Genomic DNA, 72089 nt, shown 5'->3' on the forward strand with positions numbered 1-72089 from the left:
TAATGGGCATACAACCACCAAGCACTATTATATACTAGATCAATGACAGAATGAAAAGATGACAATCTAAGCAGGGGCAAAACAAGAGTTCTAAGTTACATATTCGACAGAATTAAGTAGTTCTGGTCTAAATTTGGCATGTGTATTAAGAAATTCACTTAATATAAACCAAAATAAATTATTACTTTTTTAGAATTCAGAACTCATAAACTCAAAATTCTGGATTCAGTCTGAATTCTAGGGACATTTAAAATCTTGATATAAAACATGATCATTTATAAGCTTATTGATATGTATAAATATTTTTATTCAGAACGAATGAGCTATCTTTTCTAGAATTCAAAATTTGTAAACTGTGGATTCTGAATCTGCCTCTGAATTTTAAGGACATTTAAAAATCTTTGATACTCATAAAATATGATCATTTCTAATTTAGGAGAATTAGGAACTAATTAAACAATAACAAGAACAAATTAATTACCCAGTCTACTAGGCTGTCCTCCATGATTTTATTGGTAGTATCCAAAGGTTTTCTTCCAGTTATAAGTTCCAATAACATAACTCCAAATGAAAACACATCTGATTTCTCTGTTAATTTGCCACTTGATGCATATTCTGGAGCTAAGTACCTGTTGCATAACAAATTAACTTTTAAAGACAAATCTTTTAATTTTTTTATGAAGGATTATGCAATAGATGAAATAACTTCTACTGCTCCCTCTATCTCATATTAGTTGTCATTTACTCCGAAAAATAGTTTGTAAAACTTCAAAATTTTAGTGAGTAAAAACTATACTTATTTCATTTCAAATGCACAAGCATTCAAACCAGTAATTCAATATTTTACTCAATGATTAAATACTGAAGTTCAATATTTACAAATACTCTAGGTCAAACAAGTATTTACAACTTTGGTATTGAAAAATTCTTGTAACTATTGAAGTTCAATATTTGTAAGGCGGTTCGAATATTAGAAAAAAAATATTTTTGACTTACCCAAAAGTTCCCATAACACGAGTTGAGACGTGAGTATTATTATCTTCTGTAAGTTTAGCCAATCCAAAATCAGCCACCTGATAAACCATAAACATTCTTGTAAATCGAAATTTTTTCTTTTTTATTGGTATAACCAAAGAAAAGTTGGATGGATATAAATGACAGTTATGAAACGTCTCATTTTACCATAGCTTCATAATTGTTATCAAGTAAAATGTTTGCACCCTTGATGTCTCGATGGATAATGCGAGGATGACCTGCATATAAATAGTTCTGTTAATTCTATTGTTATGATGAATAAAAGTTCAACTAGTTAAACCTAGTAAAAGATAATTTTGTGATCTTGTTGTCATAGTGGGTAAAATTCAGTTATTTAGGGTAAAATTAACTCGAAACGAGAGGGTAGAAAGGAAATTTCCATACAATCTTCATGGAGGTAAGCCAGTCCCTTGGCTGATCCCAAAGCAATCTTAACCCTAAGTGTCCAGTCCATGACAGGTCGACCTTTACCTGCAACCACACCACAAAATTTCAATTTAAACCGTTTTCAAATATAGAAAAATGTTATGTTTTTCATATATATTACACATATATAGCTACGTATATTCAGTTACGAATATTAAAATTTGGGTCGTACCTAGAAATAGCCACAACAATTAAAATGTCATGTATATTTCTACAAAATTATAGCTCCAAAAATCATATTGGCAAATATAATTCGTCATATGTGCTATATTGCTTATTGTTGCAGAAATAATTTCGTAATTATCTATAGATTCATCGGTACGACAAAAATTTACATATATAATGATGAGTTTTTGTCACACATTTAAAGTTACTATAACAATTGTAACCCTTTGATTGGTCCTAAGAAATTATTCAACGCAAAATGTTGTAGCTAAATAAGCCTAGGAAAAGAACGTACCATGAAGGTGGTATTCCAAAGTTCCGTTGGGAACAAATTCATAGACCAACATACGTTGTCCATCAGCAATGCAATATCCAACAAGGGAAACAAGATGCCTATGATGAACTCGACTAATAATTTCAACTTCAGCTTGAAATTCTCGTTCGCCTTGTCCACTCCCAGATTTCAAACTCTTCACAGCGACAACACTCCCATCGGTCAAAACACCTTTGTGCACGAACCCAAACCCTCCTTGGCCTAACAAATTAGCTTGCGAAAATCCACCTGTGGCCGTTGCTAAGTCAGCATAACTGAACTGAATTTTTGAGAGTCCACCATAATTAGGGGATATTGCTGCCCCTGCCCCTGCCCCTCCTCCAGGGACATGACTTGAATAACCTGAGCTGAATTCACTACTCGTATTCGCAGCCAGAGGTGGGGGCGGCGGGCCCCACCCATGAGCTTCTTGAGGAGTTCCCATTACACCTGGTGGTGGAGCTAACGTAACAATGTGATCGGTATTGGGATTAGGGCTTGAATAAGTGGCGGTATTGTAGTAAGGATCACCACCTACACTAGTGCCAACAATATCTAGTAGTTATTCACGATGAATACAATGTATTTTACTTATATATATTGACAGTATAAGCAAATTACATTATTTAATATAATTCAATATGTTATAGTAGATGATCTGCCTTATTTTCTAGGCGTTACATACAACAAGACAACATCAATAAATTAACCCTAATTTATAACTAATAATCTAAAGCAAATACAGTCGAACTTCTTGATAACGGTGTTTTTTTTCTGGATATAATTTTTGTTATTATAGGAAAATGCTAGTACAAACAACATATAATATATTATGACATGAAAAGTCGGTTTAAAGAAAAACATGTCTGGTATAATAAAATATTGTTATAGAGGATGAATGTTATAAAAAGATTTGATTGCATAGTTGAAACATTTAATTTCAGAGACGAATCCAAAATTCAATCTTCAAGAATATGTGTATCTATGTCAAAATGAAAGGTTGTGCGTTCAGTTAAACCAGTGCCTAGCTAGAAATATACTTGCGATGCAAATACCTAATTAATATATGAAAATGGGAGATTGAGCTAATAATTAACATACCTTTTGGTGGTGGCATATGTGCGGGATCTACATAGTATGGTTGTTTCTTCTTCCTTCTATTACATAATAGGCAGACAATGACAACGGCTAGAATCAATATGCCTGCCACAGCTATTGCAGCTACTATTGTCACATTTGCGGTGGATGATGAATGATCAGGTGGTGACGAGAGATTGCTTCCCGAGGAGCCAGATGATTTATTCAGTGGTGAATCTTGTGAAGGTGGAGGTAATGCCTTTCCAGGAGGAGATAGAGATGAATCCGGAGAATTAGGAACTGGTGGAGAGAATGCAGGTGATGGAGGAGAATTTGGTATGTTAGGGGAGGCGATTTTGGGAGGAGGAGTTTTTGTGTTTGTGGTTGGTGGTGGGGGTGATGAGGGGGAGGGTGGTGGTGATTGTGTATTAGGTGTATCGGAAGGAGGAGAAGAATTTGATGATTTGGGCGACGGAGGAGAAGAATCAGAGGGTGATGGCGGAGGAGGAGCTGAATTTGTCGGAGGTGGTGATGCAGGAGGAGGAGAGTCGGATTTTGGAGGTGCTGATTTATCAGGGGATGGAGGAGGAGATGAATTGGATTTCGGTGGTGGTGATGATTCAGGAGATGGTGGTGGAGGAGAGTCAGATTTCGATGGTGAAGGTGAAGATGGTGGGGGAGAAGAAGAAGAAGGCGGAGGTGGAGAAGGAGGAGGAGAAGAGTCAGGAGGCGAAGACGGAGAAGGAGGAGGAGGAGAAGATGAAGAAGAAGAATTTGGAGAAGGAGGAGAAGAAGAAGGAGAATTTTCCATGTTTACGACGCTGAACTTCCTGCCAAGATTGAGCGTGAAATCTACACGCAGCGTCGGAAAAACAATCTTTACCGTTAATTTTTTGTCTCAACAATTCCTCAATGCCCCTCATAGATTGCCATGCAAAGAAGATAAAAGATTACCTTGCCGGCATTATTGTAAAAGGAAAATGAGACAACTTTTAGTGGAATGCACATGTAAAAATAACGAATTGAATTAAGTCAAGATCCTTCAACATAACAATGCACATATATAATATGCATTAGGATTCATTGAAGGTTTGCCATATTCATTCGTTGAATTATATTAAAGGTTATTGAGTTTTGTAGTAAAGAAATTAAAAGGGTAAATTGAATACAAAAATAGAAAACATGTACCTGAATGATGACCGAAAATGAAGGGTTCTCAAAGGGAAAAAGAGAGAGAAATCTTATTGGGGCAACAATGTTATTTTCCCTTCCTAGGGAGAAAGTCCCCTTCTCTCTTTCTTTCTCACTCAAAATTTTGGCTTTTAAACACCTCTAATTTGAGAGAATGTGAGGAGACTTGGTTCTCTATTGACCTTACAATTGTCAATAATTTTCTAGTTGGACTGAGGTTGTTTACTTATAAATCTAGTTTATCGTAACTCCTTGGTGAAATCGGCGCGTAATTGAATCGAAAAACAAACATAAATAAGAATCAGTAGTTCTCAAACAAATAAAAATGACAAAATGTGTATTACCAGTGCGACATGATTAATATAATCTTTGAATAATTTAATATAATGTTTGATTTTTATTATATCTTCCCATAAGTTATGTAGATTTTAATATTGGATTCTGATATGTTGTATTACTAATTGTGGTATAACTTGTACGAGAATTGATACATTGTTTTATACGAGATAACTGTGAGTCACAAGAAGTATTATCAATAATAGATAAATAAAATGACCTTAATTAAATAAGAGAATTCGTGTATAACAATCTATACATTACAATGTATAACAATCCAAGTGTTACTAATCTGGTTCATGCAACAATTCCTGCAGTAGTATTACCATTAAGATCATGAACAATTCGTGTATTGTAATCCTGCATTAACTAAATCGTAAATTAAATGACCCCTTGGAGGTTGGAAAGAAATGAGCACTCATCACTTTCTTATCCTACCAAGAGAGTGATGTTAATCCTTTTTGTTCCTTTTATATTTTAAGTTGTTTCAAGCACGCTTGCGAGTACATATATATCCCATCCAGTATACATAGACAGGGTAAACCTATCAAGCGCCAGAATTTTCGAGTTAGATAAAATTTGTATTTAAATATGAACTTCAGTAAGTTGAAAATAATCTTTCTTCTCCAGTTGATGTAAATTGAACTTCAATTAATCTCACTTGCTCAACAAATGTCTTCTGATAGACTAGCTTCACCTCACCTAGTTAGTAGTTTCAGTTCCGTATCAAGGTCACTATCATCAATATCGATCGCAATAGTCTTATAAAGTACTTGATCACATAAGAACTATCAAATTCAAATCAATAATTTTTCTGCACAAAATGGAAAAGAGAATGAACTAGAATAAAGCGAATTTTATTCATTCCAGCACTGGAAGCATTTTCTTATATGGGAAGCATTTTCTTATAGTAAACTCAAACAAGAAAGAGATGAAGATAGAATTAAGAATCAAATCCACTGAATTTACAGTGTGTCCTTAAGGAATATATCCTCCAAAGATAAAATGATTCACTTCAGCCGAATAGTGGTAACTCAAATTAGTTGAATCATAGAACGCACTCAATGGTACCAAATCAAACTAGGAGTTTTTGCAAGAAAGAAGAGTTTTTTACTTGAAAATTTAGTGTCAATTGTTGGACAATAAAATTTCGAGTCGAGAAAATAATAATTGGAACAAGAAAAATATTGCAACAATCGTTTTATTGATTTCAATATGTGAGTGTTATAATATCTATGAATCCTCTGATTCGCCTTTTCAAATATAAAGTCAAAGGTTTTGAGCTTGATCCTGAATTTGAACTTGATTTGTGAATTTGATGGATTTGATCTTGACTTATACTTGAATTCGAGGGCTTTTGGGCTTGTTCTTGAATCTTGTGGTCTTGATCATGAACCTTGATGAACTTGAATGCTTGATTTGTAGCTTGTAGAGAGATCGGGTGTGTTTGATCCACCAACTTTTTGATCCACCAACTTTCTCTTGCTTCTTGTTAGAGTTGTTGGTTTTTCTGAATTATGAGACTCATATTTATAGTTATGTCACACTCATTTTTTACCAAAAAGAATTGATTTTAAGTTTGAAAAGGTTTTATTATTAAGTGACAAAAGAAAATAATTTGTTCCGAAAAGGACCTTTAACAATCAAAATTCAGAGTTGCCACTTGGCATAATCTAGTATGCCAAGTAACCTTTGGAAAATCCTTTTCAAAATAATTTTTTGACTCTTTCAAAACTGGTCCACGAATATAGATTTCGATTAAGGAATTCTGTTGACCGAGGGGAAGGTGTTAGGCATCCCTTGATCCCGTGGTTCAACCACAACCACATTATTAAATGCATAAACCAAACAAAACACAAAATGAGAAGAATAAACAATCAAATAGTCCAGAGTCCAAAAAATAATGTCCAGTCCAATTTATTACAAACCAAAATTAAAATACTGAAATGAAACCTAAACTATCCTAACTATGCTTCACCCGACGCCTCGGGCCTTCGTCACTAACATCTTCTGCCTACATAATACGTCGGGGCATACCCCGGTGAATAAGTACATATGGCCTCAGGGTATTCCCTGGCTAAATGAATACATTTTTTAATATCAAACGACAAAATAAAATAATCTCAAACACATAAAATTCAATCATTTCATAATCATCAATTTCTATGATTTGCCTACCCAACTTGTATTTGCCTACCCATGTGACGGACTAATTATGATACTATCGTGTTCAACAATATCTATGTTCAAACCGAATTAAACCAACATCAAAGAATCTAAATTAATTCATGTTCACTTTTATCAAGATCAATCCCTTCCTAAATGACTGGTTTTAATTCTTAATGAGATATCATTTCATCACACAACCCATAATCAAGAGAATCAAACAACGAATCAAAACTAATAGGTATTAATCATCAACAAGGATCAACCAACACACAATATTCAGATCAATGCACCGGATATCAACAATAATAAAATAAAAAAGAGGGAAAGAGTAGAATTGGACCTCAATTTGATGCTTTTCAAGTGTAATTACTCCTTCCGACTAGAACCACGATCGGAATCTTGTATCGAACCTCAATCAATAAACAAACTCCACATCGATTGAATTCAATCACGAACCAACATAGAATTCCCGAGTAGAAAAAAAAACACAGTCCCAACTCCCAAAAAAAAACTAATTGGTGATATTGACCAAATTCAAACCCAACGAATCGACTTTTGAGATTCTTAGCTCACTGTGTTATCAGATTCAATGTAGTTATGGGTTTCGATGGAAAATTAAGATGATGGATTTTTCGATTGAACCCATGGAGGCTCTGCCAGATCTCTGACAGTAACAGAATAAGGACGGGATTGTCGGGTTGGGTTGTCTGTTTCGATGTTTGTGGCTGGAAATTATGGTTTATCGGTTTAAGGAGTTGATACGGTGGGTATAATTCCATTTTGGAGTCACAGTAGGCGGTGGGTTTGCCGCCGAAACAGTGAAAGACGGTGGTGCTTCTCCTCTATTTTTTACTCGATGTCCCTTTACCTTTTTTCAATGTTTTCTCTCTCTCCCTCACTGATTTTTATCTTATTTTGTTGTGTGAGAGTGTATATTGATGTGTTGTGTGTGTGTTCTTCGGTCTTTGGGTGTAATAGTGATTGTGAGTGTGTATTTTTCGGTGGTTGTGTGTGCGTCGATGACTGTATATATATATGTATTGTAGTATATGTGTGATGTGTATTGCTTTGCTGTGTGGGGTATGAATCAACCTGTGTGAATCTGTTAAGGAAAAATAATAATGGGAAAAACGTAAGTGGAGTGGGGGGTGGATAGGGTGTGAGGGGTAGGAGTAAGGAGTGGGGTAGGAAGTTGTTATTTTTGTTACAATGAAGTGGTTAAATTTTATTGGTAGGGTGTTAATTTGTTAAGAATTTTATTATTTTTATCTTTTTGTTGAAGAATAATCACATGGGGGTAAGGTGCATGGTAAGGCGGGGTAAATGAGTAAATTCGACTTTCGGGAGGGACAAAATTACGTGTCAACATCATACCCTTCTTTGGATGTAAACACAGTGTTTTCAAACAAAGAAGTACATAAAGATACAGAATTTTGACCCGACCTTTATTCAAAGAAAGAAAAAGAAGGGCAGACGCAACCGAGTCTTTATTTTGAAAATCCTACGTACCCAAGTTATGGGGGAATCAAGTCACAGGTATCTCAAAGGGTTGGAAGGAGAAGGATTATACCAAGTTGAAGAGTCGAGTGAGGTCCTGTTGAGATTCCGATCCGCAGCTCTGTCATTACATCAAAAATAAAAATTACAAGTTAAAAACATAAATAAAATTATAAAAATCCTATCTATGCAGCTTTCTGTGGCTCTTGACTTGCTATTTCATCACTCTATTCTCCAGGCGGGTTCCTGACTTGTAATTTACTTACTCTATTCTCTGGGCGAGCTCCCGACTTGTAATTTTATCACCTTATTGCTTGTCTTACAATTTCTTCACCCTGTTCCCCAGGCGGGCTCCTGGCTTGCTATTTCTTCAATCTGTTGACTTTCAATTTCTTCACTTTGTGGCTTGACTTTCAACTTTTTTACCTTGTTGCTTGACTTTCCATTTATTCGTCTTGTTCTTCAGGTGGGCTCCTGAAATCACATCAAAACTAGAAAGAAAATTATCCCAAATAAATATTATTATAAAGAAAGATTCATTTGCCAAAAAATTAAAGTCATATTTTCTAGGAGGGTCTAAAAGTGAAGTTCCAAATAACAGAAATTAAATTTTGCCCTAGTTTATCATCAAGACTTGTGTGGGTGTCAAACCCAATCACGGCTACTTGCAAAATGCGTAATGCAAAGGTGAATCAAGATCTGGTCAATAAATGCATTTCTTGAGGATAAAATTAAATAAACAAGACTAGGAAGTGTGTCTCCTAAAAATTAGAGTGAGGAATTCCGACTAAAAAGTTCATCTTCTAGAGATAAAGGTTTAAGTTAGAAAGTGTGCCACCTGACAAATGAAAACTAATAAAGAAGTGTGTCTTCTAAGGATTAAGTGCAATGACTCGACTAGAAAATGTGGCTTCCAGGAGTGACGGTTTAATTTAAGAAGTGCACCACCTAATTAATGAAACCTGAATTAGTCAGATAAGGAGATGCATCTCCTAGGGGCTACATAGAAGGATTCGGCCAGAAAATGCATATCTAGGGGTTATTTGGAATGATTCGACTAGAAAGGGCATTTTCTGGGAGTCAAAGGGAATGACTTGAGTAGAAAGTACATCTTCTAGGAGTCAAGGGGAATGACTTGTAAGACCCCATAAAGTCATAGCCCATTTCATCCCCATATAGCATGCCAAAAGAGGTCTCAAACTTAGAAAATTTCAGCTAAGTATTGATACTTAGTCTTATTTTTTACCTCGATATTTCAATGGTTTTATTTTTGATCTTTCCGGCCTTAGATTGTCAATTTTTAAATTGATTCATGATCAAGGTTATCTATAGGTCATCTCGGGTAAGATTTGGAATTTTCGAACATCGTTTAAGTCATGTTTGGATGACCAACACAACAAGCCAACGCGATCAGCACGCGTCACATTGGCTATCGCATCGTCACCATCGACGTGATACATCGGTAATCGCATCGATATCATCGACGCGATGTGATGCATCACTATCGCATCACTGACACAATTTATGTATTAATTTAAGGGTTTGTAGGGGTAATTAAGTCATTTTTCCCTTATATTATTCAGCCATAACACGAAATTAAGCCGCCTAAAGGGCAAAATTCACTCATTATTTCACAAATTCTCTCAAGAGAAAAACCCTAGTTCAACAAGAGTAAGATCAAATCCCAAGAATTCACCAATAATTCTCATGAATTCAACAATCAAGGTATGTTTAGGTGTTCATCCTTGGGTTCTTTCCACCCTTGGAGTTCAAGAATCCTCTTTCAAGAACTTGGATTATGATTTACATTCTTGAATGGAACTATGTTCATGTATGTGATCTTGTGTGGATTTCAAGTCATGAATAATTTGAGTTTCATGTGAATTAACTAGAATATATGTTGATTTATGTAACCCTCATGTTAAATCCTTGAATTGTGGTGTTGAATGTGGTAGTTATGATAATCATATATTTCTCATTCTCATGTACAAGAATTATGTATCCTAAGTGTTTGACAAAATGTCTATGTGAAGGAATTGTGCATGATAACTTATGTGTGATGCTTTTAAGGTTGAGATATGGTTCCATTATCTATGTAATCGAGTCCTGGGAGTATCGAATACCCAAAATTTAGCTGTTGCCTAGTTTTCCAGAGTATACAAAACGAAGTTATACCATGAGCGAGATCACTCAGTCAGTTAATGTAGTCAAGTGTCAGTTCAGTCAAGCCTAGTATAGCCTAGTGATCAGTTCAGTGTCAATTCAGTTGATAGTATAATTCAGCACCGAGCGAACCCAGGGATGGGGGCATTCCTGTCAATAGAGGGTTTGACCCTTAGTAGTGTAGACAACTAATTTTGTCCCTCCCAAAGTTGAATTTTGTTCATTTTTAGCTAATCTTACCATGTACCCTCACCCATTCTATATTTTCCCCACAAGAAAACAATTACAACAAATCCTAACAAATTACATCACCAATCCCAAAATATTCCCTTATCCTAACTAATTTTTACACTTAATCCACACCCTACCCCTACCCTACCTACCTCACTCACCCCCACCCTCATAATTTTTATTCCTTTTAACCAAAACACATAAAAAAAATATAGAAAAGGAAGGGGCACTAAATTTTTCTTTAACAAAAACACATCACACTCACAGCAAAGGTACAAAGAATGGACCTTCTTCTCCACAATATACACACATTGACTTAATTCCCTACTAAGACCCACAGAGATCACGCCATAAAGAGGGAGAGAGCATTCCATTTTAAGGCAGACAGAAAAATAATACCCAATTATACACACCACAGATCCACACACACATGCACTCCTTACTGATTTTGGGAAATTTACACACACACCAGATCAAAAATGAGGAAAGAAAGTGATGAAAGAGAGAAGCGAGAGAGGGAGAGGGATGTGAGCGAGATAAGAAGAGAAAAGGATGAAGGCTCATAATTTTGGCTAACCATCATCATCCAAATTTGGTCCATCCTCTATTTTCCCGACCTGTTGGAGATCGTAGGAGCTCTAACGGGATGAAAATCGGATCCCCTCTACCCAAAATTCCAAATCCGCCTAATATCATCATTATGGGTATTATTCAAGCGGAAAAATCCAATTGAAAAACAACCATCACTCCCGTTCCCATCGACTCCACCAAAAGTGTCAACTGAACCCATCCAAACTTCTAAAATGACCAAAATCCAAGTCAACCCAAAGTATTCAGGGTTTTATTTTGGAGTCATGATTTGAATTCGGGTTACACGGAGGTTAGAGTTTCTTTGATGAGGTTCTATTCGTGGCTCCGATTGGTTGTTCAGTTCAAAATTCCGATCAAATAATATCTCAACTTAAAACCTGAGGTCCATCTCTCATCTTATTCTTAGTCAATTCTTTGTTTGGTACGTGATTTGTTTTGAATGTGATTAATGGTTATCTTCTTGGTTTTTCTTGTTTTAGCTTGTGTGTGATATGAATGATAAATATTGAATTTATAGTAGTTGTGGATTTTTGGAAATAGTAGTATGAATTTATCCGTTTGAATCTTGATTTAAAATTAGATTAGGGTGGAAATGAGAACTTAATAAAAAGGGTTGAATTAGATTAACTTGGGTTTATTATTGTTTTGTTTAATCTGGAATAAGCATGAATATTGTACGAATGTGAAAGAATTATGACATGTGGAAATGGATAGGCAAACATAGGTTTGGGTAGACATCAATTTAGAAATAAGTATTTTTCGTTGTTTGATTGAATGTGTGGAATGTTGAATGGGTTGAATGCTTTTCTAGTTTATCTCATGAAATTAAAATTGTAGTCATTTGCCGGGGAATGCCCCGAAGGAATTGTATTTATTCATCGGGGAATGCCCCATAGTATCATGTACTTGAAGATGGCGAACGGTCAAGGCCCGGAACGTCGGGCGGAGTTTTAGTTCAGGAGTAGTTTAGGATTAGTTTAAAATAGAGTAGGTTTACATTTTTGCATTTTTCATTTTTTTGGGGCTGTATAAGTGGACTGGACACTAAATTTTGAATTATTTTGGTTTATGTTCGTTTGTTTAATTGTCTGTGTGTTTTCTATGGTTTGTACATCTATAGTGTCAAATTAGCTGATACGCTCCACCAAGCGACCGTGGTTGAACCACGGGATCGGGGGGTGCCTAACACCTTCTCCTCGGTCAACAAAATTTCTTAGCTGGAATCTCTGTTCGTAAACCAATTTAAAGAGTCAAATCGTTTTGAAAAGGATCTTTCAAAGGTGACTTGGCACACCGAATTATGTCAAGTGGTGACTCTGAATAAAAAATGTAAATAATCCTTTTTCGAAACAAATTTTTACCTTTTGTCACTTTGATAATAAAAACTCTTTCGAACCTAAAACGAATCTTTTTGGAGTTAAAAAAAAGGTATGACAAGTAGCAGTCCCTGCGTTACAGAACTACGTAGCCAGCGTAAGGTAAATCATCATTCTGCCAGACTAAGGTTGACGTAACCATATACATCTCATAAGTCTTCTTACCAGATTAAGGTTTACCCAAATACAGTTAGTAACTCATGGCACGGTGCTAACACCCTTCCAACTGGTGTTACAGGTTAGACCCCAAATCAGTCCATAATTGGGTTATGTCGGTTAGATGATAACTCCCATAATTTCAGTATTCAGTATTTAGTAATCAGTATCCATTATTCAGTATTTAGTACAGAACTCAGTTCAGTTCTACACGATCATGACTTACAGTTATCAATTATTCAGTTATCAAAAACTCACTACTTCAGCTTCAGACTAATTCAGACAGACGATATATACTTGGTATTGCATGTTCAGTACTTACAGTATTCTCAGTCTTGAATATACTCTCATCCAGTTATTTCATGACATTGAGTTATTATTCTCATGTACGTAAACCCGTGCATATCATCCTAACATCACCTAGCATACCAGTACATTCAAAGTACTAACGTATATTCTTTTCTTGCCTATGATGTCTCATATCATAGGTCGGATGCTCGGGTTCCTGACCGTACCTATCCAGATCAGTCTATAAGTTGCAGCTACAGTAGTGAGTTCTCATCCATCGAGGACGTGACACTTATTTAGTTATTTTATTATTTACTGTATTTCAGTTTTTCAGTTACGTCCAGACAGTATTTATGAGTTAGTTGGGTCCTGTCCCATCAACTCTTTTATTTCAGATGTTTAGAGGATTTCAGACACTTTAAGTTAGTAGTTATTCTATAGATGTAATCAGTATTGATTCAGTTTTATGAATGGCATTTTCAGTGTTATTTCCACATATGGTTTCTTGATTATTATTCAGTGCTCACAGCAGGTACCAGTTATGGGTTAGCTTATAGTCCTTCGAGATTATAAGCACCGTGTGACACCCAGGGTGTAGTCTCAGGGTGTTATATAACTCGACTAGAAGGTACATCTTTTGGGAGTCAAGAGAAATGAACATCTTCTAGGAGTCAAGGGGAATTACTCAACTAGAAGGTACATCTTCTAGAAGTCAAGGGGAATGACTCGACTAAAAAGTACATCTTCTAGGAGTCAAGGAGAATGAATCGACTAGAAAGTACATCTTTTAGGAGTCAAGGGGAATGACTTAACTAAAAATTACATCTTTTAGGAGTCAAGGAAAATGACTCGACTAGAAGGTACATCTACTAGGAGTCGAGGGGAATGACTCGACTAGAAGGTACATCTTCTAGGATCATGGGGAATGACTCGACTAGAAAGTACATCTTCTAGGAGTCAAGAAGAATGACTCGACTAGAAAGTACATCTTCTAGGAGTCAAGAAGAATGACTCAACTAGAAAGTACATCTTCTAGGAGTCAAGAGGAATGAATCGACTATAAAGTATATCTTCTAGAAATTAAAGGAAATGACTTGACTAGAAAGTACATCTCCTAGGAGTCAAGGAGAATGACTCGACTACAAGGTACATCTTCTAGGAGTCAAGGGGAATGACTCAACTATAAAGAACATCTTCTAAAAGTCAATGAGAATGACTCGACTAGAAGGTACATCTTCTAGGAGTCAAGTGAAAAAAAATTTTGGGGCTGTATAAGTGGGCTGGACACTAAATTTTGGATTATTTTGGTTTGTGTTCGTTTGTTTAATTTTCTGGGCATTTTATGTGGTTTGTACATCTATAGTGTCAAATTAGCTGATACGCTCCACCAAGCGACCGTGGTTGAACCACGGGATCGAGAGGTGCCTAACACCTTCCCCTCGGTCAACAAAATTTCTTAGCTGGAATCTCTATTTGCAAATCAGTTTAAAGAGTCAAATCGTTTTGAAAAGGATCTTTCAAAGGTGACTTGGCACACCAAATTATGTCAAGTGGTGACTCTAAATAAAAAATGTAAATAATCCTTTTTCAAAACAAATTTTTACCTTTTGTCACTTTGATAATAAAAACCCTTTCGAACCTAAAACGAATCTTTTTGGAGTTAAAAAAAAGTATGACAAGTAGCAGTCCCTACGTTATAGAACTACGTAGCCAGCGTAAGGTAAATCATCTTTCTACCAGACTAAGGTTGACGTAACCATGTACATCTCATAAGTTTTCTTACCATATTAAGGCTTACCCAGCTACAGTTAGTAACTCATGGCACGGTGCTAACACCCTTCAAACTGGGGTTACAGGTTGGACCCCAAATCAGTCCATAATTGGGATTTCAGTATTCAGTATTTAGTAATCAGTATCCAGTATTCAGTATTCAGTACAGAACTCAGTTCAGTTCTACACGATCACGACTTACAGTTACCAGTTATTCAGTTATCAAAAACTCACTACTTCAGCTTCAGACTAATTCAGACAGACGATATATACTTGGTATTGCATGTTCAGTACTTACAGTATTCTCAGTCTTGAATATACTCTCATCCAGTTATTTCATGATATTTAGTTATTATTCTCATGTATGTGAACCTGTGCATATCATCCTAACCTCACCCAGCATACCAGTACATTCAAAGTACTAACGCATACTCTTTTCTTACCTATGATGTCTCATATCATAGGTTGGATGCTCGGGTTCCTGACCGTACCTAGCTAGATCAGTCTATCAGTCGCAAATACAGTAGTGAGTTCTCATCCATCGAGGAAGTGACACTCATTTAGTTATTTTATTATTTACTGTATTTCATTTTTTCAGTTACGTCCAGACAGTAGTTGTGAGTTAGTTGGGGCCTGTCCCATCAACTCTTTTATTTCAAATGTTTAGAGGATTTCAGACACTTTAAGTTAGCAGTTATTCTATAGATGTAATCAGTATTGATTCAGTTTTATGAATGGCATTTTCAGTGTTATTTCCACATATGTTTTCTTGATTATTATTCAGTGCTCACAGTAGGTACCATTCATGGGTTAGCTTATGGTCCTTCGAGATTATAAGCACCATGTGACACCCAGGGTGTAGTATCAGAGTGTTATATAACTCGACTAGAAGGTAAATCTTTTGGGATTCAAGAGGAATGACTCGACTAAAAAGTACATCTTCTAGGAGTCAAGGAGAATGACTCGACTAAAAAGTACATCTTCTAGAAGTCAAGGAGAATGACTCGACTAGAAGGTACAACTTTTAGGAGTCAAGGGGAATGACTCGACTAGAAAGTACATCTTTTAGGAGTCAAGGAAAATGACTCGACTAGAAGGTACATCTACTAGGAGTCGAGGGGAATGACTCGACTAGAAGGTACATCTTCTAGGATCAAGGGGAATGACTCGACTAGAAAGTACATCTTCTAGGAGGCAAGGAGAATGACTCGACTAGAAAGTACATCTTCAAGGGGAATGACTCGAGTAGAAAGTATATCTTCTAGAAATTAAAAGAAATGACTCGACTAGAAAGTACATCTTCTAGGAGTCAAGGAGAATGACTCGATTAGAAGGTACATCTTCTAGGAGTCAAGGGAATGACTCAACTAGAAACCACATCTTCTAGAAGTCAATGGGAATGACACGACTAGAAGGTACATCTTCTAAGAGTCAAGTGGAATGACTCGAATAGAAAGTACATCTTCTAGGAGTTAAGGGAAAAAACTCGACTAGATAGTACATCTTCAAGGGGAATGACTCGAGTAGAAAGTATATCTTCTAGGAGTCAGAGGGGATGATTTGACTAGAAAGTACACCTTCTAAGAGTCAAGGTTCAATTTAAGAAGTGTATCACCTAGCAATTGAAAACGAAAATACCTGGACAACTAAGTGTGTCTTTGAGGGATATAGGATGATGAATTTTTACCATAATTTGATTATCAAACTTGTGCAGCAAAATTGTTTCTTGCATTTGTAGAAGTGAGGCATTGTAGTCCTTGATATTTATGCTTTGAATTCCTTGATTTGAAGGTAACATGTTTCCTGTTTCATCAAAGAAAACTTTTGAGTTTAAAACGTGGTGGCTGGTTTATGGCTTTGGATTTCGAGACAATTAGTCTTGCATTGGTCACATTTAATCTTGCTTTCAACCATTGACATTGTCATTGACTTGCTGTAACATTGATTTAAACTCAGATCATTAAAAATAACTCTGACACAAACACAATATATCTTTTGTTGCTATGTTCCTTGGACACATCCTTTGAACCTTGGTATTTCCATGAATCCCTCCAAACTTTCCTATTGACAAAAATTTCTGCATGCTTTATTTCAGCTCACAATTATGTCTCTTTCATGTGCTGGCGTTTTTGTCTTGCTTTGTGCAATTGAAAAGTTGGTTGCCAGTTTTAAAATATTTTCTCACTTATGGACTTGACTCAAAGACACGAGAAAAATAACAATGATTTTTTTAATTTGGAAACTGACAAAAATAAAATTATAAAGAAGAAAAAAAGACAATGAATGTCCCCATTGAAAAAGAGAAAAAAAGAATTTATCTGAAAGTGACAGTCAACTCTAATGATTATGACATACATTTTGGATTAAGAAGTCTGATCTTTCCATCCAAACTTTCACAAATTGTTGTTGAGTTAATGGCCCCGAAATTGGGTTGTTTCCATAGGCCAATTGCACTTACAGACCTCATTCGGCTAGTGACACTTTGAAGGGTTTTTTTCAACAATTCTCTCTCATTTTCTTTCTCTTAACTCACCATTGCTCTAAGGTAATGAGACTCTATTATTCTTATTTCTCTCAACTTACCATCGGCTTACGATGCCCGTAAGGGTTTTCACCAATAAGACTCTCATTTTTATTTCTCTCTACTTACCATCGTCTTATGGTGTTCTTAAGGATTTTCACCAATAAGACTCTCTCATGATTCTTTATGCTAAGGAAGACAAGTATTTCCCAAAATACATCATCATATCCATTGCATGCTTAGCCTTTAACATTCTCAAAGATTGATCAGAAGATCTTTCTTTAGTTGTAACTTAGATTTTGGATTGATCTGAAGGTCTTTCTTTGGTTGTAACTTGGCTTTTGGATAAGGTTGGAAAGAAAGGATGACATGAGGCCCAAATGACACTTAAAGTGGAGTGGAACTTACAACTTTTGGAATCAACTCTAACAATGAAGATTAACTCATGCCTCGGTTTCTTTTGATGGGGTAATTCTCAATTATTTATTTGGTTGGACCAAACTCAGAGTAGGGTTGCCTACGTATCTCACACGTTCCGACAACTTGTTCTTTTTCTTAATTCTAATTTCTTCTCTCTTTTTTTATTGACTCTTTTTCTCTTTGGGAACATTTCTGACTCTATTTTTCTTGACACTTTTCTCTTTTATTTCTTTTCGACATATTTTTTTCTCTCTTTTTATTTTGAAATTTTTCTGAATCTATTTTTTACTCGATACTTTTTTTTGAACTTTACTAACTCTATCTTAATTCCAAAAGAGAGGTATGAAAGAAAATAGAACTAAGACTCCAATGGGGTAAACAAAGGATGGCAGAATGTTTGGGTAGCAGAATAAAATGTCTTTGTCATATCAATCCTTGACAATGCAAGTACACATCATGCAATATGAAGTGAAAGATGAAGCTCATCTGTGAAACTTTAACAACACTAACGTTAACTGAGCATGTGTGCCACTTCTTCTTCTACACTTGTCAAACATACAACTCCACATTTGTTGTACATCCCTCACATAGAATGACTCATGTTTTTGTGGAGATGATTGTCTTCCTATTTCTCTTGATATAGGATCGTGCGTTCACTGCTTGACCTAATTGAGATATGTCTTTCAATTGATGATCAAGTTATTCTTGTGATTCTCAAAATAATTATCTTAATTTTTAAAGAAGGGTTCAACTTGATCACCAAATGTCTCACACTCTACCTATTTTATCTAATGCTCTTTTTCTCCATGAAATATTCTGATTCAAAGTTCTTTCTTAAACTGGATTTTAAGATCTGGCTGAATATTCCGCCAGCATGTCATATCACTAGAATCACCATAAAATGTACTATGTAAAAGAAACAACTAACACATATTTAAAATACAAAGGTTAAAAGGACAATCCATTTAGTTAAAATAAAATATACAAGGGTTTAAAAATAAATAACAAAGAGACAAAACAAGATAGATCCCGAACTACAACCCTGAAATAATTCGAATAACAGAAAAGAAAGCAAAATAAGCAACTAAAATCTTTCCTAGTGAGGAGAGGAGTGACTTCTCATTTGCTGAGCCTAACATCTTAGCCACTAGTTTTCATATCTGCATGACTAGAGCTTTTACCACTGTCAATGTTCTGCACCATAATTGTTTTATCTTGAATTATATTTTCTATTTCTCTTTTTAAAACACAACAATCTGCAATACTGTGACCCTGAACACCATAATGATATGTACATCATACATTTGGATTAAAATTTCTTGAATGTGGGTCAAGAGTATACCCAAGGAGAAGAGTAATTATGCCCCACTGTACCAATCTCTGAAATAAATTGGCATATGACTCTCCAATTGGTATGAAGTTATCCCTTGACTTCTGCTTCATTCATTGTTTAGCTTGGACCAAAAATTAGGCCTAGAAGGGTTTTGGTATGTTTGAGGAGTTGGGGATGACTCTGAAGAGTTGGTATGCACCATTGTGGGTAAGAAGGAGGTTGAACATATGATTGTGCTCTTTATACTGGATATGGTGGTGGGGAAATGGAGTATAATGGATTTTGGGAGTGATTATGTGGATCTTAGGTATGAAATTGGGTTTGAGACTGAGGGTAACGATGGTGTGATCTTCTTGGACGTGCTTGTTTTCCAGCCACAATAGCAGCTACATCTTTCTTATTCTTCTTCCCTCCAATATTTCCTGAACCCTTTTGAATTCCTTGAGTAGTTGCTTTCAATGTTGCAAAACTCACAATGCGACCAGTCTTAATTCCATCCTCTATCATCTTCCCTATTTTGAGGACCTCAATAAATGACTTGCCTAATGCAGGTAACAAGTGTTGATAATATGTTTCATCCTGTGCTTGAATAAACACCTTCACTATCTTACTTTCTTTCATTGGCGGTTTCACCCTAGCAGCTTGTTCATGCCATCTAATTCCATATTTCCTAAAAATTTTAGTACTCTTCTTCTTCATGTTAGTTCGGGATTTCTCATCAGGAAACAACTCCACATTGTATTGGAATTGTTTCACGAATTCATTAGCTAGGTCATCCCAACTATTTTATTTGTCGATGTCTTGGTCAACAAACCATTCTTAAGCTAAACCTGAAAGACTCATTGAAATAAGCCATGATTAATTCTTCCTTGCCTCCAGCGCCCCTTAGTTGGTTACAATAACGTCTCAAATATGCTACAGGATCGTCGTGCCCGTCATATTTCTCAAACTTCGACATTTTAAAACCAAGAGGGAGATTAATACCTAGAAACATGCACAAATCCTTATATGAGACACTTTTGTACCTCCCAAGTCCTTAAAAGTTCTTCATCGCCAATTCCAAACTTCTCAATTTTCTGGTCATTTTCTCTTGTTCTTCTGTCATAACAGGTTTTTTAGCATTAAGAGAAAATTCAGGCGAGCGAGTGTAGCCATAAGGACCAGTCAACTTAAATGTGGGATCAAGAGCATAATGCTAATCACCAGAAATATTCAATACAGTATCGCTTGCAGGATCGCCCTCAGAAGTAAGAGTTTCGTGTGGAGGTGGAGCTGCAATAACGGGAATTACAGGTGGAGTCGATCATGTGGTATTGATGAGCTAGGAGAGAAATATTATAAGTGTTAGGATAGTGTTGCCCCGAAGTAAATTCTGATGCATGTTGTGGTATGTCAATAAAAATAGGGCATTGTGCACGCGATACTGGAGGCAAGCAAGAAAGATATTCCAAATTATCAATGGAAAATAGAGGAGGCGGAAACCCATTAGCCCAAGCTCAATGCATTTCAATCATTTGTTTCCTTAATTTCTGAATCTCTTCATTAGCTCCTAAATTCTCATTCTTCGAACTCCCTATCTGATTAGTGACAACAACCTCGGTATCCTTGTTGGCCATAATTTTTTCTTCGACTTGGTGCAATATAAAGGACCAACCAAAATGCCACAAACCAACCACCTAAAACTAACTGAACAAGAGATAACAAATGCATTAGAGTTCAACATTTCCTCAAAAACTTTTCCTCTTTTTTTGTTTTTTGAAAAGTTCACCAAACCCAAGAAGGGCGCCTACGTATCTCACTCCTAAAAGAGGAGAATCAGGTGCACGTAGTTCGTGAAGTTTTGACTCAACATGACAAATCAAACTCTCTTTCTTTTTCTTTCTTTTTCTTTTTCTTGAAACTTTAAGAAGAAAAGAAAATAAAAAATTGTCAAAATAATTGATGAAAATCTTTTTGAAATTTTCAGCTTCCTATACAAAATGAAACTTATGATGACCAAAGAAAAATCTTTTTGAATTTTCAATTTTGAATTTCATACTAAAATGAAACTTGAAACTATTAAAGAAAAATCTTTTTTGTAGTTTTCTTTTGAAGATATATATGAAACACCTACTATAAATGGAGAGTGAAAAAAAAATTTGAATTTTTCAGATTCCTATACAAAATGAAACCTATGATTACCAAAGAAAATCTTTTTGGATTTCAATTTTGAATTTCATACAAAAATAAAACTTGAAACTATTAAAGGAAAATCTTTTTATAGTTTTCTTTTAAAGATGTATATGAAACACATACTCTAAATGAAGAGTGAAGAAAATCTTTTTTGAATTTTTCAGGTTCCTATACAAAATGAAACCTATGATTACCAAAGAAAAATCTTTTTGGGTTTTCAATTTTGAATTTCATATGAAAATAAAACTTGAAACTATTAAAGGAAAATCTTTTTGTAGTTTTCTTTTAAAGTTGTATATGAAACACCTACTCTAAATGAAGAGTGAAGAAAATATTTTTAAATTTTTTAAATAAGATCACCGAACCCACGAAGGGTTGCCTACGTATCTCACTTTCAAAAGAGGAGAATCAGGTGTGCGTAGTTCGTCCAGATTGGACAATTAAAGATTAAACAACCGACTGAACCTTGACTTGAGAGACATGACCACAAACAAAAGATAAAAAAAGTCAATAAATCTTTTTTTGAGTTTTCAATTTAACATGAAAAATGACACCAACAAGTATGAATGGAAAATCTTTTTGGTTTTTTTCATTTTATGAAATGTACAAAACTTCTACCATCCTTTTTTTGAATTTTCCTTTTATAAAAGCTCATATTGAAGAAAAAATCTTTTTGAAATTTCAAATTATGAATGCTTACTAAAGGAAACAAAAGAAAAATCTTTTTAATTTTTTTGTTTTTAAAAAAAATGAATGCAAAAGGTAAAAAAGTCTTTTCAAATTTTTGGATTGTGAAAAACAAAAGTCATAAAGAACTCGAATAACTACAAAACTTTCTTTATTTTTTTTCAAACTTTCCTTACCTACACTTTTTTTTTAATTCTAGCACATGTTTTTCCCAAATCAGACCGTCAAATAATCCTATTATCCTCAAAGACGAAAAAATTAGCACATAAGGATGCTTTAGGGGTGAGTCTCCTACAAAGGACCAAGTGAGTCCCGCTAGGTCTCAATATGATGCATGGCCTAAAGGCTGACCTAGGTTGAGGTCCACTAACAAGGCTTTTCAGGGGAGCGTATGGTCGATAGTGGCTGCGATAACTTTCCACCTACTCCATACACCCAATGGCTCCCCCTCCTAAAATAAGGGTGACTCAACTATAGGTCGTGTACACATGTGTACTATGGGTCTTGTTACAAAAGAATGACTCTGGGTAATGCACATGATGTCAGGTATAAAGTGGTAAAACATAAGAGAAAAAACTGTAAACAAAAAACACGTAAGCATTTAACAATGATAAGATAATAGCACAAATGATAACACAAACAAAATGTCTATACACTTATAGTGTCAATTTAAGATGATACAACTCAAAAAATAAGCTCGAGTTCTGAAAATTCCCCAGTGGAGTCGCCAGAGCTGTCATACCCCTTTTTTAATCAAAATGAATTGATTTTAAGTTTGAAAGGGATTTGTTATTAAGTGACAAAATAAAATAATTTGTTCCGCAAAGGACCTTTAATAATCAAAATTCAGAATTGCCACTTGGCATAATCTGGTGTGCCAAGTCACCTTTAGAAAATTCTTTTCAAAGTAATTTTTTTACTCTTTCAAAACTACTCCACGATAGAGATTCTGATTAAGGAATTATGTTGACCGAGGGGAAGATGTTAGACATCCCTCGATCTCGTGGTTCAACCACGGTCGCTCCGTAGAGTATATCGGCTAATATGACACTATTAAATGCATAAACCAAACAAAACACACAATAAGAAGAACAAACAACCAAACAGTCCAAAGTCCAAAAAATAATGTCTAGTCTAATTTATTACAAACCAAAATTAAAATACTGAAATGAAACCTAAACTATCCTAACTATGCTTCGCCTGATGCCTCGGGCCTTAGTCACGAACATCTTCCGCCTACATAATACGTCAGGGCATTTTTTGGCTAAATGAATGCATTTTCCAATTTCAAATGACAAAATGAAACAATCTCAAGCACACAAAATTCAATCATTTCATAATCATCAATTTCTACTATTTGCCTACCCAACTTAGTATTTGCCTACCCATTTGACGGTCTAATCATGATACTATCATGTTCAACAACATCCATGTTCAAACCGAATTAAACCAACATCAAAGAATCTAAATTAATTCATGTTCACTTTTATCAAGATCAATCCCTGCCCAAATGACTGATTTTAATTCTTAATGAGAAATCATTTCATCACACAACCCATAATCAAGGGTATCAAATAACGAATCAAAACTAATAGGTATTAACCACCAACAAGGATCAACCAACACATAATATTCAAATCAATGCACCAGATATCAATAATAATGAAATAAAAAAAAGGGAAAGAGTAGAATTGGACCTCAATTTGATGTTTTTCAAGTGTAATTACTCCTTCCGACTAGAACCGCGATGGAAATCTCGTACTGAACCTCAATGAACGAACAAAATCCATATCGATTGAATTCAATCTCGAACCAACACAGAATTTCCAAATAGAAAAAAACGGCAGTTTCAACTCATAAAGAACCATAACTAATCGTGATATTGACCAAATTCAAACCCAACAAATCGACTCTTGAGATTCTTAGATCATTGTGTTGTCGAATTCAACACAGTTATGGATTTTAATGAAAAATTAAGACAATGAATTTTTTTATTGAACCTGTGGAGGCTCTGCCAGATCTTCAATAGTAACAGAATAAGGCTAGTATTGCCGGGTCGGGTTGCCAGCTTCGATGTTTGTGGATTAGAATGATGGTTTATCAGTTTAAGAGGTTTAGACGGTAGGGATGATGCTATTTTGGAGTCACAGCTGGCGGTGGGTTGGCCGCCAGAACAGTGAAAGACGGCGGTGCTTCTCCTCTATTTTTTTCTCGATCTCTCTTTGCCTTTTTTTCAATGTTTTCTCTCTCACCCTCACTTATTTCTATCTCATTTTTCTTTGTGAGTGTGTATATCGATGTGTTGTATGTATGTTCTTCGATTTGTGGGTGTAACAGTGATTTTTTGTGTGTGTGCATTTTTTGGTGACTGTGTGTGCGCTGGTGACTGTGTATGTATATGTATTGTAGTATATGTGTGAGGTGTATTGCTTTGTTGTGTGGTGTATGAATTATCCTACGTGAATCTATTAAGGGAAAATAATAATGGGAAAAATGTGAGTGAGGTGGGGGTTGGATAGGGTGTGAGGGGTAGGAGTAGGGGGTGGGGCCGTGGGGTAGGAAGTTGTTATTTCTATTAGGGTGAGGTGGTTAAATTTGATTAGTGGGGTGTTAATTTGTTAAGAATTTTATTATTTTTGTCTTTTTGTGGAAGAATAATCACAAGGGCGTAAGGTGCATGGTAAGGCGGGGTAAATGGGTAAATTCGACTTTCGGGAGGGACAAAATTACGCGTTTACAAGGTGTAGGAATGAAAGAGTCATGGTGAAGGTGGATTTCTTTTGACCAATCAAATTTAAGTGACGTGACACCTTTTATGGTCTTTTGATTTCACTAAGTCTGATGCATCATTTTGATAAATGGCATTATCCCATTGGCTCCTCCATTTGACTTGGCATGTCACACCATTTGACACATGGCGTTCAATTGGGCCTCAAGAATAAAATAACATCTTGAGCTTAGCAAAATGGGCTCGTCATTTGTGGACCAAATTAATGGACTAGCCCAATAGAAATTAGATTTCAATCAAATCCATATTTATTTGAATTTAAATAATTAGTTCAATCATATTAATCCACAATATTTATTTGAACTAATATATTTAAAATTTAAGTGACCACATCAATATTTGAAGAAAAATCAGATATTTATAGCCAAAAGGTGTTGCTTCAAAAAGAAAGCAACGGTTCGTAAAGAGTTGGATTGTTTCAGACTGATGGCCCATATGCGAACCCATGTACGGGAGCAGATGCCCATATGCTCCGACACTTCAGTCCTCAAACCAAAAGAAAAAGCTTCCATGTAACTTTTAGTTGCTTTTATTTGTCAAGTGATCAGTCTAATAAATAATTTTTAATAAAATAAAATAAAGAAGGGGTTTACGGGTATAAGTGAGCCAAAAGGTGGACGAAAGAATATTTTAGTCAATTAAATGGAGGTTGGAGAATATTTTTAGAACTTTTCCTATAGTTCAAAATATTTTTGACCTTTTTGGTTTTACTTTATGTTATTCTGTTAAATTATAAATGAACTTCTTAAGTGGACACAAGTTTGAAACGAAATTGCATAATGAGCCTTTTTTTTTTAATTTTCTTAATATATGATTTTGCAAAGTCAAATTCAAAGCTTACAAATTAAAACAAGATTTTTTTAGTTTCATAAACTTAAATTTGAAAGAACAATTTCAACTTCTCAAGTCTTCAAAGGGCGTCAATCATTTTCGCCAGTTCATTCCTATTGTATTTAGCTAGGAGGAATTGGCTCAGAATTAATATCATAACCTACAATGTCAAAGTTTCGAGTGGATTGTCCTTATGCAACTATAGGTGACATTATCTCATTAAGATGTTGGTCTTCCGGATTATCTTCTAGTGTTCCTTTATTTCTTCATTGTGATATAATCCGATACTTTCACAAATTAGAACATTCATAGTGTTTCTACCCAATAAATGTAGGTTGTCTTCAAGTTGTTGAGTTTCTTGATTTAATGCATTTTCTGACACAGATTGAAATCGAAATATTTAGCACATCTCTAACCATTGTGGAAAGAACATGATAATGCCATATTTTTCCTTTACCTTTCCAATGTGGTTATTGCATTTTTGCGGGGCTCCACCATTTTTGGGGGGTACTAAGGACGCTAAGATTATATTAGCATCATAACAAAACTACTGAGAGTTGTTTGGTAGCATAGCCATCATAGTATCTGCACATTGTGCATTATTTACAAACCATCGAGTACTGGATAAAGCAGAAGCAGTAGGTATATTTACAAAAGTACTATGCGGCAGATTTCCTAGAGACCTAACTCGCCTAGTAACTATGTCATCTCCTTTGTCAACATGCGAAATGTTGAGACGTCTTGAGGAGGCAACCATACAGTACTAGCAGTGCTGGCTGAGGCAACAGACAAAAAAGATGGTTGTGCAGTCGAGATGGCATTTCTTGCTAGACTATCCACTAATCTATTCTGTTTTCTGTAGATATGGATAAGTGGTGGATCACCCAATTGTCGGAGAAGGAACCTGCAATTGAACAATAGTGTAGAGTTGTTAGTATTATTGTCTGCATCATTGATCATAGTACTCAGCTGTTTTTGCATCCACATTTATCTCTAATGGCTTAAAATCACACTTAAGTCCAAGCTGCAAACCAATAAATAGAGCTAGAAGTTCAAGATAAGATATATATTGTGCAATTGTGGGTGTAGTGTAAACCATTACCCATTCCACCTTGCAATTACGAAAATCCCTGCTAAACCTGCAATGTTATTGTCCAAACCTAAAGTTGCATCTGTATTCAATATTAAGCAACCATCTTTAGGTGGTTTCCATTTAATGTATAGGGTAAAGAAGTTTTGTTTTTTCCTTAAATCACCTGCAAGATACCAATATTGTGTTGCTAAGTTTGTAGCAAGAAGAGCGGATGGGGCGCTGTGTTGACCTTCGAAGAGATTTTTGTTACGATTGGTCCATATGATCCAAAGATAGTTGGGTATGAGGATCTCAAGCAGTATTAGGAAGGATTGCATACTATGATGTTGTAAGATATTTTTTAGCCAAGTAGTAAAAGGCGCAACGGAGTCTGGCAATGGTAGTTGCATCGAGTAACCCATAAGAGGGATTAATTTTTCCCAAAACTGTGCAAGGGTGGGCATGAAACAAACAGATGCAGTAATGTTTCAGGGACATGTTGGTCACATAACTTACAATCAGGAGATTGTAGATACGATATATGATGTAAACATGATGCTGAGGGAAGTCGATTAAGCGTTAGTAGCCACAAGAATTGTTTAAGTTTTGGGCGGATGTTCAGTTTCCAAATACATGAAAAGTAACCCAATTGATGTGTGGTATCCATGTTCTCCATGGCCATGTTATTATAGGACTGAACTGTAAACCTACCCGTGTTAGCAAGGCCCCATTTAATACGATCATAAGTATTAGTATAAATAGGGAAATGTGTAGCCATTATTTGCTTAGTAATTTGATCGGGGAGGTTAAAGGGGAGTCTAGATAGGTTCCATGAGTTGTTGGATCGGTAGTCAGAGATGTATTTTGAATCCTCATGTTCTAAAAATGGTCCTTGAATGAGAAAGTGCATAGGGGTTCCTGGTTTTAACCAAGGTTGGTTCTAGAAACTGATGTGTTTCCCATTTGCTCGTTGCCATACAAGACCTCTTTGACAGTGCTTCCATCCAATTTGAAGGGTTTTCCAAGTTGGAGATGTAGAAGTAGAAGTTGGCGATAAATGCAAGTATTTACTTCTTAATAGGGATGCCCATATAGAATTCTGGGAATGAAACAGTCTTCATGCAGAAGAGGCTAATAAAGCATGATTTTTTTCTCAAGGTTTTGAATTTCCAGGCCCCCATATATTTTAGGAGTAGTAATAGAGGTCCAATTAACGAGATGAATCTTCCTTCGAGACTCCGTAGTGTTCCAAAGAAAATCTCGTTCATATTTTTTCAACGTTCTTATAACTTGTGCGGGTATTTTATTAATTTGCATTACATGATTCGGGAGGCTATTTAGTACAGACTTTATAAGAGTTATTCGACCCGCAGTGGTGAGGAATTTGCTTTTCCATCCTGTCAACCGTCATTTAAAATTATATATCAAGAATTGCTAGTCCGCTATGACAGGCTATGAAGTGGTTATAGGGAAGCCTAAGTATTTCCCAAAACTATTTCCTTCAGAGATTCCCAAAGTAGAACAAACATAGTGTTTATTTTGTTGGGTACTACAAGAAAAATAGTTTATAAGGAAAGGAAATCTGGTCCCAAAAAGTCCAAATCTCGTTCCAATTGATCTTTTGGGACGTAAAAAAATTGGTCGCGTTCCGTCCTAACAGGCTTCGCCGCTAATGCTCAATAGCGACGAAGCAACAAAGCCGGTCCCTAAAAACCTTTCGCGACGGCCATAAATCCGGTCCTAGTTATCCTTTAGCGACGATATATCTCATCCCAAATAGACTAACTACCTGGTCCTAATTATCTTTTAGGGACGGTATATCTCGTCCCAAATAGACTAACTACTTGGTCATAATTATTTTTTAGTGACGATATATCTCGTCTCAAATAGACTAACTACCTAGTCCTAATTTATATTTTAGGGACGAGAAATGATCTGCTACCTGTAAAAGGAAATTATTTGAAGCCTCCCATGTAGAAGAGATAATATGGGGGAATCTCGGGTGAGAGGCCTAAATTTTTTCCAGCCGAAAAGGTTTATTGGTTATATGATGCGACTTCGTAAGTTTAAATAAGAGGGGTGTGTGGTCTGATTGAATTCTAGGAAGATGTAGTACTAAAGATTCGGGAAATACGTTTAACCACTCATAATTGCACATTATTATTGTTAGGGTTTTTGCCCTGATTTTCTTACTATATTTAAGTTTTACTTTTTCTTAGAAGGAAAATGAAAGTTACCATAATTACTTTTACTTTTTCTGAAAGAAAAAATATAATTCTTTTCCATATTTGGCTAACTCTTTCTTGGAGGAAAGGTTTTGGACATCTATAAATAGAAGACTTCTCTTCTCATACCATAACATAATAGCATCCACAATGTAGTCTTTAAAGTGTCTTTGTTTAGGGAGAGATTTTCTCTCTAATAGTTTTATGTTTTCTTTTATATTAGGGTTTTATATGTAGGCCAATTGGCCAAACTATATAATAATTATGTTTTTAGTATGTTTTTTCTTTTCGTCTGATTTATCGTCTCAATAGTTGCAAGTAATAGCTTCCGCATGACGCCCTCTAGATTTCGAACCCAACAATTGGTATCAAAGCTTACGGTTCAATGGTCCAATGATATGGTGAGACGAGATTAAACAGCTTCAAAGCGGTTTCAAAATCAAGCTGCAACAATTTGGATGATAATGAAGATTTTTGTCGAACTACATGTGGAGAATAAGTTTCAACCATATTTTTAACACTCCTGCTACTGCATTTTTAAAAATAAAAATATAATATGACTTTTAAATCAATTTTTAACCATGATATTTTAAATCTTATTTTTAACCATGGAAAACAGCCGTTATGAAGATTATATCAAGAACGAAGTTCATGCGCGCGATATGAAGAGAAGACGGATCAAGTGAAGAAAATCAAGCAAAAAAGGGGAGATTTGTTAGGGTTTTTGCCCTGATTTTCTTACTATATTTAAATTTTACTTTTTCTTAGAAGGAAAATAAAAGTTACTATAATTACTTTTACTTTTCCTGAAAGAAAAAATATAATTTTTTTCCATATTTGGCTAATCTCTTTCTTGGAGGAAAGGTTTTGGACATCTATAAATAGAAGACTCCCCTTCTCATACCATAACATAATAACATCCACAATGTAGTCTTTAAAATGTCTTTTTTTAGGGGGGAATTTTCTCTCTAATAGTTTTATGTTTTCTTTTATATTAGGTTTTTATATGTAGGCCAATTGGCCAAACTATATAATAATCATGTTTTTAGTATGTTTTTTCTTTTAGTCTGATTTATCGTCTCAATAGTTTGCAACTAATAGCTTCCGCATAACGCCCTCTCATTTTCGAACCCAACAATTCTATCTAACCTTTCCAAAATAGTATGTCCCCCTTACGTTTATTAGACCAAGTGTACTTGCTTCCATTATAGCCAAGTCTACCATTTTGCAGTAATTTAGACATTCTAGGAATCTATTGACCCTCTTATTACTAGGGTTGTTTCCACCAAATTTCTCAAAGTTGAACAAAACCTCATTAAAATCTCCTCCTAAGACCCAAGGGCCTTTGTATGAGTCTGCCACTCATTCAAGGTTACTCCATAAAGTTTGACGATCATTGTAGTTATTATTAGCGTAGAGAATAACTACTCAACAAAAGAGGGAATTACCTGGATTTTGTAGTAAATTTCTTAGGGAGTGAGCCCCATAGCAGAGACATTTAGCATATCATCATGCCAAAGTATGGCAATTCCACCTACATAAATTATTTCAGGAACCGCTATGACGTTTGAAAAGTGAAACTCCTGAGGAATAAATTGATGATTTTCCCGATGAGTTTCAAGGAGGACTACTAAAGTTGGCCTGTGGTAGTCTAGTAACTCTCTAAAGTTTCTTCTAAAATTAGTTCTTTTGGATCCACGACAACTCTATATTATAAAGTTCATTGAAATTGGAAAGGTTGTTGTGTCTTTTTCAGTCATCTCCCTTAATGAGGGGCTCCGGACTAGAGCATACCTCCTCACAGCCGGGTTGAGTGTTGGGTGTATGTGAAGAGAGCATTTATGCATACTTAGGGGACAGTTTATGTGAATCTTTTTTTTGAACCGTTCTTTTAGGAGAAAGACTCGTACCTGTCCCAGATTGACCGACTCTATTGCAGTGGCATACACCTCTTCCACCATGGTTCCCGTTTCTCCTAGGTTGTCCTGGGTCGGAGGAGTTTGAGTTGGAACAACTTGAAGTGAGGAAACTGCATGTGGAGATACATGAGTGGGGCTTTCCACTGTTGATAGCATGGTTGTGTGCTGTTAAATCCAAGGTACTCCTAGCTGCAGCTGTGGATAAAATGGGAACTCTACCTGAGCATTCAAGGGAGGTGGAATTTATGGTTCGATGACCGACCAGTATGTTATGATCTCGACTGAAATCTCGAATTAGATTACAAAAATTATATCAACTCAACAATACTTTGGGAATATTCGATTTTTCTCATTAATCGAAAAATAGATAAAATGGATCTCAAATACAATGAAAGTGTAAACTATAACTAAAAATGGATAGAAAAAAGTGTCATTGAATCCATGAGAACCTACAGATTAAATGAGAGAAGAATTAGAAAGAGATTTTGGGAGAGAAGAGAATGGAGAGAGAACCATAAAAAGAGATGAGAAGAATGAGTACCAATTTTCTGTTCGCCCTTTCTCTCTCCTTTGATGGGTATTTGTAACTACCCTACCACGTGGCTCCATCACGATTGTCGCTCCCTTTTAATTATTTCTAATCCTAGCCCTCCATTTGTATTTTGCCAAATTCAAATAAAAACTCTTGCCACATTTCGAACCCCGCTAACTACACTTAATTATTCCATAATCTTAGGGTCATCACATACCCTTCCCCTTCAAAAAAAATCCTTGTCCTCAAGGATTAAGGATCGAAATTAGGGAACTTAGCACGCAGAAACTGATAGTCCTCCCAAGTTGTATCTTCAGATGGAAGGTTAAACCATTGCACCAACACTCGAACAGCAGTTGTATTATTTCTCTTCACCATTTGCCTTTGTAGAATAGCCACTGGCTGGACCCAGAACTGACCATCTGAACCAGTAGAAAGCAATGTGGACTGAACCATCAGACGATCATCCTTTTTCTTCTTTAGGAGGGACACATGAAATACTGGATGCACCTTGGATTCAGGTGGTAGTGCTAACCTGTAGGCAACAACATCAATTCTAGCAGTGATTGCATAGGGTCCATAGTACTTGGAACTAAGTTTGAGATTTTTTCTCAAAGCTAAAAAAGTCTGTCTATATGGTTGGAGCTTCAAGTATACCATGTCACCAACTGCAAATTCTCTATTTGTCCTCTTGTTATCAACATAATACTTCATTCTTGCTTGTGCCTTGGTCAAGTTGTCCTTAAGCAATTGTAAAAATTGTTGTCTCTACATTACTACATCTTCAGCAGCTTGAACTATGTTCTCTAAGAGTGGACCAAGAAATAGTTGTTGAGGAGTGTAATCATACAAAGCCTCAAATAGTGTACATTGCAAACTAGTCTGGAAATTAGTATTATACCACCACTCTGCAACTGGTAACCATTGCTTCCACTGGTGAGGTCTATTAGCCATCATACACCTTAAGTAATTCTCTAAACATATATTCACTATTTCAGTTTGTCCATCACTCTATGGATGGTAAGCAGAACTAAAATGCAGCTGTGTGCCCAATAACTTAAACAATGCCTGCCAAAATTTGCTCACAAACACCTTGTCCCTATCAGTAACAATAGACTCAAGATTTCCATGCAAGCTATGGATTTTCTTTCAAAAAGGATTAGCAACTGTAGCTGCAGTAAAAGGATGTGACAAGGTGAGGAAATGGGCATACTTAGTAAAACTGTCAACCATTACTAAAATGACATCTTTAGACTTAGATTTTGGTAATCCTTCAATAAAGTCCATAGTGATATGGCTCCAAGCTTGATTAGGGATGGACAAAGGCTGTAGGAGTCCAGGGTAAGCTGAGTTATCATCTTTGTTTCTGTGACAAATGTCACAACTAGAAACACAATCATTCACCATCATTTTCATTTTTAGCCAGTAAAAGCACTGAGCTAACCTCTTTAATATTCCCAACTGTCCAAAATGACCCCCAAGTGGTGTGTCATGAAAGGAAGAAATCAGTTTTTACCTCAGGTTTCCATTTGATCCAATATATACCTTACCCTTTTTTTTAGAATTTCAGCTGCGTAATGCCACAAGCTAGGTACATTAGAGTCTACAACCATTAGTGTCACAATGTTCTGCACTTGAGCATTATCTCTATAACTGTCTGTAACCTCTTGCATCCATGCAGAAGTACAAGTGTTGATAGCGAATAACTGACCTTGTACTTGAGCTTCCATGTCTCCTACCCCTTCCTGTTGCCTAGACAGTGCATCATGCACCCTATTCTCGACTTCTTTTTTATATTGGACTTCATAATAAAATTCCAAGAGCTTGGTTAACCCCTTCTGTTGAATAACTGAAGTTACCTTTTGTTCTAGTAAATATTTTAAGTTGTGATGGTCATTTCTCACAATGAAGTTCTTGACTGAAGATAGTGTATCCATCTATCAATAGCACTCAGAAGTGCCATGTATTCCTTTTCATATATTGATCTCCCCTTACGCTTCAATGCCAACACCTTATAAAATAAGCTATTGGTTTACCTTTCTGCAATAACACTGCAACAATGCCTCCATAACTAGTATTTTTCTCCACCACAAACTCTTATGTATAGTCAGGAAGAGCTAGTACTGGAGTGGTGGTCATGGCTTCCTTGAGTTCCTCAAATGTTATCTCTGTTTTTGGTTTCCACTTAAAGGAATCCTTCTTCAATAGGTCAGCGAGAGGCCTGCAGATGGAACCATAATCCTTGACATACCTCCTATAGTAACTAGTGAGACTAAGGACCCCCCTGAGAGCCTTGAGTATTGTAGGTCTAGGCCAATCCAGCATGGCTTGAATTTTTTAAGGATCAGTAGCTACTCCATCCTTATTAATGATGTGCCCCAAATAGTCCACCTGTGGTTGACCAAAAAAACATTTAGACTTATTTGCAAACAATGAATGAGTTTTTAGGGTAGCAAACACCACTCTTAAGTGCTGAATATGATCAGCTGTAGTACGGTTGTAGATTAGGATGTCATCGAAAAACACTAGCACAAATTTCCTCAAGAAAGGTTTAAAGATCTGATTCATGAGAGCCTGGAAAGTTGCTGGAACATTAGTGAGTCCAAATGGCATCACCCTGAACTCATAAGGTCCCTCATAGGTTCTAAAAGTTGTTTTAAACACATCCTCTACTCTCATCCTGATTTGGTATTATCCAACTCTAAGATCAACCTTAGAAAACACAGTAGCACCAGATAATTCGTCCAACAAATCATCCACTATTGGAATAAGATACTTGTCTTTAATAGTAATATTATTTAAGCCTTTGTAGTCTACACAGAACCTCCATGTTCCATCCTTCTTTTTGACCAAAAGAGAAGGTGATGAAAAGGGAGACTGGCTATGCTGGATCACTCCACTAGTAAGTATGTCCTTCACTTATTTCTCTAGTTCATTTTTTTTATGATAATTGTACCTGTAAAGCCTCAAACTGCCTCAAACTGGCTGGCATAGCTCCAGGTTTTAGAGGAATAGAATAATCCAAGACTCTAGCAGGTGGCAGGGATTTAGGCTTAGCAAACACTTCATCATACTCATCCAGGACTTCCTGAATGCCTGCATCAATAGGAACTTCATCCTCACGTGGAACTATGGTCATCATAAATAAGTGAGCAATGAGAGCTTGATCTTTCTTCAACACCTTACTCATTGAGCTATTTGATGTCATCCTCAAACTACCCTCCTAAGGTAAACCAGGTAGCACCAGTTTGTTACTCTTCCTACCAATAGTCACACACCTCCTTTCATGGTCAAATTTAGTTGGATTATGCTTTTTCATCCAATCATTTCCCAATACAATATCACTCCCCCCAATAGTCATTTCCTGCATCCTAGTCTTCTCAATTGCCATCTTTAATGTGGTTGGTCTGAACATCTTAACAGCAAATCTAATTTCTTCTTTCAAGGCACCTATAAAACTAGATAAGAAGTGAGCCTCATTCAAGGCTGGGTTCTTGATAAGTATTTGTGCCTTTGGATCTTCAAATCTACCAAGAAATTCATTATGGCTTAACTTGTTGAATTCCTTCACCATATCTTCAACTAGTATCTCGCCAAACCTACTTATTAGTTCCTCTTTAAAATCTACCCAATTCACTACTCCTCGACTCAACACTAGTGAGTGATACCACACCTCAGCAGATCCATTCAAATAAAATGCAACAGTTTCCACTCTACTTTCATCAACAATTCTGTATTGCGTAAAATATCTTTAACACTTTTGTATCCATACCTTGGGTTCGTGACCTTCGAATTGAGGTAGTTCTCACTTGGGTGGTAGAATTAAAGCTGGTTGTTGTCTGTTCCTGATGTCTTGAGCTGGATTGGGCAACAGTCCACCACCAATGTGCTTTCCTGCAGGAGCTCTTTCCAGAGCACCCAGTCGATTAAGGATCAATTCTAGCGTTCCTTGGATTCCTAACTATATGTTTTTCACTTCCTGCTGTGAATTTAACAGGTCTACGAGCAGTTCATCATGCCGAGCTAGCTTATCATCTGTTACTTTCCAACGAGTGCCCTCTGCCATCCTTACCACACAGGTCGCACGATCTGTCTCTGATACAAGATGTTATGATCTCGACTGAAATCTCGAATTAGATTACGAAAATTATATCAACTCAACAATACTTTGGAAATTTTCGATTTTTCTCATTAATCGAAAAATAGATAAAATGGATCTCAAATACAATGAAAGTGAAAACTATAACAAAAAATGATAGGAAAAGGTGCCATTGAATCCATAAGAACCTGTAAATTAGATAAGAGAAGAATTAGAAAGAGATTTTGGGAGAGAAGAGAGTGGAAAGGGAATCATAGAAAGATATGAGAAGAATGAGTACCAATTTTCTGTTCGCAATTTCTCTCTCCTTTGATGGGTATTTGTAACTACCCTGCCACGGCTCCATCACGATCGTCACTCCCTTTTAATTATTTCTAATCCTAGCCCTCCATTTGTATTCCGCCAAATTCAAATAAAAACTCTTGCCACATTTCGAACCCTGCTAACTACACTTAATAATTCCATAATCTTAGGGTCATAACACAGTGGTGCTGCATGAATGCATCCAGACCAAGCCTCATTCCTTCCATGATTATTTGTGCTAGGTCTGTTGGGTGTTGGGTCATCACAACAACCTGCTCTCCATTGATGTGCAGGTTGAAAGTTAGGGCATGACCCACTAACCCCATCTCTAGCCAAGAACTCGGTGGTTGTGGATTCATCGACATGTAAACGGCACGAGTTTGAGGGTTGTTTCCCATCGGAATAGAGTTCTTCATCTTAACAAGTCCTAGCAGTTGGTGGAATGGACCTAGTGGCCTGTGGTGAATGTGCAACCTTGTGTAAGGACATGTTGTCTGGTGGGAGGTCATTATATAGAGGAGTGTTAGAATTTATATTTTGATCATTAATGCTGGAAGGGGCTTTTTTATCTATGATAGTAATAGCGCTAGGCGTTGTTATATATGAGTCTTAAGGGTTAGACTACAGCTTGGATAGAGTTGTCTTTATCGGGGTTATTATTAGATAGATTTGAAGAATTAAATGTGGGGATAGCAATGGAAAAGTCAAGAGTTATGGGATTTGGGTACAGAAGTATTTGAGAGACAAGAAGTGTCGTGCATGGGGGGCACGTGTGGTGGAGCAGTAGAACAATTTGGGTATTCTAGAGCTTGTGTAGCAATAGGTTCAGTGGACTCTACATGACCCACATTATCGTCCATTAAAACATCAAACGAGTTTTTTAAATTGATTTTTTATTACTAATTGTATTGGAGTGAGTCTTGTTGAATAAATTAGGAGTATTTGAGGGTCTCACTTTTTCACTGAGATGTGTTTCTGTTGAATTAAGAGGAAGGGGGAATTGGAGTTAATTAGGGATAACTTACCCATGCTCCTGTAGCTGTCGCCGATAGGTCACACACTTTGTGACGGACTTACGTTTATTGCGCGCATTATCCCTGTTAACATTTGCATCTGCTGCATCCAGTCGATTTGGGGAAGGACTTCTTGTCGATTTGAATTCCACTAATTTCCATTCTGCATTTGGCACACTGCCAGTCTTTGTCACAGGGTAGTCCTTGTAGGTTGCTCCGGAAAGGGGACAAGACCTTGGTTGGTGTCCAAGTCGACCACATGTAGTGCAAAGTAGATTAAATCCCTCGTAGTAAATTGCTTGCCTATGTGTGCCGATATAGACGTGATGGAGCAAAGGTTGTTCCATCTGAACTTGAACGCACAGTCGTGCGTATCTACCTCTAGTTGTCGTAGAAGTGCATGTATCGATTTTCAATAAGGTCCCCACCTTTTGACGAACGTTGTATAGAATGTCCAAGTCGTCGAACTCACTTGGTAATTCTGGAAGTCGAAGCCAGATGATTGTGTAGGAAACTTTTGCTTATGAAGCAACAAACTTTGGTTTCCAACGTTGAATTGAGAGGTAGCTGTTTAATACAAACCATGGTCCTTTGGTTTCCAACGTTGAATTGAGAGGTAACTGTTTAATACAAACCATGGTCCATCATGCAGTACATGGAGCATATTCTGATCGTTAATGAATTTGATTAGGTGGAATTTTGCTCCTAAGTCAACCAGGTTAATTTCTTCTGTGAGCTTCCACAGATGGGTTAACTTCTGCTTTTAAGAGTTGGTGACCCACTTTGCGTCCAACAATTTTGATGATTAGGGAATTTCGCCATGGCTTATAGATATGATTCTTTTCCTCAGAAGTCAGTGGTATGAAGTTTGAGTCTTCTTGTACTGGTTCAATCTCATCTCCCATGTCAATTGGTAGACTAAGGGTAGGACTATTTACATTTGGTATTTGGGGGGTGTAATAAGTTTTTGCAGATAGGTTGAACTCCCATCTGCTATAGGTTCTAGCTTATTTACAGTCTATGTGCATACTATTGTTAGTGCTTTCCATACTCTTTAACTGGACTAGAAGAAATAAAAAGTTGGTAGAGAGAAGGGAGAGAATTTTCTCGCCATTCTTTTACATTCCATGTCTATACTATCTTTCGATCAGGGGTAAAACAAAGAGAGGGGCTCTACTCAAATTAAAATTAAGCTCATCAAAACTTTTATTAGTTTAATAGAGTATATAGTCATTTCGGACCAAATATTTAAATATTCTTAATCAATCGTTTTGCGATTGTCTTTAGAAAAATTCTCCTTCATTAGAAATACTAAATGGGACAAGAGTTGGTACATGCCGCTATGCCAAGTATCAAGTAAATAATACAGAATAATTAATGATTATAGAATTAGTGCTATTGCATGTATTTATTTAGATCACGCGTAATATCCCATTTGAATAAGATTAAAATTTGATCAAATCAACTTTTAATTTTTTTTTAAACTTTTTTAGGTGTTTAATCAAATAAAAAACTACTTAAAAAAAGTTAAAAATTGATTAAAAAGGCAAAAAATGAGAATTTGAATAACTCAACTTTTTACTTTTTTTATTAAAAGTTTTTTAAGTTTGATCAAAATATTTATCGTTTTATCTTTTTTGTTTTTCTCCAATTCCAACAATACTTCAAAATATTCCGTCTCTTCCCTCTATTTTCCTCTTCATCTTTCTCCGTTGCTTTTGAATTATTAGAGTTAAAAATTATATATAATTTAACTTTTTTGTGGTGTTAACAACTTTAAGAACATTTAAGTAATTTTAAATAAAAAGTGTTTAAGAATACTTGTTTACCAAACACATATTTTCAGCTTTTAAGCACAAGAGCTTAAAAAAAAAAAAAAAAAAAAAAAAATAATTCTATCCAAACAGCTAGCTAAACAATTTTTTGTCAATTTCAACACCTCAATTCAAACACTTATCTGTTTAATTTATAATTACTCATTTTCAACTTTCAAATAAGCTAAAAAACTATTTTTTTTTAGTCTACCCAAATGGGCTCATGACTATTGCCCATTGCCCCTTCGACTATTGCCTAGACAAACCATGGCCACATAACACTGGATAACAATTCAATGGCCTAGAGTCCTATGCCAAACCATTATCAACACATACTCAAAAAGAAAACTAAAAATGTTACAGGTACACCTTGTTCTATTTTCATTCTGATTCTTGGAATGAAGAGGTAATTATACACTCGATACAACACCAATAATTACGCATCAATGACATACAAGTTGGAATCATTTTACAAATCATCAGTGTCCACGTCATTCCATTTATGCTAGTCTCCAAAGGAATATGTATTATGTACTCGATTTATTCGAATCAAAAATGGATTTAAGATTTCTAAAATAATGGATGCACCATAAAGAGACAAATAAAAAATGTATTACGTGAAAATTAATCTCTATTTTTCAAAGTAAATGACTAAACATTCATTCAGCTTAACTTTCGGTCTTTTTGAAGCATGGATGTCGGTTGATAACATTATATCAATTCCAAAAAATGCATATATAAAATACCTAATTTTTCAAAAGACTATTAGTTCACGTGCATTATGTTGTGCTCAAACAAAACGCCCATGATTTGAATCCAATACTTTCATCACGAAACATGTCTGTTCAAAAACTCACAAAAATAATGCATAGATATTCAATATGCACTCATAACATTAAAATACGATGAATTCAATGCTAAAAAACTTAAAAGTTAAACTCATAAAATTTAAATTCTAAATCCACCTCGATCTTAGCCAAAACATTCATCAGTAGGAAGTGGCCCTGGTATCGAACCCTGATCCAAGAACTGCAACCCAAACACAACTAAAATAGCCAACAAAGACAAATAAGACAACCCTTCAACAGCACCCAACAACCCAAATGGTCCATTAGGCAAACCTGACCCGGTTTTCGACTTAGTATACAATGACCAACCCACAATACCAAACACAACTAAATAACTCACTCCTTCAAGTGCACCAATTGAACCACCAGGTCCTGGTGGAAGTCCACAGCCTGTTGTTTTTAGTGTGTAAAGTGACCATCCAATAACTGGTGTTGATATTAGTCCACTAGCTATGGCGAGTTTTTCGATTGGAGTTGAGGATTCGGTTGTTTGTTTGGTCATACATTGGATTTTGAGTTTTGTTTGGGAGTTAGTTGGTTTGGGATTGTTGGGGTGGTGTTTTTGTGATGGAAGAAGGCATTTGGGAGAAGACGGAGCTAAAAAGATTAGCATTTTAGAGAAGTGAGTTGGGATTTAGAAGGGAAACGAAAATGCAATCTATTTGGGTTCTTGTGGGTGTGGGCAATCAAATATTTGATCCTAAAATAGGAAGTTATATGGGACGTCCCAATCAATATATCCACAAAATGAAAATGGGCTGTCTCCCTTCCACTTTTCATCTTAGGTTGTGAATACGAATTAAGAAAAGACTTAGAACTAATGTCTGTTTTAAGTTCAAATTTGTTGACTCAATTAATTTAAATTTGCACTACGTATGGCTAATAAAAGTGGGGAGCACTCGGTAGTATGAATTTTTTTATTCTTAGAAATCGAACGGGAAATCTATGTTCAAGAATGATTGATTTATGATTATGTGCTTTATCTATAAGTCAACATATAAATAGGCTTGATTTAGTTTTTAACTATGTGTTTTTTTAAAAAACTTGAATTATATTTGTTTGAATTAAAGACAATGAAAAGAAAAGATAGGGGATGTCTAGCTGTATTGTATACCATTCATTTGAACTCTGAAAATTAAAGGAAATAAATACAAATACAAAGCGCACCACGCGCTACACCTTGGTAATGTGCTTTAAAATTACGTAGTGCAACCACCAAAGCTATTTGCGGTTTGTGTAGCTCACGCGCATTGACATCCTAAACAACAATTTGGACCAAATACCCGAGCAGCCAGCCCAAAGCCTAATATTTAGTGCCTGTTTATGGTGGTTCCTGTTGTATGATATGATTACAAAGGAAATCATGTTTGTTTTAATTATTTTTAAAAAAGTATGATATGATATTATATTTTTTTATGATTTGATAATCATGAAATCAGTCAATTTTTAGAACCATCAATTCGGTGGTCCTATGATTTTCCTTTTTTTCTTTCAATTCTATCATTATTGATATTATTTAATTCTATTTTATCCTTTTACCTTATTTTATTCAAAATATAGTCAACAGCAGGTATTCATGTAACACAATGTGAGATCAAATATCAAACTAAAGCACTTAAGTTACAACGTATAGATAGAATACCAACTATAAAGTACCTTAAATCACAATAATGAAATCTTAAATGTTAGAAATTTAATGTTAGAAATTTAAATAACTATGATTCCTATCCGCCCGTGACACACCCTTCTAGCAGCAAACCAAAGTTTAGTAAAAAAAAAATTATTGAAAGATGAATTTTCATACAAAAATCAGGATTGTGAGATTTGTGATTGAGAATACAATGGAGGAGAGGATCTTAAACTTGCAAGAGAAGAAGAACTAATTTTTGAAGGGACAGTCGGAGGTTCTTCCGAGGCCTTGGGAAAACTAACAGAGGCAGACTTGACGTTCTTGTTTGTAACCTAAAGTAGATTATGTTCTGTTACTTGGTTTGGCAAGAAAGAACATTTGATCTTTGTTTCAATGTTTAGTTTAATGCTTGAAGGTCCCTTTTGTTCCTGTTTTTGCCAAGTAGGGAAGGCAATTTCTTTGTATCTGCCAGTGGGAACTACTGTTGGTTTGTCATTTCATATTTTTTGTTTAGCATCTCCATGTATCATACTGTTCTTATTAAACATGGAGCTTTAATAATAATAAAAAGAAAACTTAATATATTTACAAGACATAATTTATGATGAATTTGTAAAAAAAAAAAATATTTTATTAACAATTATTGATAAATTTAAAATTTATAATAATTAAGGGTATTTTATTAAATTTACCCATTACAATACAGTACCACACCATCTATTAAACGATAGTGAACGATACAGTCTATCCAAACATTGTATTGTACTATACCATACTATACGATACATTATGAAACCACAACAAACCAGCCCAAGTTTTAGCCTGCTCTGTCCATAATCACCTTGCTTTCCTTATAGCCCATTGCAGGACCTCTTGGATCATTTTGACCAGCCAAACGTTTGGGCTTGGAAGCCCATTAATAATCGCGGTTTGCCCAAGTTTTAGCCTGCTCTGTCCATAATCACCTTGCTTTCCTTATAGCCCATTGAAGGACCTCTTGGATCATTTTGACCAGCCAAACGTTTGGGCTTGGAAGCCCATTAATACTCCTTACCGCGATCGAAAATACCCGACGACACCAATCCGATCTCTACGCAAGTGGGTATAAATATTTTGTTAGCTCTATTTAAGTGAGGAATTCTTTTCCCTTTTTTGTTGGATTGGGACCATTTCTTTTTTTTTTCCCTCTTTGTTTCTTCTTTATTAAATAGATATTTTTTGGGCCGGTGGGTATCTCATATCATCGGTCACATGATTGAAGACCAGAGCAATGGATTGACACACAAATAGCTGACATCTGGCACCACCTGCAAGTTGCGAAAAAAATTAGCTGTAAAAGTAGCTGACAAGAAACGAGAAGGCTCATCATCTCAGTGATAAACGGGTCACACTTAACAGAGACAACTATCCACAAAGCTGTTTTTACAAGCCAATTAAAAACTATTCCCCCATAAAAGGCAAAGCGTCCTTTTAAAATTAAAGAAAAAAAGGCGGAAAACGAGAATTCTATCATCACCTACTACTATTGTAGAACTAGCACGAGATTTTTCCTTCAGCTTTCCCCCAATTCAAATTCCCCTCCAAACACATGAAGATCACTCGTAACTGTCATTTGAATCACTAGGCAACGGCTAGTGCAACCAAAGCAAGAGCGCCAATATTTACTAACCACCTTTTGAACATTTGTATACCCATCCATCTTCCTAGACCTGAATTTCCCACCAAAACAAGTGTTATTATCAAAGTAAAGAACTACCACCAGTCTTAAAAACAAATCTACTTCTCAAGTTCAATCATCTCTTTCATCAAACCCACCACAGATAAAGTTGCTAACGGTGCTTGGATGACTTTGTACGCTCTTCATCATCATCCTCACCACCATCATCATCCTCATCATCTCGCTTCCTCTTCTGAGAGGAGGATGGAAGCAGCTCCTGAACTTCACTATAATCATCCTCTTCATCTTCAAGATCTTCCTCCAAATCCGGATCTTCATCCCCATTTACAGGCTCCACATCACTGCCATCAGCATCATCTACTTCAACATGACCAACTGGTTGAACAAGGTAGCCATTGCCATTATCTTCTTCCTGTCATTTATAAGAAAATCAGTAAGCTCTCTATCTACCACTGCAAAATCCGCAAGACAATTTTTGACAGAAAAAGATGATGATAATCCCAACTAAACCACAAAGCAATTTTCCAAGAGACAAAGAAAGCTACAGGATTACAGAAACACCTAGGAAAAGTAGAATATCCATTCATACATGCCAACGAAAATTGAGCCACGGAATCACAGATAAAAGATCTTACAGCAGCAAGCAAAAAACAAAAAGAACCAATATAGCACAAAAGCAGAAAGGAACACAAGCAGTGGATTCAACAGGGTAAAATTACCCATATACTTCAGCAATGAAATTTGACAGTCCCCCGCCAGAAAAGGAACACAACATATAATAGGGCATGGAAGTGGAGAACAAGAAAGTGAATTTTAACTTGGAATAATTATTTGATTAAAAAAGGTCGCAAATCGACACCAGTTAACTATCTTTAAAAACCAAGAACTCAGAAGCAAAAAGCAGCAGATTCAACAAGGTAAAGATTCCCCATACTTTTGCAATTGACAGTCATCTTCGGGAAAAAAATAAAGAAAAGGTTATGATGGCAGGAAAGCAGAAAATCAAAAGAAATACAGTGTCAGAGCTGTCATTAAAGAGAACATCAACTTTAAAACCAACAAAAAGATGAAAGGCCTGATAAAAACACCATGAACCCTAACCACTTTTCTATAAGTAACAGATACTATACTACCTTGAGCCAAGAGAAAAAACAAAAAAGGGAGGTAAAAAAAGAGGTTCAAGGAAGTTCTTTCAGGAGAAGCTCAAGAGGAACCACCACAGATCACAGAAAACAACATTATATTCCAAAATGTGGAAATCAAGAGACCATGCATAAAATAGCAAGTCATTCAGGAAGATACAGAAAATCATCCAAATTTTTTCCTCTTTGAGAGCTAGTATATGCTCCTCTACTATAATTGCAAGCAAAAAAACCAAAAAAAAAAAATAGATCCTCAGAACTCTCACCCAACAGAAAACAATCCACTGCAACGTTCTTCGAGATACTGATGCATAATATTTGGGTCAGAAAAACTAAATATGGTTCAATCTCAGGCAAAATCAGAGTTACCACAGATATTAGACAGGCTGCGCAGAATATTATCATATGAATAGAGGAAGAGCAGGTAGATAAAGCTGCAAGTATCATATAGATTATCAAACCACCATCATTCGACAAACTTCTTACGAGCTTTGCTTTATCTGTTAAATGTTTCTCCACAGTTTTACATAAAACTCGGTTAGGTACCTGCATCAGATATTTTGTACAATACACAGCTTCAAGCAGAATATATATTACATCCACAACACCGCTTCAAGCAGATCACATAATACAGCTTCAAGCAGAATATATATTACACACCAACTTGATCTAATAAATCAGCTTGGTTTCTAAGGCAACAGAATCAATCTGTGCACCGAACTTCCATGTTTGGAGTAGCCTGAAGTTACTACCTGGGGCAAATCTGATACTATTACAAAGACTTCCAACAACAATATTTCCAACATTACAGGTATTTCCAAAAACAATCAATTTAAAGATCAAATCAATTAATGGCTACAAAGCTCCAACAATATAAGAATTCTAACAACACTCTAGCATCAATAAGCAAATTGACCATGCAAATTGCAGAAACACACACTATATATACATATTTCATAAAACTAATAATAAGAAACATTAGAGTAAAAACAAACCAAACAAATTATGACATATCAAACATAAAAACGAAAAAACAAATAACCAACTAAAAAAGGAGAGATTTTCACCTCATCTTCAGCATCCTCATCATCATCGAAATTGCCATCCTCCTCGACACCTTGCTCCTCCTCTCCAGTCTCCCCATCATCATCCTCATCAGAATCATCTTCCCCATGTTCATGTCCATCAATCTCACCTTCTGTGCTATTCAACCTCCCCGTACTTTCTGGCTCTGCCGTATCCCCATCATCATTATCAACTTCCTCTTCATCCTCTTCGTCGTCGTCATCCTCATCATCTTCCACACCATCCTCTTCCTCGTCCTCATCACTGTCTTCTATCTCATGAACCTCCACAACATCATCTTCATCTCCCTCTTCATCTATCTCCTCCACAAAATCCTCATCTTCATCATCCTCATCCTCATCCTCATCCTCGTCATCATCATCCTCTCCATCAGAACCTGCCTCTCCTACTCGAAAACCATTTGAATGACTCGAACCCTCCCCTTTCGACCCATTACTCCCTCTAGTTATCTCCGTCTCCTCCTCATCAGCATCACTCTCATCCTCATCCACATCAACAACTCCTTCACTCTCAACCCTATGTCCATTCTCCCTCCTAATCGGCCTATCCTCACCGTCAACTTCCCCACTCCCTGGATCATCCTCATCATCCTCCTCTTCATCATCCTCCTCGTCATCCGATTCCGGCCTCTCATTACCCTCAGCATCCATCTTATCCAAATACTTCAACGACCTAATCAAACCAAAAACCCTAGATCGATAATCCTTAACCCTCGTAACCGGACACTCATATAGATCAAGAGAAACAAGCCTTAATTCAGCCAAAGGCCGAAGATCATCGATCTCCTGAATCCGATTATTCGATAAATCAAGGTCCCTAAGCGAGTTCAAACCAGCACCAACAATAAACTCAAGCCCACCAGCAATTCTATTATCCGATAAATTCAGCTTCTGCAGATTCCGTAGACGAGGAAACTCTTCCAGCGAGAAAACACCCGTATTCGCTATCGATAGATGCTCCAGGTTCTCAAATCGTTCGAAAATTGACGGAGGAGCCAATTTTCCATGCACACACTTAACGGCTCCGTCTAACGTTAGGGTTTTCACAGAAGCAAAATCACTCTCGCCGTTTAACGCCGTCTCCACCGCTTTTTCCCAAACTTCGTCCATCAACTCATACAAATTTTTTTCAGAAAACTACAGGAGGGACTAAACCGTAATATATACAAAATTTCAGGACTAAAAGTTGCAAACTCTCAAACTTTTTCTTCTTCGTCGGCGCCGGAAACCTAATTTTCTTTCTCTCTCTAATTTCTCTCTCTAAAAAACTTTCACTCTCTCACTTGATATATTGTGAGGGGAAAAAGAGTAAGCATGGTTTAGTTAACTAACTCGAAGTCATGGTTAAGATGTGTTTGTTGGGAGAGTGATTTACAGCCGTCGATTTTGAGAGACGCGGATTGATGACGTGGATGATAAATGAACGGTGGAGATTGAAGAACGGTGTGTTTCTTTTTCAAAAAGCAAATGGACTCGTTTTTGATGGGCATGACACGTCACTGTTGACGATGATATATCGGGGATGTTCAATATAAGCCCTTATCGTTCTCTATTATTATGGAAATGCCACTGGCCTAGAAACTGTTTTTTTTTTCTTCTTTTCCTTTTCCTTTTTAGATTAGAAAATTAAAATCTTTATTTTTTCGCCTAAAACTAAGGGTGTGTTTGGTATGATGGAAAATGTTTTCCATGAAAAATATTTTCCTGAAAAATATTTTCATGGAAAATAAGTTGATTTTCTACTTATTTTCTCATATTTAGTTGGTGGGTGAAAAATATTTTCTAGAAAATATTTTATGGTGTTTAGTTGGTGATAGAAAATATTTTTCTAAAATTATGATTTCAATTAAATAGATTATTTATTTATTCCGTCTCATGATTTATTTAAACAATCAATACTAGCTCTATGTAATTGATACTTGATCTTGACTTGATACAAACAATATAGCTCTTTGTATTTTCAACAGTAAATGTATGCATCTAATATAGAGGATGTAAAATTCATACTAACTTTTCATATTGGTAAGATTAATTAATAATTATCATAAATAAATGCTAACAGCTAACTAATATTTCTACGTCCTCCGCGTAATCTTGAATACTGGGTGCTTCATTATGTACAACTATTACTGGGGTTGAGCTAAAATACTTTTGTACAACTATGCCAACACTCATCATGTACACATTATATAGACACACAACTAACATTAAACAAAGAATATAAACTTCATGATTTAAGAAAAGCATTGGATCTATAAAGCAATTTTGAAGAACACTGAATAGCATTGGCAAGTTATCCAGAAAAATAAATAAAAGGTCCATCGGCACGCCCACAGATCCGTCAAGTCGTTAAATGCCCATAATACCGATAATGGACTAAAATATTTTTACACTATACATGACTTCATAATAGCCTACTTCTAATGCACAAGTCTTTAAACAAAGGGAAAAACAAAATTCTCCAACGCCATCAAGTTTTTCTGGGCATGCAACTAATGAATCAAAGAGCGTCTACTTCTAACTACGTCTTCTTTATCAGATATCCAACCAAAACACCTATAAGACCAATCAGTACGACGAACAACATTGAGAAGCCACCAACATCGATTTTGCTGATTTCTTTTTTTACTAGCTCCTGAAAAATGGTAAGAGTAAGACGCTAATCAAAAGTATTGGCCTTACTCCAAGAGAAACAGTAACATCAATTATAGGAGACTTAAGTGATGGACCCATACACATGTACTAGAAACAATTGCAGGAAAGTTCAAGTCAATTATAAGAGATATTTAAGAAGATCATGATATGAAGATTGCTTTACGACTCACTGTTCCTGCAGTTTTTTGTATTTCTCTATGTATGGCCATATAAAAGAGATGATTTCGCAGTCCTAACTGGACACAAACTGCAATCTTTTATCCTGCTCAGGCTTGAAAATTTAAATTTTTAAGCAGTGGATCAGGTGACTGGGGATCCCAGGTGGAATGACTGCCTACTACACAGGTCAAACAAGAGGATGTAGTGACAGTTCCTTTGGGGAACTCAGGTCATAGTGGAATCACTATCAAAACTGGAATAAGCCTTCTTCGCTCTAGTTGTTCAATTTTATCAATACGTTAAGAACCCCAGTAACAACTATGGTAAAACAAATGTTATTTCCTAAGTCATTTGTTAAGTTCTTTACAGAAAGTTAGCAAAGCTCTAGTCATCATCAATCCCAGTAAGGAGAAGAAAAGTCCAATATCATACCGGATGTTATGCATGCTATGTTATCATAACCTTCTTCCTCTAATCTCTTGGCAACAGCTGAACCCCATTATGAATAATCGAACCATAACAACACCAACCGTCTTACTCATTCCTAGTAAGCAGTAAACATAACCATTAGCTATGTTTGGATAGACTTCGGTAAATTACACACAATTTTAACAACAACAACAAATCCAGTATATTCTCATATAGTGGGGTATGGAGAGGGTAGAATGAACGTAGTCCATACCACTACCTCCGAAGTAGTAGAGGCTGTTTCGAATAGATCCCCGATTACAAAAGGAATTGTAAGAAATAAGTTAAAAGTCCTATTTTACAATCAACAATCAAGTATCCTGATGGAACAAAAAACCTAGATATTGGATTCTCTATGCTTATTTAACTCTCTTATTTCTTGTCCCTTTCCCATAGAAGTGAATCATTTGAGATATATGCATATTCTGATTGAATATTATCTTAGATGTGTACTAATCTCCTCGATTATCCCCAAAGCTAGTTGGTTCAAAAATCACTCTCAATAAATCCAGAATGAAACTTCTTTCAAACACCAGATGGAAACAAGTTATAAAGATTGAACACCAATATAAAGCAAATATGCTAATAGGGAACGCAGAAACAACATAGATCATAAAAATTTAGTGCACATCTTTAAATTTGCTTTTGCTCTTTTACGAGCAACTAATAGTTCTTCAAGAATTTCTGAAACAATTCAAGATAGAGTGATACAAACCAACTCCTCCTTCTTGTGTAGTGGAATTATGTTCAATTTTTACTTATAAATATAATGGTAGTATTAATATAGAAACTCAATTCTTATCAAGAAATAGACCCAAACAAGCAAAATTGAACTCAAATCAGAAATTAAAATTTTAATTTTTGAACAAAATTGACCTCAAATCAGAAACCCAAATAAGTAAAAGAGAAAAAATTGAAGAAATTTTACCAAGCACCATAAAAGAAATTAATTATGGACATACCTTTGAAATTCTTGCAATGGGGAGAAGAGAGAGAGAGGAGAAAAAACCCTAAAATTAGAGACAGTGATCTGTGCTTTGTGCGTCGATTTTGTTTGGGGTGAAGAAGAGAAGTGTATACGGGTAGCTCTCAAATGTTTTTTTGGAAAATGACTTCCCTTCACTTAATAGGGAAGTCACTTTTCCTCATGTGAGGGAAAATAAGTAAGTTTGGAAAATGTTTTCTAAATGTTTTTTTACAACCAAACAAAAGAAAATGAAAATATATTTTCTAGAAAACATTTTTCATCATACTAAACACACTCTAAGTGTAAAAATTATTGTGCCTTTTATGGTGATGGTATTTTAATTGTTTATCTGTACACATTCCTAACTGCTATTTTGGTAAAATTTACTGTAATGATTTTCCATTTATATAAGATTTATATATACTTATTACATTGTTTAGTCTTTAACTGGGATACAATAAAAATAGTATATCTGAGATAATTTTACAAATTGGAGATAATGTATAGATGAATCTTATATTTGTTATGAAGACTAAACGATTATTTTATAGACCCTCAATCTTTAACAAATTAAAAATAATGCTTAGATAGTGTTTTTATTGTAGATATTAAACGATTATTTTTATAGATCCTTAATCTTTTAAAGACTGAAAGAACTTTTTATTTTTTCACCTAAACAAAGTGTAAAAATTATTATACCCTTTATAGTATCACTATAATTGTTTATTTGTAAATATTCATAAATCATAACTACCATTATAGTAAAATTAGTAACGTTGTCCGCACTTCATACGGTTATAAGAGGTCGTAAAGCATCATTACATAGAGAAAAAATTTTAGTTGGCAGTCAATAGACTTTCAATAATGTCATAAGTGGCTATTTTGAACCAAAAAAATAATAAACTTACTATAATTAGGAATTCATATAACATACAAAATAAAGATAAATCATAGATAGAACATATAAAAAGATAAATAATGCAACATCATTCTTATAACCTTAATCATTAAAAGATAAAAGAAAAAAATGAAATAAATGCATAATCGTTCGAGCTCTTGTCGACATTATTCGCTTCCATAAGTCTATCACTATTCAATAACTTTGTAACGCCTCAAGAATCTATCTCGAGACGTCATACGGTGCTTAAGGCCACACACAGCCTTAAGCTAACCCTCTGAGCCTGTCTTTACTCCTATAATTCACCATGACAATAATCGAGCGGTAATAAGGAAGAATAATCATGCCATGAACATACTGAGATACAAAATAATACTGTCCTATACAATCAAAATACCAATGTTCTGTACACACTAGTACTTTAGTCTGACAAAGCCTCTACTACATAAGACTGAAGAGCCATTGGGACAGATCCCAACTGGCTCATGCTGAATGGAAAAATAAACAACCATCAATTAGCAAGACAAAAATCATGAACATAGGTCCTCGAACCATGAGGACTTACCAACTGCAGGAATGTAGATGAAGGTACTTGTAGATCACTGTTGTGGCTGAGACTGAGCACCTGAACCTATATCACGAGGAAATATAGAATACAAAAGGGTATGAGAGTCAGTACTTGGGAATGTACTGAGTATGTGGGAGTGGATGCAACATTTTAAATAATATCATAAATGTATAAGAAAATCATGCATGCTGATAGTAATAACTCTCTTCGCTTGAATTATCTAAAACATTATTTCCATAAATCATCAGTAATAACACGTGCTTCATGAATCTCATAAATCATTCAACTCAACTCCAAAAGCTTTGACTCATGACTTAGAGAGACTCGATAACTCAAGGTATTTAGATCATTATGGATTTGGGAGTTTCTTATAATCGACATAACTACTCCATGTGAGCCGCATAGAGTCCAATGTTTTGCCCTCCTAAGGAGAGAACCCCACATTGGCAGGGGTGTTGTACTCTTGCCAGGGAGTACAACCTCAATCTCATTATCACAATCTCATACTCGGCCTTTGGCCCTCAATTATCAACATCAATCCTACGGTGGCACGTAGTTCTGGGGAAATATCAAATTTTTTGCTCGGTGATAAATACTCCTCTCAGACTCAGCTCAGGACACGTTAGGAAATCCACCTAAATCAATATCAACTCATGGGTCTATCATGATGATCAAAACAACTGTATATCTCATCGGTAAATCATATACGACTGTGGATTCCTAACTCGACTCAAAATCAAACAATCTTTCTCAACATCAAGTATCCTTGCTTATCAAATTATTTCAAATACCAAAGCTTCAAGGAAACATCATCGGACTCATTCTTGACTTTCAATCTCAAGTATCGATATGTATTCAATAGTCAAATCTCTCATAGAAAAACACAAATCTTGACACTTATCATAAATCACTTAGAAATCATCAATATATATAATGACAATATACAACTCATGGAATAAATGCTCAATTTAAGAAGCATGATGGTGAAATAACCATAAATATCAAGCTTATTCAACCCAAGTCTCATAAATCATACATAAAGAATTTTGGGTGTAAACCCACTTGCAAAATCATGTAAATCAATAATAGAAAGTAAATCTTTAGGCACAAGAATGAAAGAAGTGTTCTTGTTCAAACCCCACATACCTTGGATTTTGATTCGAAGATGTAGAAACTTGTTTGGAACTCTTCTCATACTTTTAGGCCAAGATTCTTGATGCCTTTGACTTGAGAAACTTAGTTCTTGAACAACTTGGAGAAAGTCATGGAAGTTTCTTTGAATTTCTTAGAAGAGGATTTGGATTTTGGATCTTGTAAAAACCCTAGTTTCTAGGAGATTCTTGGAAGATTGGAAGAGAAAGGAGAAGAAAAATGAGTGGCTCTTCTCCACTTTGATATATATATATATATATATATATAAAACCACATGGGGAGAAAATGACCAAAATGTCCTTTTTGAAAATGCTGAAATTTGCTGATCGGGGCCTGTGACGGTCGATCTGACGGTCCGTCAGAGGGACTGACGGTCCACCAAGTCGTCCGTCACTCGAATGCCAAAACTGAAACGTTCTGCCTCAACGTTACGGTTGAAGTAATGGTCCATCAGAAAACTGATGGTCTACCAAGTCGTTCGTCACTCGAGGGCCAGAAATGAGACATTCTGTCTCGACCTGACGGACCCCTTCACGGTCCGTCAACTTTTTGACGGTCCACCAACTTGGCCGTTGCACGATGGCCTGAAAAAGGAGTCACTGCCTTGTCTTGACGGGGCACTTGACGGTCCACCAGGGACCTAACGGTCCACCAGGTTGACCGTCAAACCTGGGCGATCCGATACCATTGAGTAAAACGGTCATAACTCACCCATCCGATGTCGGATTTTGATGAAATTGATACGATGGAAAGCTTATTCAATGATCTACATGGAAAAAAGTAGAAATTAGAGAAATACAACATAGTTTAAATATCAATCACTTTGGAAGTCATACATATCCACTCAAAAGACGGATTTAGACTTAAGAAACGATCGGGTTATTACAAACTTTCATCTTATTCTGCAAGTCAAACTAAAGCATGAATATAATAAGCACCAAAAATATTATAGAAGTAACTTAAAAAGACTAATATGTCATTTATGCAAAAACTTTAAATGTCTTTGTTAATAGGTCTATGATATAGCATACCTAAGTAATGTCATGAATATTATAATTAATTATTTTAGTAATAAAAATAAACATCATTAAATTTTACATTAAAGAATATGAATGAATAACTAATCAACATCTTTATTATTTTATAATAAAAATAGAGAAATAGAAAACATTATCTTAAAAAATAAAAAAAATTCTTAACCAAAGATTATAATAAAGATGAGAAACTAAAGAGACTCAAAACATTATTGTGTAGATTTTTTAATATTATTTGAAGCCTGAAGGATTTGTAATGAAAAATTTCATGCAAAAAAAATATATCTACACATTTTTAAGTAGATTAAAGGCCAAAAAAGGATAAAAAAGATTATTACTTCCAACAAAGTCATAAGTTTAATTATTTTGAATCAATAGAAATTGTAAACTTACGAAAATAAAAAAATTCATATATAAAATATAAAATAAAGATGAAACATATGAAAAATAATATATATTTTTTTTGTTATTTTTGATGATTGGCGAAAAAACTCAAATGACAAGATGCTCTTATAAAAATCTCTTCCAAGTTTGCTCCTCTATACATGCATCTATAATCAGAGCACCTATATAGCACAACATGTGAACTTACAAAAATAATCACAACTTTTTTATCGAAAAGTAATTACCACATATCCTATGAACATTCAATTATATTTAATGCAAATATTCATATTATAAATTCTTTTATAATTTACACATTTCCAAAATAGAACAAACAATATATGAGAAAATATCACTCCGTTAATTTTTTCTATTGCCTAACTTTATATCGATATGTTCTCCGAAGTCATTTGCTATTTCAAAGTAATAATATACATTTTGGAGGATAAAATTCAATCCAATCAACATTTAGATACAAATAAATTTTTACTATTACTATTTTAAACATCTAAAAAACAGGATATAATTGTGACAAAAAAATTAAACTTGTACTTGTACTTTGTTGTATCTTTATTTCTTTCGTTCCTCAAAATTAATTTATCCGAGCATTTGGAGTGAAAACTGAATTATATTCTTGAAATTTCAAAAGATAAATATTAAATAGGGGATAAAGAAAGAATCTATAGAACTGAAAGAAGCAAGAAATGAAACTTTTTCTACATTAGGTTAATCACAATTGAGGAAAAGAGTTGCAAAATAAATATTTAGACTTCAAAAGTTGTAAATGCTTATTGTTACAGTTAAGGAACATGATACGGTGGATTAATAATAAATGATAGTTATTGTGGTATTTGCTCATGTAGCAATTACATTGAGCATAGGCAGAAACGAAAAGGATGGGAAAGAAAAGAAGATAAAATAAATATACTGTATTAAAATGAGAGAAAAATTTTAAAAATTTGAGAAAAAAGATAATTAAAATGAGAGGAAAATTTTAAAAAATTGAGAAAAAAAGATAAATATGAATGGAGGCCATAGAGAGGTGCCACATCACCTCCTCTATGACCTTCCTTTATATTATATATAGATTTACTCTAATGATTTTCCATTTATATAAGATATACATACTCATCACATTGTTTATTCTTTAAGGGGAAAAGAATCAAATATGCACCTAAACTTTGCAAAAATATTCAGATATATTCTTCGTTAAAAGTTTAATTCATCAATGCCCTTGTCGTACAAGTTTTGATCCATATGTACCCTTGTTGTCAAGTTTTTGCTCATATATATACCCCTATTGTCAAGTTTTGGGTCATATATATCCCGATCGCCGTTAATTGCTTTGCTGAAATTTTTCAACCCCTTTTTTCTTTTCTTCCTTAAGAAATTATATTTGACACTTCACTTTTTTATTGCCACATCACATATAATTAAATCTCCCCCCCCCTCCTTCTTCTTCTATAATTAAACGTCCGTCAAATGCTCTCATCTACCTCATAATTTTTTGGATTTTCTCTAATTTGTCAAAATTTCTTTGTTGTGTTTTTCGATTCTTGAATCAAGTAAAAAATGAAAAAAGACAAGAACATCGCATAAAAAATCAATGGACAATTGCAATAAAAATCAAGAATTAAAGTACTTACCAACTGCAAATTATTTTAATATCATCAACGGACTCCTTCTTTCGCACCACCGTCAATTCCAACACCAAGAATAAGAAGAATAAGAAAAATTCAAGTAATAAATTAGGACATAGAAGTGTAAAAGAGAAATTCCATATAGAGACAGTAAAAGCAAGTTGTCAATTAAGAGGATATCTTTTATACGTATGTATGTCTGAGAGGAGCGGTTACGCAAGAATTTGCAAATACAACAAAGGGGTTTCGATAAATTAGAGAAAATTCAAAGAGATTGTGAGGTAGATTAGAGCATTTGACGGACGTTTAGTATGTAGAAGAAGGGGAGATTTAATTATATGTGATGTGGCAATAAAAAAGTGATATGACAAATATAATTTTTTAAGAAAAAAAAAAAAGAAAAGAGGGGTTGAGAAATTCCAACAAAGCAATTAACGGATGATACAAAAACAACCCACCAAGATGCCAAAACAGTCCACAAAACGTGAGAAGAACAAGCAACACAAAGGAATACAAGATGACAAACACAAAAACACATGGATTTGCAAAATAATGAAAGGATAGATAGTGAGACCAAGATTATTACAAGATTAAGAATCAAGTGTATTTCAACACTAACCCTAATGAATGTAATAATCAAAACCACACTCTTACGGTGACCGCCAAGAAAATCAACTCACCTCAAGATCCACCGTTTCTAAGCAAAGGTCAATATTGGCTTTTCCAAGCCCTATACTAAGGATGACTTTTTCAAGCCCTAACTAAGACTACACGAAGGTGGTCTACTCTCAAGAGAGAGGATTTTTAAGTGTTTCATACATTCATCATTCAAAAACTAAAGAGAAAAGACCTAATGAGAGACTATATATAGCCTAGCTTATTATATAGTATAATGGACCAAAATACCCTTAATGAAAGGGAAGGTCATGAGTTATTTCTTTGACATGTGCAATCCCCAAAATACCCTTAATGAAGAGTGCTTCTTCAATTCTCCAAAACCATGGGGTTACACTTCAAAACTTGTAGTCTCGAATTGGCATCAAATGTAAGCCCCCACGGAATCTTCCACATATAGGTTTGTTTAATGACATGCTCAAAACGGGTCCTCCATGCATGTTCTCGTATCCTCGAGGTGACCAAGTCTTGAGCCTCTATGTGTTGGCCTCTAAAGATGTTATTGAAAGATAAGATGGTCATTTGTCCCGTATCATCCTCCCTTTCTTGAAAAGTATTTGACCTCGAATCCAAACCTTGCAAAATCGAAGAGAGGACAAACAAATACAAACTCCTCATGGCATGAGGGTTAGGGTTAGCACAACAAATCATCTCAACATGCCAAGGTTGCACATATTTGCAATATAACCAAGGATCCTTTGAATGAAATTAAAAACTCAATGAAAGATGTACAAAAGATTTAGTTATGGAATTCACCAAGAGTGACACTTTACTTGTCATGTAGACCAAGCAATAATTTGGGTGCACCATTATCTCCATTTCCATATTTGGCATTGAGGTCAAACGGGAAGAGTGGCCATAGACGCGGGTCTAGACAACACGCCTATTTCCCGTGGTCTCCACCCAAACTAAATGACATACTCTCTACAGTACATACATATCATCGAAAGAAAATAGAAAGTAAAGAAAAGTATCACTCAAGTCAACTTCTATTAAGGTGCCCTCATATGTGTACTCACTACTAGTTTCCTAATCATCACCATGAGTACTCTCAACAATAAAGTCACACAAAGTAGAAGAAGGAGTAACTTCCATGACTATACATTCCTTACCCTTAAGTGTACTCTCATCTTCCAAGAAGAGATTTTCATCTTTAGGAGGAATGTTGTCACACCATAGTGGGTTAATAGATAGGCTATAGCCTCCAAGGTAAGCTATACCATATTTTTCACCACTAGGCTCATTAGGAGTGTTTATATCACTTTCAAACAAGACATTATACCTAAAGAGTGCATGATCCAACTTACGGGCAGATTTGGAACAAGCAAGTTCCCCACTCTCTAAGAGATCAATATCAAGTTTCAAAGTGGTTTTAAGCACAAGATTGTCCCAAGAATAGAACTCGGGTTCACTCCCCTTTTGTTGACCAACTTTTTCAAATACTTCACTCACTTGAGTTTGATTAATCATATCACACACATACTTAGTAGTGGACAATTTTCACAAATAGGTTAATCAACACCAATCACACAAGACGATGTACTTCCGTTCAACATATAGGCTTCAACACTAGGTGGACATAAATTGATCTTATAGGAAGAGTCAATTTGGTCATCAATAGGATCAATTAGTGTATCTACACTCACAACATGTACATCATCAACAAAAGGCAAAGAATCATTAAACTCACAAGTAAGTAAGATACTACTCACACTCAATGGGCTACTAGCCACACAATTATCATTCACATGCACACAAGTGTAAGAGTTAGCTATTTTACCTTGAAGTTCTTGAGTCGACTCTTCTTTTCCTTGTTGTGAAGGACCTCTACAAGCTTGGACAACAACTTCACTTCGGCATTGCTCTCCTGCACTTTCCATGTCGGTACCTACAAAAATGTTCTTAGAAATAGAAGGGCAAACAATGTTAGCTCGGTTTGGTGCCAATCCCCTCATTTTGCTCCAAACAACCTCTCCCCTTTCCACTCTCGGATTACCACTTTGCACACTTTTACTCCTATTAATATTTTGTCATTCATAAGCATTAGGATTGGAGTAAGTATTCACTTCTCTTTGCGGCTCAGGCAACATGTATGTCACGAGGTGATTTCCCCACTGGTCTCTTATAATATTTGGCCAATTTTGCACATTTGGAACTCTATGTTGTGCAAACCAATCGGCACCTAAGCATACATGACCGTATGTCAATAGAAAAATATCGCACTGTACCTCCTCATGGTATTCAAATTGGGAGAAGACAACCTGACCCTCTCGGTAACCTTAAACCCGTCCAAGAAGTATAGAACAAGTAAAGGCTCACGAAACAACCCCAAGTAGTCAACCATGGATGGAACGATGTAGTTACTATAGTACATATCATTTTACACAATGAGGCATCCGGATATCCCATAAATGGTCACCTTTTTGGTGTGTACACCCCTTCTCGGATCAACATTGTAAAGAACACGAGTACCCCTCAATTTTGGAGATGCATACCCTATTCTTCTCGTTGGAAAACCTCCACTAGAGCTAGTATAACCATTCATACTATATCGACCTTGATAAGAAGTACTACAAGGTGGAGAATATGAATATTCACTCTCCTTACGTGTACTCTCATCATAGCTCTCATAAGCTTTTCGAACGAAAGGGTTATACCTAACACCAAATCTAGGTTTGGAGTGAGAAGTGTAAGACTCCTTACATGCCCCAATATCATCATAAGATCCATCACAAGGTCCTACATCATCTCCAAATTCACTATAAGCACTAGACACTTCATTCACCTCATTTCCCCCTCAAAACCGTAACTCTCAAATCTGCCCAAGTTTTGATCATGACTATTTTCATAGCCTCCGTAATCTCCCTCAACTTCATAGCCATAAAACCCCTCACTATAATCATAGTCTCCTATGTTGTAGTCACAACAATACCCGACTATCGAAGACATGTTCCCCTTATATCACCTTTGTACCTACATAATGAATAAACAAGATTAGTAGTAAAAGATCCTCACCAACACTCGTATACACCCACCTTTGTGATTCTCACAATTGGAGCGGCGAATATTGAAAGTTGCTTATACTCCGGTAGTCAATAGGATGTCAATTCTACTTGGCGGCCGAAATGAATTCTTGTTTGATCGACTCAAGACACAAAAACAAAATTTACTTACGAACTTGAAACAAAGAAAATACTACGACTTATAAATGAGAAAAGCACAAAATGTTACGCTTAACACAAAAGAAAACATACTCAAAAACTAATCTATAATCTAGTAGGTATTTACTAGTTTGCTAATTAGTATGAGAACTAACAAAATGGAAATCAATAGAATCAAAAAAGTGAAACTAAGAATTCCAACGTTCTTGAGCTATTGATGATGTGGCACTCGACTATTGGTCGATGGATAACAAAAATATTGTTGAAGTTGAAAATTTTTGTTCCACAATTTTGGTTGTTCAAATTTCACAAAGATGGGGGGAATTTCGTTAACAAACAAGATTTTAAGTCCTTTTTTCAAAATTCAAACCTTGACAAACTTTCACCTTTTTGGCAAGACAACCTTTTAGAGGTCTTGTCCCCCTTTCCTCTTTTGGCTTGTCTAGAAAAATGAACTTACTCCCCTTTGGTATGAAGACTTTTGGGAGGTCTTTTGTTTTTTTTCCTCTTTGGTAATGTCTTGAAAGTTGTTTCAAGACTAACAAGAGCCACACTCTCTTCCCTTTGAATTTGGATCAGACAACAACCTTTTACAAGACTTCTTCAATATAATACAAAACTTCAACAACAATAACAACAAAATCGTCCACTCTTCCTACAACAACTTGTAATTTTTTTTTGCTCAAGAACTTGGGTTAAACTCAAGTAGTGTTAGAGAGAAAGAAAACTAACACAATAAATAACAAAGACAATCAAAACAATACCTAAATCTAGACACAAATTCGGCCAAACAACAATAAAACTTCGGTCAAGACATCAAACCCGTAGAATAACTTCTTTTAGTGAGATTTTTGACCTTGGACACCTCTTATAATGTTAGGAAACAAAGATCTAACACTAAAACGTAAAAAACACACAAAAATCACAAGAAACTAGGCTTCAAATTTTGGCCTAAACACAAAAACATGGACAGATTACTATTTTTGAGTTTTTCAGCTTTTCAATAATTTTTTTTTTATTTTTGAGTGAACAAACCCAAGATTGATCTCGTGGGAACGAAATCAATGATGGCTTTGATACTAAATAATACAAAAAAAGCCCACCAAGATGCCAAATCAGTCCACAAAATATGAGAAGAACAAGCAACACAAAGGGATACAAGATGACAAACACAAAAACACATGGATTTGCAAAATAATGAAAGGATAGATAGTGAGACCAAGATTATTACAAGATCAAGAACCAAGTGTATTTCAACACTAACCCTAATGAATGTAATAATCAAAACCACACTCTTACGGTGACCGCCAAGGAAAACAACTCACCTCAAGCTCCACCTTTTCTAAGCAAAGGTCAATATTGGCTTTTCCAAGCCCTATACTAAGGATGACTTTTCCAAGCCCTAACTAAGACTACACGAAGGTGGTCTACTCTCAAGAGAGATGATTTTCAAGTGTTTCATACATTCATCATTCAAAAACTAAAGAGAAAAGACCTAATGAGAGACTATATATAGCCTAGCTTATTACATAGTATAATGGACCAAAATACCCTTAACGAAATGAGAGGTCATGGGTTGTTTCTTTAATATGTGCAATCCCCAAAATACCCTTAATGAAGGGTGATTCTTCAATGATCCAAAACCATGGGGTCACGCTTCAAAACTTGTAGTCTCAAATTGGCATCAAATGTAAGCCCTTACACAATCTTCCACACACGGGTTTGTTTAATGACATGCTCAAAACGGGTCCTCCATGCATGTTCTCGTATCCTCGAGGTGACCAAGTCTTGAGCCTCTATGTGTTGGCCTCTAAAGATATTATCGAAAGATAAGATGGTGATGTTATTGAAAGGTAAGATGGCCATTTGTCCCGTATCAACGGCGACAGAGGTATATATAGTCCAAAACTTGGAAACAAGGTATATATGATGCAAAACTTGACAACAAGGGTATATATAGACCAAAACTTGAACGGCAAAGATATTGATGAGGTAAACTTTTAACAAAGGATATATCTGAACGTTTTCACAAAGTTTAAGGGCATATTTGATCCTTTTCCCTTCTTTAAATGAGACAATAACAATAATATACAATCAGATGTAATTTCACTAATGTTGCAAGTTTCATACATATATTATTTTACTTAAAAGATTGTTAGAAGGATATACTTTATTTGAAGTAGGTTATCAAAAATAGCATATTCTTTTATATCGTGAATAACGTTGCATACAAATCAAAATTTTCAAATTTCACTTATGAAATCATTAGATATATCATTATTAGATAGTTGAATTTTTGATAAGTATAACAAGAATAGTATTGGCATAACTCATTAGAAAATGTTTTTTGACATTCATAATTTGTGCAATTTAGTAGTTTATATATTAATTTAGTGTGTATTTTGATGGCTGAATTAGCTTTATTTATTTTTATTAAAATTAAGACAATTTGAATGATTGATGTTGTCTTTAGATCTGAATCTTTAATGATTAAAATAGTTTATTTTCCAACATCTGTATAAATATATATGTATTATTTATTTGTAAACATTATTAATCTACAATTTAAATAAAAACAACTATTAAATATTAATTTAATAAATTATTATTTTATTAAAAATAAAATATTTATGTTCATTAGTGATGATAGAGATGTTTGAAAGGATGGAAAATTCTTTTCTAATTGTAAGAAAATAAAATAAAAGAGAGAGATATAGGTTTCTTAAAATACAAAAAACCAAGCCAAAACAATTGATGTGATTATATTGAGTTTGGTTTGATCTTAATCATTTAATACCGACTAAGTTAATTTCATTTTTATTCTAACCAAAAACAATCAAAACTGGACCGTGAACACCTATATTTGCTCTCATAGTTATGTTTTAATCAAATATATCCTTGTTCTAATGGAAACAACGGTTTAAATAAAACATAAGGGTAAATTTGATCCTTTCTCAAAGTAAAGGGCTATATTTAACTGTTTTCTTAAAACGAGATATGAATTTGTACTCTTAGATATAGTTTTCTTCTTTTTTTCATCACATATGTATTCGTATTCACAAAATCATTGAGATGACTTATCTTAGAGGGTGTTTAAATTGACTTATTTTTAAGTGCCTTTGTTTTTTAATCATTTTTTATTTTTTGAAAGTATTTGACAAAGGCATGAAGTACTTTTAAGCACTTTACTTTAGGCTTAAAGATTTTTTTTTTTTAAAAAGGTAAATGTCAAAAGTTGGTTGCTAACAAATTTTGGGTTTTGGCTTTTAACTTACTAGTCACTTAAAAAAAAAGTTAATTCAAACAACCCCTAATGGTCTTATAAAGTATTTAAGCTTCAACTCTAGAGAAAAAAATTAGATTTAATATTTCTCAAATTTTCTCTAAGTATATACTAAAAATAATTAAAAATATTATAAAAAATATTGTTTTAATGGATGTTTACGTAATTCAACTTATGACTTGGAGTCGTCCAATTTTAATAAGAGGAAATGAGATTTCTTACCCTTTAACATTTTGAATAGGAAAAAATGATCTTTTCAGATCTCTTATAAGTTAAAACTAAGATTTATTGTAAAACATCCATAAAACTAAAAAAAAAAAATTGTAAAGACTTAGAAAATCATTACTTTAGATTAAGTATAATGATATACTATTAGGAGGAAATGAGCTCAATTGTCTTTTTATAATAAAGAAAATAACTTTTTTGTTGAATTTGAATATATACACAAAGTTAAATACAGTGAAAAAATAAATTAAAACACGCCTTCAACCATCATTGTTCAAGTGTAGTGGAGAATCTTCTTTGCCTTGTCAAGAACTTTAACACGAAAGTAGGAAAGAACAAACTCTAAAAATCTTCTAGCTTATATCTATCTCCAGAATGGGATGCCAAACTAATGGAGTCACAATAGTATTTATAGGTAGGTTAGAAACTTTTAGACAAAAATTTTAAGTCTAGGGACTTTCTATAAAATATGATAGCCCTAGGAATTTTACCAAAAATATTTCATCCCATCAAGGAAATCCAATATTCATAATTTGAAAAAAAATATTGGCTAATATTTAATCATCAAATATGTGAGTCACATTAATATCTCTAAAAGAGATATAATATTCTTACATTCTTTCACTTGATTCACGTATCAAAATCAGACAATTATTTATCAGCAAAAATAAACAACATGATCATAAATGCATATTCACTTAACACAATAGTTATGCAACAATCACTTTATCAAGAATATATTGATACAAGAATCATGAAAGTCACGTTCTTAATCAAACACTTCCTTCTATATATTACAACGTACAATATATTCTAAACAGAGTGTCCATCAACTTTATGAATGAGCTTAATGTAAGTCATTATGAGTCTAACTTTATTGATCCTATGATTACAAAATAATACATGAAAATTAAAATAATGCATTTTCATGTATAACAAAAGAAACTAGACAAAGTGTTAGAAAACAAAGCAAGAATACAATAAGTTACTAAGGCTCATATGAGTTACATGATTTTTGAAAATGTTAACGGGTAAACCGTTAGTCACAGGATCAGCAATTATCATAGTAGCACTAACATGTTCATAACTCACAATTTTTTTTGACATAGTCTCTAACCATCAGATATTTTATATTAATGTGCTTACTTCGACTGCCACTCTTATTACTCTTTGAAATAACCTTTTAAATGGCGATAAAATTTAGAATGAAAACCTACTTCATGAAATTTAAGTCTTTAATTCATATCTATGAAAGTTTCAAAATAATTGTATAAAGTTGAAAACGTCTAAAACTGACATCTACATAGACTATGGAATCTCTAATTAAATTAGCCAATATTTATCAGAATAAGGCCCCCCTATACCTGAAAACCTAAAACTAATCTAATCATCAATATAAACTATGCCTTCTAGAAGATAGAGGGATCACCAATAGTTAATACGAGCGGACTTAGAGCTATATGGAATCACAAAAGTACATCTCAAAACTTATATTATAAAATAATGCAACGCTCAAGACAATCAATACGTGAAATGTGTTGGTATGTAAAACTGAGGAAGAAAGTATAACATAAAGTACATGTATGCATAGAACGAAAATCGTAAACTCAAAAAGAGAAACATAGGACATAATGGACATAAATCATCAACTGAAAAGACTCATTAACACCATTATTTTACTTTCGAACTAGATGGTTTAACTGACATCATATACATAATATTCCACGGGCTATGTGGATCTCATCAACAACTGAAAAGACTCATTAACACCATTATTTTACTTTCGAACTAGATGGTTTAACTGACATCATATACATAATATTCCACGGGCTATGTGGATCTCATCAACAACTGACCAATTAAGCTTTAATTTATGTTAGCCGCATGGATCGAGATTGTCATGGTTCAAATTACAAGATCATGAGGGTACCTAATCTATACTAGTTACGTAGGAGAACCCTTACCACCAATTCAGTTATGTAAAATTAATTATAGTCTTTTATATAAAGAACTCAAATAAATTAAATAGAACAAAAATTTAAGTAGCAAAATCTTTACAGTTTTTAACAATACACACTATCCAAGAGCTAATCTTGACATTTACAAGAGTCCTAAAATAATTAAGACAAAAATAAAGCCACAACTCCCACTATAGGAATAGGATGAGCAGAAGCAGCTAGTGAATACTTGCTGCATCAAATAAAAAGTTGTAACTAATCTTGCAACATATCTTATTCCAATAAGGATATATAAAAAGAGTAGTATCAATACAACCATAAATACTGATTGATCTTGCAACATATCTATATTTCAAAAAATAGATATAGCAAGAATGATATCAGTACAATCATAAGTACCGATAGACATCATTGGTCAATCAGCGTTAGAAAAAATAACAACATATAGAAAATCAAAGAATTATATATGACATTTTTATTTTAATACTTTGTCTAATTTCAACATTCGACCTTTCCCTTGGGCCACTTTTGATTAACCTTATTTCTTAAATCACCCAAATCATTACCTATTAATGTTATAATAATAGTGCCTTAAGACAACCCACATACTTATTCATACGATATCGAACGATCTTACAGTACCTTCAATAACTCCTCTTATTCTCCACTTACTACATCTATCTCCCCATTTACACAATCAAATTTAGAATAATTATAAAAACAACGCTAAGATACAAATTATGTAATTTCACAATATTTATCATCCATAGATAGATTTCTAAATCTGTCAATAACCTCTCCAAGATCATCTATTGCCTATCAATAATCTCACAATTATAACTACAAGTATGAGTTTAACCACAAATGAGGATGACTATGGCTTCTTTAAACACCACAAACGTTAGCATATAGATTTCTTTCATCACTTACCAACTCACAAAAATAGACTTATGCCACCTCAATTTCTATACAATACTTAACAAAATGCAATTAAACAAAACACAACAACAACAACAATAAAAAAATCCAGTATATTCCCACATAGTGGGGTCTGAGGAGGGTAAAATGTACGCAGTTCATACCACTACCCCCGAGGGAGTAGAGAGGCTCTTTTCGATAGACCCCCAGCTCAAGATGAAGGACCGTAGACCAAAAGACGAGCAAAATAAAAATTAAACAAAATACAATGAGAAATAATATGAAATAATGCATCATAGTTCTCGAATAAATGATACAATGTGTACAAACATACTAACAATTCATCTCAATCCTCAAATCATTCATAGAATAGGCACGCAGATACTAAGAGTCATATATGTTTGATAGTCATGACCTATAGGGATTAGCTCAATCCATGTACTATATTAACGTGATATCCATCCTTTAAATATCAATCCATAAGCAACATGTACCGACATGATATCTAACCCATCAAGTATCACGATATATGAATATCTTAATCAACATTAATAAGAATATCATGAAGTGCATCAAATATGTCATGACACAATTTATCGAGATGCTTAGTCAAATTCAAGGTTCATCATTTTATGTATATAATCAACTACCAAGTCAATTCACTGATCATAAGCATGTCTGAAGACCAATTCACAATTATTCAACCCATGAAATTCAAATTAAGTCTGTAACTACAATTTAGTTACACAAATATTTGTTAACCAACCAGTCTTTTTTCAATCCATAACAATATTCTTGCACTCAAGAATACCTAATAGTCCCCCAATATGATGTCACCTTCTAATATATGAATGACTTCCATAACCCAAAAGTTAACACATAACCTACGCATTGTTACTGTTCCCTACTACACTTCGTACCTTACTCAACCTACCTTATACACATTATACTCTTACTCTAGGTACTACATGTTATGATAACTCCTTTCCTTATCCACTAATCCTCAAACCACTAATCTGCCATATGGACAAGCCCTCCCTACAATTACCATACCGATTTACACTCGCCATCAAGATAAACATACTACTTATTACCACTCCATAATTATTTTGCTACTCTATCCCTATTCTATTGCTATCCGACTCACATAATTCACAAGAAAATCATTAACATTATTGATCCAAACACAAGTACTGCAATCAATATCCAAATATCATATGTTGAATAATAATATTATGTCCCTGTCACATTTCTTATGTTATTTATCTGATCGAACTTTATGTCTGTAGGTCTAAGCATGAAATCTCCCATCAAACTATATCAGAACATGAAACTAACCAAAATTTACTACAAATTTATCATAATCTACCCCATTTATTGAGTTGCTATATTTGGAGTGTGTGAATCCAAGTTCCTTTTTTGGTGGAAAAATCACGATAAAAGGGCTTGAAGGTGCACCTCTTTAGTGTTTGACCCCATGTTCTTGTAGAATTTGCTTTAAAAATAGCTCAAAAGCATTTTTAGGGTGAGGATACTAAGTTAGAACAATATCTGAAAGTTAAGGGTTTTCTATCCGCTTGAGCTACTTTATAGGCACAGCTAGTGTAGCGGCCAAGGGGTCTGCCATTGCAGTCCTTAGGCAGTCAACCTAGGCCATTTATTAGTCATTTCTAAAAAAAATTCAATGCATACCATGGCTTATCCTGACTCGACCTTGACTCGATATTATATTTGAAATTGAATTATTCTTAATTGAGAAAATTTTTGTAATAACCTAATGGGTCGTTACAAGTATCTATCTATGTAACATCGTCTAAATATGCATAAATCATCATCGAGGAAACATCTAAGGTTGTCTCAACTTATGAAACAAACTATGCTAGTATCAATAAAATATGGTTTTAGACAGTGAGCTAATTTAAGTCACGCCCTCTCGATAACCATCTAATGCTTTTTAAGCCCATATTTTATTCATGTTCATCTCCTCTATATCTTTCAAACCAAAGTTCATCTTCACCTCATCAACCATCTATTAAACATAAAAAAGTTCATAAACTATTGATATTGTCATACCAAGACATGCAAGTCTATTTGTTCATCACTTAAGGCACCATCTAGAGGAGTGAGAGTTACTCATACCGTTAAGGAAAAAAACCTTTGAGTCAAGACAATCTTCCTTACTTTGGTGAAGAAGAAGAGCTTAAATGGAGAGTTGGGGAAGAACCTTGTTTGAATTCCTTTTGAAGACTTCCTTTGAAGTTTGGGAGAAAACAGAGGAGGATAAATCGATGAATTGAGAACTAAGGCCATTTCACCTATTCGAGAGGTTAAAAGTCATAGTTTAGGGTTAGGAAATAAGGAAAGGAAAAAACAACATTTTTAATGAATTTTCATCGACCCAAAAACATTTAAAACGTGACTAATTCTTAGTGAAATGCTCTAATACTTTCTATATATTCCAAGGTAGAATGCCTAGAAATTTTCGATTGAACATAGCAAACACATCTTAAACTCGGCCCACACCTTGTAGAACACGTACAATATTTTGGTACAGTCTACGACATTGCGTTATTTAGTAAAATGGTCATAATTTTTACTCCTTACTCGAATTAACAAATAATTGGTATGGTGGTGTTGAAATGAAGACTTAATGACCTTTAATTTGGTGAGTGATAGTCCATATAAGTCTTCATATTCTAGGAGAAGTAATTATTTGAAATTAATCTTGGTTATAAATTACACAAAAACTTAATTGGTAGAAAGGCAACTTTGTGCTAGAGGTTTTTTATGACCACAATTCAATTAAAATATTTACCTCACTACATAATTAATCTTAACATGTACTTGAAACTATAACTATTTGAGTACGGGCCTATACATATTTCAGAGACTGTTTCAAATCCTAACTTGGGAGTTTGGAGTGTTACAAGAATAGCATTTGCCTTGTCATAAACTTTAACAAGAAAGTGGTTATGAAGAGGCCCTCTCTAGAATAAGAAACTTGACTGATGAAATCATAAGCGCATTTTTAGTTAGGCTAGAGATTCTTAGGCAAAAACTTAACCCTAGGAAATTTTTCATAAAATACAGTGGCCTTTGAAATTTTATCAAAATATTTCCTTCCATAAGAAAAACTCTATATTCAAAACTTGAAAATAATAATGTAATGACTTGATCTATGCGCCTTTCCCTTTTCTATATTTAGACCATTTTGCCCCTTTTTGTGATTGCTATGTGTTGTTTTTAAAGTGTGGGAGTGATTGACACAGTTTGCGATGTAATTTAAAATAACTTGTGCTAGCTTATGGCTTTTAGAGGTTAGAAAGGCCTCATAGTTGACTTTGATCTATATTTGTTATTCTATATTTTTGGATAGAAAAATGAGTTGTGCCAGCAGATTCGTAACGTTGATTTTGAGTAGGTAGCATGGTTGGTTTAATTTTATGGCTTTTGAATCTTATTTTAACGTTAGTTCAGAAATAAGTAAAATTGGATCTCAGAGGTCAATTTTGTGAAAACAATCTTTTTTCAAAAATGTGTTGACATTGAGTCTAGAACATCAAATTTAGTATAATAACATATTTCATTTTCCTTCACGGGATTATGAATGAATCCCAAGGGTTTGATCGACAACTTTGCAACTTAGCAAAGTTGTTGATGCGGCTGAAGTCTGGTGCAGCCTCTTTAGCGGCCTATGCACAACTTTTTTGGACTAGATTGAATGGTCAACCACCCCTAAAGCGAAGATTTGACTACTTAACCAGTAAGGGACCACTTTAGCAGCCTTATGCTAATGGGCTGGACCACTTAAGCAATCAACCAACGTTTAAGCGATGACTGCTTAAACGGTCATTTGACCACTTTAGTGGCCATAGCTTGGTGGTATAAAACCACTTTCACAAATTTTCTTCTATTTTTGAGACCTTGCTTTGCGTTGAGTGATTTTTGGGAAACTTCTTTCATTTTCAAGCTTGGGTAAGCTCTAAATCACTATTTCAATTGTTTTACTTCAATTATGTTATTTAAAACTCTTCTTACTGTCAATTTCAAATTGAAATTTGGGGATTTTTTGTAATCACCCTCTTGGTTATTTTTTGTATTTTTTCCTATTTTTGTCATTTAGATCTTTCCTATAGCTGCCCTCAGTCAGTTATAACTTATTGGAACTAACAGTTTGGTAACGGATAGTTCATTTGGATTTTAGAGTCCATTCACTATTTTGAAGTCTTCGTTGGTTCAAAGTAGTTACCGAGCAAAAACTTCAGTCAAACAAGATCGTATGCCGATTCTAGCTATTCCAAAATCCTTGGAACATTGATTTTAGGTTAGGTGGACCCTTTGTTTGGGTCTTGATGCTTTCGAACTTATTTCGGGCTATTGAACGTAAGTTAATAAAAATAACACATTGGGCGTGGGACCCACTTTTCATTGAAACGACCTTAGATGAGAATTTTTCCTATGTCATTGGGTTTGGAATGTTGAATTTAATAAGGTAGCATAGTTTGTTTGCATATATGAGATTTCGTATGAATCTCGAGGGGTCGGTAGAGCCTCAACTAGTGCTGGTGCATCGCTTAAGCAACCATTGGTCGCTTAAGTGGCATACTAGTTAATTAAGCGACTTGGCTAAGCCCAAAAAGTATCTCTTAAGTGATGCATTGGGTGCTTAACCAATGGTCGCTTAAGCAATAGTTGACATTCATGACCAGTATCACATAGGCGACACTAGGTCACTTAAGCGGTGATTGCTTAAGCAGTTCAGTGTCCTCTTAAGCAACACATGTGGACTTGGAAAGGGTATAAATACCCTACTTAAATCAATTTTCCTCATTCTAAAATATTGAATCCTAAAAAGTGGAAAACTTGGGAGAATCATATGTGGGTCATTTTGGAGCTTGGGTAAAGTTAATTTACGCGGTTCTTCTTTGAATTTGTGGTAAGCTTCCATTATGTTCATGGTCAATTTCTCCATCTTTTGCTAAAAATTTCTAAAAGATTGGTGACTTGATTTTAGCACCGTTAGAACTCGGAATTCTTCCATTTTTAGGGTAAATATTCCTTGAGCATAGAGGGACGTTGTGTTGGTTTTGAAAGTGCGATTCTAAAAATGGGATGCACATAGGATTTTTATGTAATTTCAGACCCGAAACACAATAGTACAATATGGGTATCACTGTTCTCAATTTAAGGAGTAGATTGTGATTTTGATAGCGCGGCACTTTGCGAAAGCTTCTCGGAAAGGGAAATAAGTGGTTTAGTAAACTCTTTAAGCTTTTCTTCGATGTCCAGGCAGGCTAGGTTTACCCTCTTCATAGATTCAACTATTTCATAGTATGATTATAATATTATGCTAGATATGGGATGAGATTTAGGTGCAGGTGGTATGATTGAAAATATTTGAGTTAGTTGGACTGTTTAGACTATCTTGAACCATAATTTAGGCATAATTAACTTAGTTGCTTATGTTTTTGGATAAATTGCTATCTTAGGGATTATTTATCATCTAGAGATGAATTTAGATACCTTAGCCTGATCCAGGATAAAATTTGTCTAAAAATAAATTTAAGAGATTAGAAGTGGTCCCCTCTGGCCCACCTTTGGCTAAGACTTGTGTTAGCATTTGTAGACTTATTTATGCATATTGAACCTTTATTAATGATTCTTTTGGGACTTTTAGGAGGTTAAATATGAAATGATTATGCTAGCTTTTTAATTCAGAGTTGGTGCTATATCTGGATAAAGTTTGATGATTTATTGATGGAGTGTACTTATATGATTTATTGTTATGGCTTATGGATATAGGTTATTGGTGTGGTTTATTGATATGATTTTTTAATATGAGCTTTGATTCAAGTTCGACAATTGATGATGATTATGATAATATAACTTTTGATTTAAGTCTGACAACTATTGATGATATTGATACTATGAGTTTGATTTAAGTTTGGCAAATGATATTATAATATTGATACTATTGAGGATGATATGATAATGATGATATGAGTTTCTATTTGAGAACGTCATTGGGAGTTGGGAATGCTATGCTTTGGTATGGATAGTTTGATAGTTATAACTGATATTTGGTAGAGTTATGGATCTTCAATTATTTATTTCTGTATAATTGTACCTCCAATATTATGGGGGCCTACATTAGGTTATTTAATTTTCTGAACTTATGGGTTGTGGGGTCTAATTTAGTAGTTTTAATCACGTGATTTTTATGGTACTTTTTTGAATTTATTTTATCTACTTGTGCACAACAGTGTTGAAGCTTATTTCTAGGTTTGTCCTATTACCTTGACTTAGTTTACTTTATCTTGTATCTTATTAAATTTATATCTTGATTTAGCGCATTCGACCAATGATTCCTACTGAGTACCCGTGGTTTTGATACTCATACTATATTTCTGTATATTTTTGGTATAGATTCGAGTACCATTTGTTGCTACGACGTGACGCTCATGCAGGGTTGATTAGTGAGCTCTTGGAGTCAGAATTCCCCTCTGTCCTTCTATTTATTTATGTTTAGTCTTTCATTTTTGAGAAATAAGGTTATGTTAGTTCAGACACATCGAGCTCAGATGCTTCAGTAGGTAGGTGTGAGAGACTGGCTATGGATGATTTTAGGTGGAGTAAAGGTAGGCTGAGAAAATATTTAAAGGAGGTGATTAGGCATGATATAAAATAGTTACAACTTACAGATAACATGACCCTTGATAGGAAGGTGTGGAGGACATAGATTAGGGTTGAGGGTTAGAGGGTAGGAGTGCGACTGCTATAGTAGAAAATAGTACTTTGTTTGTGTCTGGAGTTTCCTATTCGTGGTGTTTGAGTGATGTCTGTGATTTTAGATAGATAGTTTATAGTATTATTTTGAGGTTGTATTTTTTCCTATATTAGCTAGCAGTGTTAGTTTATTTTGCATACTGTATTAGTTTTATATGCTTTTGTAGTTTTGTTTTTATTATACTATTATCTATTCTAAGCTGAGGGTCTATCAGAAAGAACTTCTCTACTTCACCTGAGGTATGTGGGAATACACTGGGTA

The 72089-nt window shown here is 34.8% G+C and overlaps 3 protein-coding genes and 1 long non-coding RNA gene across 10 annotated transcripts in view; all 4 read right to left on the reverse strand.

Annotated features, from left to right (window-relative positions):
• The window catches only part of LOC107868145 (proline-rich receptor-like protein kinase PERK1), a 6812-nt gene extending 2473 nt beyond the window's left edge, over positions 1–4339 (reverse strand). Inside the window, exons 1-7 of one of the 3 annotated variants that reach the window (XM_016714743.2) lie at positions 4205–4339; positions 3041–3868; positions 1922–2473; positions 1420–1506; positions 1183–1253; positions 997–1073; positions 482–629 (exon numbers count right to left, since the gene is read on the reverse strand). In XM_016714743.2, the coding sequence (XP_016570229.1) occupies positions 482–629; positions 997–1073; positions 1183–1253; positions 1420–1506; positions 1922–2473; positions 3041–3827 (1722 nt within the window). In that variant the 5' untranslated portion in view covers positions 3828–3868; positions 4205–4339. Of the gene's footprint in view, positions 1–481; positions 630–996; positions 1074–1182; positions 1254–1419; positions 1507–1921; positions 2474–3040; positions 3971–4204 lie in introns of all 3 variants that reach the window. The other 2 variants (XM_016714742.2, XM_047411773.1) reach the window with 2 other exon arrangements.
• A 34980-nt stretch (positions 4340–39319) lies between these two features.
• LOC107869775 lies at positions 39320–40069 on the reverse strand. The gene has a single exon (XM_016716215.2). It carries the CDS (start codon positions 39972–39974, stop codon positions 39486–39488), a length of 489 nt encoding a protein of 162 aa, XP_016571701.2. The 5' UTR covers positions 39975–40069; the 3' UTR covers positions 39320–39485.
• Positions 40070–41608: 1539 nt separating this feature from the next.
• On the reverse strand, positions 41609–46212 carry LOC107868143 (acidic leucine-rich nuclear phosphoprotein 32-related protein). 5 transcript variants are annotated; one of them, XR_007054857.1, is made up of 4 exons: positions 44879–46212; positions 42807–43081; positions 42508–42700; positions 41609–42298 (listed from the first exon to the last, which is right to left on the reverse strand). XR_007054857.1 is itself a non-coding variant. In XM_016714741.2 (3 exons), the coding sequence occupies exons 1-2, from the start codon at positions 46004–46006 to the stop codon at positions 42821–42823; spliced, it is 1389 nt and encodes a 462-aa protein (XP_016570227.2). In that variant the 5' UTR covers positions 46007–46212; the 3' UTR covers positions 41609–42298; positions 42807–42820. The 5 variants fall into 5 exon arrangements, 3 of the variants coding, with proteins under 3 accessions (XP_016570227.2, XP_016570226.2, XP_016570225.2); XR_001673672.2 differs by having other exon boundaries at positions 42508–43081; XM_016714741.2 differs by lacking the exon at positions 42508–42700.
• A 1009-nt stretch (positions 46213–47221) lies between these two features.
• LOC107869774 lies at positions 47222–49274 on the reverse strand. Its single transcript, XR_001673948.2, has 3 exons — positions 49141–49274; positions 48143–48254; positions 47222–47531 (listed from the first exon to the last, which is right to left on the reverse strand). It is a non-coding gene; the product is annotated as an uncharacterized LOC107869774 (long non-coding RNA).
• Positions 49275–72089: the final 22815 nt, after the last annotated feature.

This window comes from Capsicum annuum, chromosome 4, assembly GCF_002878395.1.
Source record: "Capsicum annuum cultivar UCD-10X-F1 chromosome 4, UCD10Xv1.1, whole genome shotgun sequence".
NCBI classification, from domain to species: domain Eukaryota; kingdom Viridiplantae; phylum Streptophyta; class Magnoliopsida; order Solanales; family Solanaceae; genus Capsicum; species Capsicum annuum.

Coding starts and splice junctions, on each gene's coding strand:
- LOC107869775 (XM_016716215.2), bottom strand. CDS start 39,974: ATGCTAATCTTTTTAGCTCCGTCTTCTCCCAAATGCCTTCTTCCATCA.
- LOC107868143 (XM_016714741.2), bottom strand. CDS start 46,006: ATGGACGAAGTTTGGGAAAAAGCGGTGGAGACGGCGTTAAACGGCGAG. Junction 43,082..44,878: donor ATGAGGATGCTGAAGATGAG/GTGAAAATCTCT, acceptor TATAAATGACAG/GAAGAAGATAATGGCAATGG.